This window comes from Natator depressus, chromosome 11 (genome assembly GCF_965152275.1).
Source record: "Natator depressus isolate rNatDep1 chromosome 11, rNatDep2.hap1, whole genome shotgun sequence".
NCBI classification, from domain to species: domain Eukaryota; kingdom Metazoa; phylum Chordata; order Testudines; family Cheloniidae; genus Natator; species Natator depressus.
The window spans coordinates 13810848-13873449 of NC_134244.1; the positions used below are offsets into that span (position 1 = coordinate 13810848).

At 43.8% G+C, this 62602-nt stretch overlaps 3 protein-coding genes across 4 annotated transcripts; 2 read left to right on the plus strand and 1 right to left on the minus strand.

Annotated features, from left to right (window-relative positions):
- The first annotated feature begins 5908 nt into the window (after window positions 1-5908).
- Window positions 5909-6573, plus strand: LOC141995812 (small ribosomal subunit protein uS12-like). The gene is made up of 2 exons (XM_074967228.1): window positions 5909-5921; window positions 6158-6573. The coding sequence occupies exons 1-2, from the start codon at window positions 5909-5911 to the stop codon at window positions 6571-6573; spliced, it is 429 nt and encodes a 142-aa protein (XP_074823329.1).
- Window positions 6574-30601: 24028 nt separating this feature from the next.
- On the minus strand, window positions 30602-40799 carry DBI (diazepam binding inhibitor, acyl-CoA binding protein). The gene is made up of 4 exons (XM_074966796.1): window positions 40671-40799; window positions 38850-38967; window positions 36035-36097; window positions 30602-30848 (listed from the first exon to the last, which is right to left on the minus strand). The coding sequence occupies exons 1-4, from the start codon at window positions 40677-40679 to the stop codon at window positions 30775-30777; spliced, it is 264 nt and encodes an 87-aa protein (XP_074822897.1). The 5' UTR covers window positions 40680-40799; the 3' UTR covers window positions 30602-30774.
- Window positions 40800-42139: 1340 nt separating this feature from the next.
- Window positions 42140-60245, plus strand: C11H2orf76 (chromosome 11 C2orf76 homolog). Of its 2 annotated transcripts, XM_074967216.1 has the most exons (6): window positions 42333-42968; window positions 50392-50544; window positions 51646-51696; window positions 56387-56424; window positions 56559-56640; window positions 60075-60235. In XM_074967216.1, exons 1-6 carry the CDS (start codon window positions 42881-42883, stop codon window positions 60149-60151), a joined length of 489 nt encoding a protein of 162 aa, XP_074823317.1. In that variant the 5' UTR covers window positions 42333-42880; the 3' UTR covers window positions 60152-60235. The 2 variants fall into 2 exon arrangements, with proteins under 2 accessions (XP_074823318.1, XP_074823317.1); XM_074967217.1 differs by lacking the exon at window positions 51646-51696 and having other exon boundaries at window positions 42140-42968; window positions 60075-60245.
- Window positions 60246-62602: the final 2357 nt, after the last annotated feature.

Genomic DNA, 62602 nt, shown 5'->3' on the forward strand with positions numbered 1-62602 from the left:
TGAGATTTTGGCCCCTGAGCGGCCCTGGCCAGGTCAGTGACATGAGCTCCTGAGAAGGGTAATTTTAAACATGTGTGTCAATCTTAGAATCGTAGGGCTGAAGGGACCTCGAGAGGTCATCTAGTCCACCCGCTTGCACTCAAGGCAGGACTAAGTATTATCTAGACCAGGCTCGGCAACCTTTCAGAAGGGGTGTGCCGAGTCTTCATTTATTCACTCTAATTTAAGGTTTTGCGTGCCAGTAATACATTTTAATGTTTTTAGAAGGTCTCTTTCTACAAGACTATAATATATAACTAAACTATTGTTGTATGTAAAGTAAATAAGGTTTTTAAAATGTTTAAGAAGCTTCATTTAAAATTCAATTAAAATGCAGATCTTATCAGTTTAGTGTGATCCTTGCCCTTGCTTTTCCTTGCTGAGTTTTCCAATGTCTGGCACGATACTTTAAGCTGCACACAGGCTTCTGAGTGATCAGTTGTTAACCGGCTCCGAGAGGGCCAGAGGACAGATTTCATGTGTGAAAATACCTGTTCACACACATATGTGGATCCAAATGCTGAAAGCATTGCAAACGCTATTTTCTTCAAATAGTTCAATTTCACTGGCAGGGACGTCCAGCTGGTCAGAATAGACACCACATGATCTCTCTCGGTAGCTTCAAGTGCACTCCGCAGATCTCCAAACTTTGATGCCCACAATTCTGAGCTTTTTAACTGAATGAGCTGCATTTCAAAATCTTCAGCACCCATCCACTGAAATACAGACAAATCCAAGTCGCTTTCGTTGAACTTTTCAGGTTTAATTAGAAAAAGCATTGGGCCAAATCGCTGGAAATCTTGAAATCTGTCAGATAATTCTGATTCCAGTTCTTGCATGTACATTCTAATCTCAACATCAAACGCAGTGCGCTGTTCCACGTGGCATGATAGTGATGTAAGCAGCAAATCAGGACTTAAAAATATCCCAGTACAGTGGCGCTGGAACAATTTTTAAGGTGGGGGTGCTGAGCTGTGCCCTCTCTTGCCCGTCTGTACCCCAGGCCAGCAGCGGAGGCCCCAGGACCGGTGGCCAGGACCCGGGCAGTGAGAGTGCCACTGAAAATCAGCTCGCATGCCGCCTCTGGCATGCATGCCATAGGTTGTCTACCCCTGATCTAGACCGTCCTTGATAGGTGTTTGTCTAACCTGCTCTTAAAAACCTCGAATGATGGAGATTCCACAACCTCCCTAGGCAATTTATTCCATGGCTTAACCACTCTGACCGGAAGTTTTTCCTAATGTCCAACCTACACCTCCCTGGCTGCAATTTAAGCCCACTGCTTCTTGTCCTATCCTCAGAGGTTAAGAAGAACAATTCTTCTCCCTCCTCCTTGTAGCAACCTTTTATGCACATGAAAACTGTTACCATGTCCCCTCTCAGTCTTCTCTTTTCAAGACTGAACAAACCCAGTTTTTTCAATCTTCCCTCATTCGTCATGTTTTCTAGACCTTTCATCATTTTTGTTGCTCTTCTCTGGACTTTCTCCAGTTTGTCCACATCTTTCCTGAAATGTGGTGCCCAGGACTGGACACAATACTCCAGTTGAGGCCTAATCAGCATGGAGTAGAGCAGAAGAATTACTTCTCGTGTCTTGCTTACAACACTCCTGCTAATACATCCCAGAATGATGTTCCCTTTTTTTGCAACAGTGTTACACTGTTGATTCACATTTAGCTTGTGGTCCACTATGACCCCCAGATCCCTTTCCACAGTACTCCTTCCTAGGCAGTCATTTCCCATTTTGTATGTGTCGAACTGATTGTTCCTTCCTAAATGGAGTACTTTGCATTTGTGCTTATTGAATTTCATCCTATTTACTTCAGACCATTTCTCCAGTTTGTCCATATCATTTTGAATTTTAATCCTATCCTCCAAACCACTTGCAACCCCTTCCAGCTTCGTATCATCCACAAACTTTATAAGTGTACTCTCTATGCCATTATCTAAATCATTGATGAAGATATTGAACAGAACCGGACCCAGAACTGATCCCTGCGGCACCCCACTCATTATGCCCTTCCAGCTTGACTGTGAACCACTGATAACTACTCTCTGGGAATGGTTTTCCAACCAGTTTTGCACCCACCTTATAGTAGTTCCATCTAGGTTGCATTTCCCTAGTTTATTTATGAGAAGGTTATGAGGGACAGTATCAAAAGCTTTACTAAAGTCAAGATATACCACATCTACCGCTTCCACCCTATCCACAAGGCTTGTTACCCTATCATAGAAATCTATCAGGTTGGTTTGATGCAATTTGTTCTTGACAAATCCATGCTGTTACTTATCACCTTATGATCTTCTAGATGTTTGCAAATTGATTGCTCAATTATTTGCTCCATTATCTTTCTGGGTACAGAAGTTAAGATGACTGGTCTGTAATTCCCCAGGCTGTCCTTATTTCCCTTTATATAGATTGGCACTATATTTGCCCTTTTCCAGTCTTCTGGAATCTCTCCCATCTTCCATGACTTTTCAAAGATAATCACCAATGGCTCAGATATCTCCTCAGTCAGCTCCTTGACAGGATTGGGTCCAAAACAAGTGGTTGTGTGTCAGCCATCCTGGGTGGGCGGCTGGCGGTGGGTAAACCTGGCTTTTGTTAATGGTAAAAATCAAACAAAAGGACACAAAATGGGATGAAACAAGATACAAAGCTTCTGGGAGCAGGGAAAATAATATCTCAGCAGTGTTGCCAACTCCTTTTATTTCTAGTACGAGTTTTGCGGTGTTTGGTGGTTTTTGTAAAGCCCCAGCTACTGGAGGCATGTGATGAGGTGAGAACCTCTGCTTTCATTTTTTAAAAATGTTCCAGCCCCCATGGGTGCAGTGAAAAGCTTGGAAATATGACTGGAGACAAGTGGAGGCTAACAAACCAAAAGGCAAATGGAAAGCTCCTCATATGTATATATTTTTAAAGAGCCTATCATGTTTAAGCCAATCTCATAATTTTCGGAAGCCTGACTCATGATTTTTGAACTCTTGGGGTTGACGATACTTTATATTCACCTCAGAGAGTCACTGTGGGATCAGTTAGATAATGTTCGTAAAGAGCTGTGAAGAAGAAAAGTGCTATAAAATGTGTGCTAGGTTTTATTAAAGCATAAAATGCATAGAAATGAAGGTGTCCTCTCTGGTAAACAAATCTGGATTAGCTAAAATACTCATTTGTAGGAGCTCAAAGTCTCATGAAGAGATGCATGTGAAAGTGATTTACTTTTTTCCTTATGGAACATCCTAACCTTACATCATTAAACATGTGCAAAAATAAATAACAAAGTACCCAGCTGACTGAATCTCAATAAAGGGATTCAACTAAAAAAAACTCAACAAAGCTAAAGAAATTAATACAATTCCAACCCGTCCCTTTTACCAGACCTTGTGGCATGCTTTGGAGCCCATATGGACTTTGTCAGCATCGAGGATATAAGCCGCTGTTATAGCTAAACTAGTACAAAATCATAGTGTAAACAACCAAAGCTGATATACACAGCAGTTTGCATTGGTACAGTTTACTCTGATTTCAAGCCAGGGTGAGCAGCACCTTTACTGCTTACTGTGGCTTAGCCATTTCATGCTAGGGATTGTTTTTTGTAGCTGCCCGCTGGTGGCTATTACTGGGGCAAATCATCAATGTTGACAACACTGTCTCCTTTGGACAAAAAAGTGGTGTGACTGCAGAATTGAAGACCCTACACAGTATGAACACCCCGCCTTCCTCTGGCCCCCAAATGTTCAAATCTTTGAGTAAAGGGAGAGAGTAAGTGTTCTCTTAAACTACTCTAAAAATACAATACAATCAATACCAGCTTTTCCTCCAGGGCTCTAAGGTGGCACTTTGAAAGTTTCTGGATCGGGTTAATACTTGGAGCATCTCTTTATCCAGAAGGTTAAGCACATCCATGCTGCTCACTAAACCCTCATTTCCACATGTAAGCAGAGTCAGGATGAGCTCCACCCTGACATCTGGTGGTGAGGTGTGGCAAGTTGTGGAAAAGAACTTCAGGGGCTGATCTCATTTGCATAGGCGCACCCACCCCACCTAGAATGAGGCCATAGCTGCCCAAATGGTCACTTTGGCTGCTGTGGGATCCCCAGTGTCTCTGTTATTGGGGCAGAAAGAATAAATTGTTATTACCCTGATTATGGGAACTGTGCCTGAAACTGTACTGGGCCTTTTGTTATGATGGAGGGACTCGCCATCAACTAAGGAGTACTTGCTAGGCAAGGGACATGGGTTCCAAAACTCTGTGAATGGAGAGAGGTTGGGGATAGGTATTTATACTTGGTGGCATGGGCCCCTTGGTGAGGGCCTTACATGCTAATTGCACTTCCTCCTCTCTCCACTGTGGAATATCAGAGCTAATGTTGATTCCATTAGGAGTCTAGTTACAGGCTGCTGAGCTGAATTCACTTTGGGCTAATGGTGCACCAGTGCTAAGGCTCCCCTACTACAAGCTGAAATCACAAAAGAGCTAAAAACTGACTAAGAGCTGAAATCACTGAGTGTTGTGTTAAGTAGTGGGGGAGCCTGAAGATATACTGTAGAGCAGTTTGCGGGACGGCTGGACCGGCTGGTGGAGCAGAGCGAAGCCCTATGGAGCTGTGGGGCACTCAGCTCAGATCATGTAAGGTGCCCCTTACCTCTTCTCTTCCCCCCCCCCCATCTCCACTCAGGTTGGGAGGTAAAACTCTGCAGATAAACGTTCGAACTCTGGGACTGCCCTGACCAGGGACAGAGACTTTTGGGCCATTGGACTTTTGGGACTTTGGATGATTTTGGGTTGCTGGACTCAAGAACCCAAGGGAAAGGACATGCCCCAATTTGCTTGGGGTGGGTTTTTGCTCATGGGTTGTGTTATGAATCCTGTTCGTGATGTTTCCCTAACATAATGCCACATTGTTTATCTCTGTTATTAAAAGGCTTTTTGCTACACTCAGACTCCGTGCTTGCGAGAGGGGAAGTATTGCCTCTTGGAGGCGCCCAGCGGGGGTGGAATATATTTGTTCCAGGTCATTGGGAGGGGGGCTCGAGCCAGTTTTGCATTGTGTTATTGGAATGGAACCCCTAGATACTGAACCCGGCCCTTGTTGCTGCCAACTCTGACGGGCAGAAGGGTTACACACATATAGGGGGGAAAGGGTGCACATAGAGAGTCTGATTCCAATCTTATTTTAGACTGAGCTGCTCCTGATTTATGTTAGCAGAACTGTGAACAAAATCTGAACTAGTGAGTAATCTCTCACATGCTCCATTAAGAATAAAATAGCCTTGGAAGAAAATATCACCTGCTGTTAGATTTCCCCTCACTTCTGCAGAGGACACCATAGTCTGCAGCAGCAGCTGCTAGTGCTCTTATATTAAGAAAGCATCACTCCACTTTTAGGCTTTTGCCTCTACTTTTCTGAGTGCTCAATGCTAGGAGCGCACAGGGGTTGATCCTGCTTCACTGAAGTCAATGGGAATTTTGCCATTGATTTTAATGGGAGCAGGATTGAGCTCAAATTTTGAATGTTATACACACATAACAAGGCTGCATTAACTATATGCCCTAGTACAGATATAAGGGCATGTAATAAATACTATAGTTAGTGTTGCAAAGGCACTTTTTATTATACAGCGTTGTTTTAATTTGCTCATGACTTTCTCAAAAACATGTATCACACTTTCATACAGACAGCTGTGGCTCATAAGGGGTGTGTTGATTTCTACCCCCAAACTCTGGAAATTTGGATAGACTCCAAGGCCAGAGGGATCATTTAATCTGACCTAAAATTACTTCCTGGGTTGGCTTATCAGATACCCCAATGATGAGCAGCCATGGAAATGCCGATACATCAAATAAATACTCTTGGGAGCCTTAAGATGCCTCCTTGTTGTAATGAAGGGCAGTTCCCTTCTCTGTCTTCCCCTATCAATAGTTGCTGCATGTGTTTGTATTTCCAAAAGCACAGCACTGACAGACCCTCCCCCCACCACACCCCATGCAACCCCATTGTATTTACAACATCTCCAGCCTCTCACCTTGGATTGTGAGTGAAGACTGTAAACATCCTTATCTGTTACCAGCAAGCTCTCTCTGGGGCTCGGGCCAGCGGCAGCGCGATGGGTAAGTGCATGGGCTTCGTACCGCTAGAAAGCTTTGCAGCCACCGACGGGATCAGAAATGGCACGACAAGCAATACAAGAAGGCCCACTTGGGTACTGCCCTGAAAGCCAACCCCTTTGGAGGAGCTTCCCATGCGAAGGGAGTTGTTCTTGAAAAAGTTGGTGTAGAGGCTAAGCAGCCCAATTCAGCCATCAGGAAATGTGTCAGAGTCCAGCTGATCAAGAATGGCAAGAAAATAACGGCCTTTGTTCCTAATGACGGTTGCTTGAGCTTCATTGAGGAAAATGATGAAGTTCAGGTTGCTGGCTTTGGTTGGAAGGGTCATGCTGTTGGTGACATTCCTGGGGTCTGCTTCAAGGCTGTCAAAGTAGCCAATGTTTCTCTCTTAGCCTTGTACAAAGGCAAGAAAGAGAGACCATGATCATAAATTCCTGTCATGCCATCTAGGCTACTAATAAACTTCAGTTTGATAAAAAAAAAAAAAAGCAGCTTGTAGTTATATATCTCTACCTGTGCGGTCAGCAAAAATATCTCCACTCAGAAAGTTTTATTCCCTTTGTCTTTTCTTACTTATTCTTTCCCGTCCTACAATGAATTACTGATCGCTTTATTTTCTTCGGCACTTGGCAGAAAGTACTTTTTTTTTTTTTAAAAAAAAGGAAGTTGTGCTTTTTGCTGCATCATCAGACATCCTTACCTTACTGCCAAATTCTGATTTCAATTATAGCAATAAATGTCTGGAGCGACTCCATGGACTTTAGTAGAAATTCTCTAGATTTAGGCCTGATGTTACAAGTTATTGTGCATGGGCTATAACTTGTAGGATTGGGACCTCACACCGGTGTACCAAAGATCAGAACCTGGCTCATTATCTTCTGTTTTCCGACCTGTATTGAATTCTGATGAGCTCTTTCTCAATGTGTAGCATTTAGGTGATCAAGACTTCTTTTCCCATTCTTCTTGCTTCCATTTCTGAGCAATATATTTATCCATAAATACTACTTAGTTATGTTAATCTTGTAGCAATTTTACCAGGACTTTTTAATTTATTTCCTTTACAAATACATTTTCCTGAAGATAGTTTTCTTTCATAACACTCTATTTCTAGTATTTTTCTCCTTGTTGAAAATTCTGTTACTTTAATTTTCAGATTTTTATGGTAAATTCAGACTTTTGCATTCTCTCTATCCCAGAATCTTTGCTTAAAGCATCTGTAATGTATATTATCTGCATTTTGTTTCAAGACTGTAGTGAATTCTCAGACTGTGCTTCCCCCACACTCTGAACTGTATGTTTTCCACTTCACTTTTGTACCATGTAGCAAATTTTGCAGGGTCAGTAAAAAATTCATTCTTGTGGTTTTTCTTTGGTTGTTGGCTGGCTACAATTTTGTCCTCTGAATATATTATCTGCGTCATCAAATTTTACACTTCCTATGTTCCCTTTCTGTTTTAGGCTCATCATAAAATGGGATGTAGTCAATAAATCCTATGCCAATTATGTTTATTTTGCAGGTCATATTTCTACATTGTGGGGGTCTAGACTGGTTGCGTGTATTTGCTGTTATATCTTTCCACCTCCTGAGCTCATTTGAGAGTAGTTACTCCTGGATCATAATTGCAAGAAAATTGAATTGTCTCAGGGCATGTCTACACTTGAAACACTATAGTGGGACAGCTGCACTGCTGTAGTGCTTCAGTGTAGAGACTACCGATGACGATGGGCATAGGTAATCCACCTCCCCAAGAGCTGGTAGCCAGGTTGATGGAAGAATTCTTCCACTGACCTAGTGCTGTCTATCCCAGGGGTTATGTCAGCTTAACTACACCTTTCAGGCATGTGGATTTTTCACACTCCTGAGCGATGAAACTGGGTCAACCTAACTTTTTAGTGTAGACCAGGCCTTAGGCTATGTCTACACTTAAGTTGCTACAGCTGCACAGTTTCAATGCTCTGCCGCTGTAGCCCTGCATTATAGACACTTACTATAGCAATGGAAGGGGTTCGCCTATCACTGTAGGTAATCCACCTCCCTGAGAAATGGTACCCATGTCGACAGAAGAATTCTTCCATTGACCTAGTGCTGTCTACACCAGTGGTTAGGTTGGCCTAATTACATGTCTCATGGGTGTGGATTTTTCACACCCCCTGAGTGATATAGCTATTCTGATGTAATTTTTCAGTGCAGAGTAGCCCTCATTTTGTGGCCACAAGAAGGGGAATGGACTGAGAAAACTCCACTTGCATGTGGCTTTGCTAAGAAAACTCAGGCTCAGGCAAACTGCACAAAACTGTTTTCCTGGTAAGAAGTCCATATGACCCAGTCCTTGTGTGACTTAGCACCAAGTGTGCAAACACTATGCACTACGGCTCTGGTTCAACAAGGTTTTTAAGAGCTTTTGCCTTTCTTTAAACATGAAGCCCATTGGCTTCTATGGGACTGCTTCTGAGTTTAAAGGTAGGCACATCCTTGCTATCTTGCTAAATCAAGGCCACTCTTATGCAGGCAGTCCTACTAAAGCTAGTGGTAATGTTCATGTGTGTAAAGATAAGCATGTGGATAACTGTCTGCAGAATCAGGAGCTTAGGCCCACATCCTTAAAGGTAGTTGGTTAGGCGTTGCTCCGCTCAGTGGTGTAACATCAAACCCCTAGGTTGGCCTGCTTCCCAGTGGACTTTTCAGTCCTGAGCTAGGAGCTCAGGCTCCATACATTGCATGGGGAGACTTAGGCGCCTACGGAAGGCATCCTCAGAAGCCAGTGTAATGATTGCTGCTGCTCGGTGCTGGAGTACATGAAACCTCTCGGGCCGTGGTACGTATACCCTGTGGGCACGCAGGGGTCTTCCAAGGGATACATCAACTCAGCTAGATATTTGCCTAAATTTACAACTGGTTACATAAAAAGCACTAGCGAAGTCGGTACAAACTAAAATTGCATGCAATTACTTGTTTATATTGCTCTATAAGTACAATATTTATATTCCAATTGATTTATTTTATAATGATATGGTAAAAAATGAGACAGTAAGCAATTACTCAGTAATAGTCTGCTGTGACACTTTTGTATTTTTATGTCTGGCTTTGTAAGCAAACAGTTTTTAACTGAGATGCAACTTGGGGTACGCAAGACAAATCAGACTCCTGAAAGGGGTACCAGAGTCTGGAAAGATTGAGAGCCACCGCTCTAGGGTGTCAGTAGTGTGACAGGAGCAGGTTCACCACAACTCAGAAGCAAGCACTGGGGGCCTTCAGGAGCTAGCCCTGGTGGGTCCCTGTGACCACTCAGACACATGGCTCAAGAAAAGGCTATTTTACCAGGTGTGGCAGGAAGGGGAAAGGTTGCAAATACCATAGTACAGAGGCTTAAACAGTGACAGTCCATAGTGAGTGATAATGGTAAGTGTTTGTCCAATTGAGAGTCAGGGCTCTTCAGCCCTAGTGCCTGGGGTGCCCTCTCTGGTCCAAAGTCTTTTCAAAGCAAATAGGAGCTTGTGAGTTTCCAAGCCAGTCTTAGCCCTGGTCTACACTAGGACTTTAGGTCGAATTTAGCAGCATTAAATCGATGTAAACCTGCACCCGTCCACACGATGAAGCCCTTTATTTCGACTTAAAGGGCTCTTAAAATCGATTTCCTTACTCCACCCCTGACAAGCGGATTAGCGCTTAAATCGGCCTTGCTGGGTCGAATTTGGGGTACTGTGGACACAATTCGATGGTATTGGCCTCCGGGAGCTATCCCAGAGTGCTCCATTTTGACCGCTCTGGACAGCACTCTCAACTCAGATGCACTGGCCAGGTAGACAGGAAAAGAACCGCGAACTTTTGAATCTCATTTCCTGTTTGGCCAGCGTGGCAAGCTGCAGGTGACCATGCAGAGCTCATCAGCAGAGGTGACCATGATGGAGTCTCAGAATCGCAAAAGAGCTCCAGCATGGACCGAACGGGAGGTACGGGATCTGATCGCTGTATGGGGAGAGGAATCCATGCTATCAGAACTCCGTTCCAGTTTTCGAAATGCCAAAACCTTTGTCAAGATCTCCCAGGGCATGAAGGACAAAGGCCATAACAGGGACCCGAAGCAGTGCCGCGTGAAACTGAAGGAGCTGAGGCAAGCCTACCAGAAAACCAGAGAGGCGAACGGCCGCTCCGGGTCAGAGCCCCAAAAATGCCGCTTCTATGATAAGCTGCATGCCATTTTAGGGGGTTCAGCCACCACTACCCCAGCCGTGTTGTTTGACTCCTTCAATGGAGATGGAGGCAATACGGAAGCAGGTTTTGGGGACGAAGAAGATGATGATGAGGAGGAGGTTGTAGATAGCTCACAGCAAGCAAGCGGAGAAACCGGTTTTCCCGACAGCCAGGAACTGTTTCTCACCCTGGACCTGGAGCCAGTACCCCCTGAACCCACCCAAGGCTGCCTCCTGGACCCAGCAGGTGGAGAAGGGACCTCCGGTGAGTGTACCTTTTAAAATACTATACATGGTTTAAAAGCAAGCATGTGAAAGGATTACTCTGCCCTGGCATTCGCGGCTCTCCTGGATATACTCCCAAAGCCTTTGCAAAAGGTTTCTGGGGAGGGCAGACTTATTGCGTCCTTCATGGTAGGACACTATACCACTCCAGGCCAGTAACACGTACTCGGGAATCATTGTACAACAAAGCATTGCAGTGTATGTTTGCTGGCGTTCAAGCAACATCCGTTCATGTGTTATCCTCAGGAGAGTGAGATATAATCCATGGTCACCTGGTTGAAATAGGGTGCTTTTCTTCAGGGGACACTCAGAGGAGCCCATTCCTGCTGGGCTGTTTGCCTGCGGCTGAACAGAAATGTTCCCCGCTGTTAGCCACAGGGAGGGGGGAGGGTTGAGGGGGTAGCCACGCGGTGGGGGGAGGCAAAATGCGACCTTGTAACGAAAGCACATGTGCTATGTATGTAATGTTAACAGCAAGGTTTACCCTGAAAGAGTGTAGCCAGTGTTTTATAAAATGTGTCTTTTTAAATACCGCTGTCCCTTTTCTTTTCTCCACCAGCTGCATGTGTTTCAATGATCACAGGATCTTCTCCTTCCCAGAGGCTAGTGAAGATTAGAAAGAAAAAAAAACGCACTCGAGATGAAATGTTCTCCGAGCTCATGCTGTCCTCCCACACTGACAGAGCACAGACGAATGCGTGGAGGCAAATAATGTCAGACTGCAGGAAAGCACAAAATGACCAGGAGGAGAGGTGGCGGGCTGAAGAGAGTAAGTGGCGGGCTGAAGAGAGGGCTGAAGCTCGAATGTGGCGACAGCGTGATGAGAGGAGGCAGGATTCAATGCTGAGGCTGCTGGAGGACCAAACCAGTATGCTCCAGTGTATGGTTGAGCTGCAGCAAAGGCAGCTGGAGCACAGACTGCCACTACAGCCCCTGTGTAACCAACCGCCCTCCTCCCCAAGTTCCATAGCCTCCACACCCAGACGCCCAAGAACGCGGTGGGGGGGCCACCGGCCAACCAGCCACTCCACCACAGAGGATTGCCCCAAAATAAGAAGGCTGTCATTCAATAAATTTTAAAGTTGTAAACTTTTAAAGTGCTGTGTGGCATTTTCCTTCCCTCCTCCACCACCCCTCCTGGGCTACCTTGGTAGTCATCCCCCTATTTGTGTGATGAATGAATAAAGAATGCATGAATGTGAAGCAACAATGACTTTATTGCCTCTGCAAGAGGTGATCAAAGGGAGGAGGGGAGGGTGGTTAGCTTACAAGGAAGTAGAGTGAACCAAGGGGCGGGGGGTTTCATCAAGGAGAAACAAACAGAACTTTCACACCGTAGCCTGGCCAGTCATGAAACTGGTTTTCAAAGCCTCTCTGATGCGTACCGCACCCTCCTGTGCTCTTCTAACCGCCCTGGTGTCTGGCTGCGCGTAACCAGCAGCCAGGCAATTTGCCTCAACCTCCCACCCCGCCATAAACGTCTCCCCCTTACTCTCACAGATATTGTGGAGCACACAGCAAGCAGTAATAACAGTGGGAATATTGGTTTCGCTGAGGTCTAACCGAGTCAGTAAACTGCGCCAGCGCGCCTTTAAACGTCCAAATGCACATTCTACCACCATTCTGCACTTGCTCAGCCTGTAGTTGAACAGCTCCTGACTGCTGTCCAGGCTGCCTGTAAGCCATGGCATTAAGGGGTAGGCTGGGTCCCCAAGGATACATATAGGCATTTCAACATCACCAACAGTTATTTTCTGGTCTGGGAATAAAGTCCCTTCTTGAAGCTTTTGAAACAGACCAGAGTTCCTGAAGATGCGAGCGTCATGTACCTTTCCTGGCCATCCCACGTTGATGTTGGTGAAACGTCCCTTGTGATCCACCAGAGCTTGCAGCACTATTGAAAAGTACCCCTTGCGGTTTATGTACTCGCCGGCTTGGTGCTCCGGTGCCAAGATAGGGATATGGGTTCCGTCTATGGCCCCACCACAGTTAGGGAATCCCATTGCAGCAAAGCCATCCACTATGACCTGCACATTTCCCAAGGTCACTACCCTTGATATCAGCAGATCTTTGATTGCGTGGGCTACTTGCATCACAGCAGCCCCCACAGTAGATTTGCCCACTCCAAATTGATTCCCAACTGACCGGTAGCTGTCTGGCGTTGCAAGCTTCCACAGGGCTATCGCCACTCGTTTCTCAACTGTGAGGGCTGCTCTCATCTTGGTATTCATGCGCTTCAGGGCAGGGGAAAGCAAGTCACAAAGTTCCATGAAAGTGCCCTTACGCATGCGAAAGTTTCGCAGCCACTGGGAATCGTCCCAGACCTGCAACACTATGCGGTCCCACCAGTCTGTGCTTGTTTCCCGAGCCCAGAATCGGCGTTCCACAGCATGAACCTGCCCCATTAGCACCATTATGCATGCATTGGCAGGGCCCATGCTTTCAGAGAAATCTGTGTCCATGTCCTGATCACTCACGTGACCGCGCTGACGTTGCCTCCTCGCCCGGTAGCGCTTTGCCAGGTTCTGGTGCTGCATATACTGCTGGATAATGCGTGTGGTGTTTAATGTGCTCCTAATTGCCAAAGTGAGCTGAGCGGACTCCATGCTTGCCTTGGTATGGCGTCCGCACAGAAAAAAGGCGCGGAATGATTGTCTGCCGTTGCTCTGACGGAGGGAGGGGCGACTGACGACACGGCTTACAGGGTTGGCTTCAGGAGGCTAAAATCCACAAAGGGGGTGGCTTTACATCAAGGAGTAGTTCAGGCAGGACTTCACGGAGGGTTCCAATAAGAAATGGTGCACCTAAGTTATTGTTCTTATTGGAACAAGGAGGTTAGCCTGGCCTCTGATTGATACATGGCTAGATCTACCTCGCAGCACCTTCTCTGTGAGTGACTGCAGTGTGACCTAGAGGAATGAGTCCCCTAGACAGGGCAGGAGGCAAATGAGTACAAAACAAATCTGGTCTATTTCTTGTTTTGATCCACTCCATCTATCTTTTACATCTTTGGCTGGCAGCAGACGGTGCAGAAGGACTGCAAGCCATCCACATCTCATGGCTGCTCGGCAGAAGATGGCACAGTACGACTGCTAGCCATCCTCATCTCTTGCCTGCCTGGCAGAAGATGGCACAGTACGATTGCTAGCCATCGTCATCTCTTGCCTGCCCGGCAGAAGATGGTACAATACGATTGCTAGCCATCGTCATCTCTTGCCTGCCCGGCAGAAGATGGTACAATACGACTGCTAGCAATCCGTATTGCCTGCCTGCTCACCATTAGACGGTTCAATACGACTGACTGCAGGACTAAAGAGAATGACCTGGTAAAGTCACCAAAAATTTAGTCCCTGCGCCCATGTCTGCCCAGGCGCTCCCAGCCGACGTGGCCAGGAGCACCTCGGACATGACGAGGACGGGTACCAGTCATACTGCACCGTCTGCTGCCAGAAGGCAATGGGTTGCTGCTACTGTGTAGCAATGCCGTACCGCGTCTGCCAGCACCCAGGAGACATACGGTGACGGTTACCTGAGCGGGCTCCATGCTTGCGGTGGTATGGCGTCCGCACAGGTAACTCAGGAAAAAAGGCGCGAAACAATTGTCTGCCCTTGCCTTCACGGAGGGAGGGAGGGAACGGGGGCCGGACAATATGTACCCAGAACCACCCGCGACAATGTTTTAGCCCAATCAGAGTGCTCCATTGGGCTGCTCTGGACAGCACTCTCAACTCAGATGCACGATTGTTTGCCGTTGCTCTGACGCAGGGAGGGGCGACTGAGGACACGGCTTACAAGGGTAGAGTTCACGGAGGGTTCCAATAAGAAATGGTGCACCTAAGTTATTGTTCTTATTGGAACAAGGAGGTTAGCCTGGCCTCTGATTGATACATGGCTAGATCTACCTCGCTGCACCTTCTCTGTACGTGACTGCAGTGTGACCTAGAGGAATGAGTCCCCTAGACAGGGGAGAAGGCAAATGAGTACAAAACAAATCTGGTCTATTTCTTGTTTTGATCCACTCCATCTATCTTTTACATCTTTGGCTAGCAGCAGACAGTGCAGAAGGACTGCATGCCATCCACATCTCATGGCTGCTCGGCAGAAGACGGTGCAATAGGACTGCTAGCAATCCATATTGCCTGCCTGCTCACCATAAGACGGTTCAATAGGACTGACTGCCGGACTAAAAAAAATGACCTGGTCAAGTCACTAAAAATTTAGTCCCTGCGCCCATGTCTGCCCTGGCGCTCCTGATCACACAGGCGACCAGGAGTACCTCGGACATGACGAGGATGGCTACCAGTCGTATTGTACCGTCTGCTGCCACAAGGCAATGGGTTGCTGCTACTGTGTAGCAATGCCGTACCGCGTCTGCCAGCACCCAGGAGACATACGGTGACGGTTACCTGAGCGGGCTCCATGCTTGCGGTGGTATGGCGTCCGCACAGGTAACTCAGGAAAAAAGGCGCGAAACAATTGTCTGCCCTTGCTTTCACGGAGGGAGGGAGGGAAGGGGGGGACTGACGATATGTACCCAGAACCACCCGCGACAATGTTTCAGCCCCATCAGGCATTGGGATCTCAACCCAGAATTCCAATGGGCAGCGGAGACTGCGGGAACTGTGGGATAGCTACCCACAGTGCAACGCTCCAGAAGTCGACTCTAGCCTCGGTACTGTGGAAGCACTCCGCCGAGTTAATGCACTTAATGCACTTCTGTGGGGACACACACACTCAAATATATAAAACCGATTTCTAAAAAACCGACTTCTATAAATTCGACCTTATTCCGTAGTGTAGACATACCCTTAGTTATTGTCTCTCATTGGGGCCCCTCTGCATTGGCTCCCTAGCTGGCTGCTGTTGCTTTTCTCCCATAAGTCCCACACAGACCTGCATGCAATTCTGATGTCCAGCACTCACAGACTATTCTCCATGCAGCTCGCCTGCCTCCAGCTTCTCTCCAGCTCTCCACCTTACCATGAAGCCGCGGCTTCAGCTTCCCTGCAGCTCCTGGTTTCCATGCAGCCACTCCCAAAACAGAGCCCAGCCACTTCCTGGGTCACGACCTTTCCCCTCATCTGGCTCAGGGAAGGGGAAATGCGGTGGGGAGCGGGTTAATGTGAATTGTACTTCTTCGCTTTGCAGGTACGTCACACCAGCAAGCTGAGTGGGAAACTGGCTGAACTGATGAGCAGTGAAATGCTGAGTAGAAGCAAGCAGCTGACCTGTCTGATTGACCAGCGATAGGCACTTCCCTCCACTCAGGATCCTCAGCCATGAACATCCTCCGGGAGTTAGGCACCTAAGCCTGGTCAGTTGCTTGGGGCGTCCATACCTTAGCAGCCAAAACTGACTGTCACTGCCTTCTGCTCTCACTTGATACCTCTTACACCGGCCCCTGTTTCCCTGTGCCCAACTGCATGTCTGGGAGCTTTGCTGCTCCCCCGGCAGCCTGCACATGGTCCTCCGGCTGTTGAGTGTGACATGTCTCAAGTCTGTTCAGAGCATGCCTACAGGCTCAGGCTTTGTTGGCGAGACAGGCATTCCCCTGCTGAGTTTAAAAACCCTGCTTCAGGGCCTCCAGGGCTTCGCCTTGAGCTATAGCTTGTTAGCCAGACATGGCAGTAGTGCGTTGGCTGCTTTGAAAATGCTGATGAATGAAAATTTAGACACCCAGGGGATTTAGGTGGCTATGGCATGAGGCGACAGCTGAATGATGGCTTTGGAAATGTCAGTGGCTCCTAAATGGTGGACTTAGGTGCCTATAGAAACAGATGGGCACCTAAATACCTTCAGGAATCTGGGTCTTAGTCTCTAGTTGTCTGATTTGAGAAACCAACACTACTTTGATTGAGATTAGGGGCCTTTAGCTGGTGTATGGTATTGGCCAAGTTGGTTCAGGAAGAAACAAGATTTCTGATGGACAACCAACTGGGTAAACATTTTATTTTGAAAACTGATTTTTTTTAAATTAATTACCTGCATCTCTGCTTATGTAAAATTAATTAACGAACATCAAACTAAATACAAGTAGATTCAAACCCCAGAATTAATTGTAAACATGACATACGTAAATCATGTATATTTTATGGTAGTATAGCAAATTCCGCCAGAAAAATAGGCCCAATATAATACAACACCTATGCAATCTAGCCAAGTGTACATGGTTGTTGAAACATTAACTTTTGTATTTCTTGACCTTTTGCAATTTAACTGCAGTCTTAAAGTAGCTTTAACATAGTTGTTTGCCTTTAATTTTTTTGTTGCTCTGAAAGAGAAAAATATGGGAAAGTAGAAATTGCCTACACTTAGTTAGAATTGAGCTAGTCCGAATTACTTGTTGAAATTCACCCTTCACTAAAGTGGTTGAGAGGAGGATGAGGTGAATATTTGGATGTTACTATAATAATTAATAATAATTACTCCCTTTGCTGCTGCTATTATTTGTCTTGAAACACCTTTCTATGTGTGTCTGTGTATATATATAAACGTATATATTTCCTTCTATAATCATATTTAAAAATCCTATCTAGTATAACTGTGGACTTTTTATCAGTGGAAAAATGTATTTCTCCTCATTCTGTCATAACTAAACTCAGCCAATGATTTTACTCAACCTTTTCAAAATAAAACAACAAGAACACTTTTAGGCAAAGATCAGCCACGGAAGATTTCAGCCATGAGATTATTATTTTGGAAAGGTCTGCATGTGAAAACTAAGTGTGTTGTAACGGGGATTGCTTAGTACCTTTACAGGGACAGTGATATCTTAAAATTATTATTTGTTTGTATTATTGTAGCACCTAGGAGCTCCACTCATGGACCAGGACCCTATTGTGCTAGGTGCTGCCTTGGACAGGCCAATCTGCATTCCTCTGGCTCAGAGAATAGTTAATGGGCGACAGAGCGTTGCAATTCTAGGTTAAGCAGTGTAGATATATACCTATGTTTCTCTATCACTCTCTCTCTAGGCTTGGCAGAATTTGATTTTTAAAAAATAATTTTGACAGATAATATTGATGTTTACTTTTAAGCATTTTTTCAATTTTAATCAATTTTACATTTTCACAGTTGCGGTAAATTATCGAGGGTCAGACAATAATTGTTTAATGACAGTACACACTGAGATTCAAAAATTAAAGCTTTATAATAGTTACAACACAAATTGTCAACATTGTATGTCAAAATTTTAGCCTTAAATCAAACTCTATTAAGTTCTGAAGCAGCATTTTTCTTATGTTGCCTATCTGAAAATTTCAGTTATTATTGGTGGAAATATTTTTTGTTGATTTGTGTGCATATGGTGAAATTGACATTAATCAACATTTACAGATAAAAATCTAATCTTTCCAAGCCTTTTTATATAGATTTTAAAGAAGGAAATAGATTTTAAGTGAGTACAAGTAATGAGGCATAAAAATAAAAAATGGTTACAAGAAAAATAAAGATAAAACACTTTTTAGTATTTATTTAAGAAACTCTCTTGTTCCAACAGGCTTTCATGCTCCCCCAGATTACTGACCAAACTCTTTAGGTCAGGACTGCCACCCCCATGCCCTACACCCATAGTCCAATGGCTGTTTTCCTTTGTGTTCTGAGGTGCAATGCCAGAGACAGACAGGGAGGAAGGCGGGTCCTTTGGGGTGTTTGTGCCTCTTTTTTTATAGTTTCAGTCCCCCTCTTGAAAAACTTCCAGGTGAGAACCAGGACACAAAGAGTTTATGTGGAAGGCTATTCCCTGCTGGTTTTTTCCATCTGTTTGAGCTTCCTTTGTTTCCCCTTCCTGCTTGATGATTCTGTTTATTGTTTCAATTCAAATTAAGGCAAGCATATATTCCTTTATTTAGGACAGACCTGTTTGTGACATCTGCTTGGGCAGGGCTATGGGCTTTGGAACACGGGTTAATAACATCATGCATGGGAATCTTATAACTTCACATACAAGGTGGCCAAACATATTTTATCAGGACAATACTGTCCAGCCAATTATGAGTTTTCAAATGATACCTCCGCAGGCATACTTTGTACAACGATTATTACAGTGGTACGTAGGGTGTGAATACGGAGTGTATTCCATCACAGTAAACTTCTTTTTTTCTTTCTTATTTGGGTGCTATTCACACTAACATTTTTAGCACCAAAAGACCACCACCAAGATAACTAGAGGAAGGAAGGTTTCCATCACCAGTATGCCCTCATTGCAGTAAGGAGAACGACCCGTCAAGCCATTCAAAATAAGGAGCATCTGAAAAGTTGGTGAGAAAGAGCTTTAGGAAAAGGGTAATGTGAAATGTAATACATGTAATCTGTTTTACATACTTTGGCCCTGGCAGCAATAAAATAATTCCAAATAGTTCGAATCAAGAACAACACTCACTGAATAATAAAATAGTCAACTTTTGCACAATCTCTTATTGCATATGATAGCATGCAAATAATGCTTTTGGGTAAGGAGTAATAATATGAGAATGATAAGTAAAGGGCTGTCTTATCACAGGCTCAAGTTAACATTTATTATTGGCGCATCCAAAGTCCAAACTCCATCCTACACTCCCTGCAAACCTAGGCTTGAGGACATATGACTGCCAGTTGCCCTCTGACTCACCTTCATGTTGGGTCTGCCTGAGAGCATAGCTTCCCCTCCTGCATACTCTGCATTAATCAAGACCCTGCTGCTCTTCATAGATGTAACACCACAGGCTGGGTTGGAAATTGGTATAGCTGGGGAGACAATAGCAACTCCCTGAGAAACTATTGGAGGAATCCCCCTCGTTCTAGTATCCCCCTGTAATCAGAAATATCCGTTCCTCCATTAGTCAAGGGTCTTATCTATATCTAGGATCTTACATGGCATGCATTACTGCGGTGAATGAGTCAACAGCTCCTTTAGCTTTTTGAGAAGAGCAAAACACCAACTATGAAGCAAGAAGGAACATTCTGGCCCTGGAGGGTTTGCGTAGGAACATCCTGCTAGCAACAGGAAGAGAGAGAGACACACACAAACAGTTCGCAAAGCTACTGAATACTGATAAACAATGTCTAACTTCTGAACCTCAGTTGCCTTCTTTTTCAACTCTGTTCTCTGCAGAAATATTAACAAGTATCACAATTTTGAAAAGCAAGAGGGTTTGCAAACGAGGAAGGTCCATGCACCAACAGCATCTATCTAGCTAGTGTTTGTACCTGGTAATGATTTCTCAGTGCCAAAGTAATTTTAATAGATTCATAGCCGACACTTCTTTTGCTGCCTTTGTTTGTCCACTCCAGGCACAAATATTTATGTACTAATTTCTGCATAAAGCTATTTCTTCCTTAACACCTTTTCTACACTCTCTTACTGCATGGTCCTCACCTATGTAGGAACTCCTAAATTTCATCTCCATGGGCTCTGCTTCCTCTTAGATGCCCAGCTGAATCTGGAAGGGCTGATTCAAATTAGATTCTATTCTGGTGTAATTTATCTGATGAAGTGCTGGGGGCAGGAAGAATGTGTAAATTACATCCATTCAGGGCTTGCCTACATAGGGGGCTTAATCCCTACCTTTTTGATGTGTGTCAGTTAGACACAACATAAGCTGCACTCATAGTGTACACATGGCACGGTTTGCCCTCTTTCAGTGCACATCATTGTGTACACACAGTGACAGCTTGCTGCATACTCAGGGCATGACGTTCTCGGAGGGTATCCCTTGGTCCTTTACTTTGTTGCTCAGCAGTTTGCATTTAGGATTTTTCTTGCTGTTCATTGTGGGATGCATTGTGGGATGCAAGGAGATAAATTTTTTAAAAAATCCCATGTGTCCTCTGTCTCCACCTCATACTTCCTTTCTGGTGGACTAGGCCATTTTTTAATTGCTGTGGCCAGCATGGACCCAACAATGCTCCGTGCCAGTATGCTTGCAACTGTGAATACGTAGAGGCAGCTTGAGCTGTATTTCAGCCAGAAGAATTCGGCTTTGGACTTTGCCTGTCACAGCACTGAGCAGATGACGTGGCGGCAGCAGCAGCGCCTCCAGCAGCAGGAAGAAGCGAGAGAAGGACATGGAAGAAGAGGAGGACCCCCATCAACTGATAGTACAGGACAGATTTGTGGTGCAACTTCACACTATTCAATGCCATTTCTGGGTTGGGAAACCAGCGTGGACTGGTGGCAAAGAATCATTCTGCAGACCTGCGATAACCTGCAGGGGCAAAAGATTTTCAGGGTGAGGAAGGTGACCTTTTTGGAGATATGTGCTAAACTAACCCTGGAGCTTTAGCGATGGTGTGCCGGCATGCAATGCCCCATGCCCATGGACAAGCAGGTCGCCATCTGGAAGCTTTAAAAACCATACACATATCGCTGAATGCCACTGGTCCATAGCCAACCAATTCAGCATGGGGAGATTGACTGCTAGGGCCAGTCATGGAAAAGGTACTGTTGCACCAGGAAGCTTTGTAAATGCTCAGGAGTTTATTGATGGCTTTACATGCAACGGCTTCCCAAACTATATTGGGGCAACTGATGGGACCGATGTGCCTATTATTTGCCCCTTCCCAACAGGGATCAGAATTTATAAACAGAAAGGGTGCACCGAGGGCTCGTTGACCACCATGGTAGGTTTATGGACATAAGTGCAGGGAGGTCTGGAAGGTCCATGATGCTAGGATCTTTTGAAACTCTGCCCACTTTACCTGAACAGAGAGGACTGTTTGTCCCCAGGATCACTATGGACATTAATGGTATGCACGCTGCTCTGCTTATCTTGGGAGACTTGGCTTACTCCTCAGTTTCCCTGGTTAATGAAGCCATTCACAAGCTCCTTGGACAGAAGGAAATAACTGTTTAACTACCACCTCAGTAGCTGCCGAATAGTAGTGGAATGTGCATTTGGCCATTTGAAAGGAAAGTGGTGGTGTTTGTGGAACAGGTTGGAAGCAGCAGAAAAAAGCCTGCTAAAGATTATAGCAGCATGCTTTATTTTGCACAATATTTGTGAGAGAGAGCAGTAAAGCCTTAATGATGAGTGGGAGGCTGAGGCGCAAAGACTTACTCAGTGATATGAGCAGGTTGCAAGGCATTCCATAGAAAATGGTAACAGGCAGGGCAATCGTGTCTGGAATGCCTATTGCTCTTATTTTGAGTCTCAGGTCTGAAACTGTGCAGCTGTACATCCAACTGTTATCTTGTGGAGTGTGGGGTGGGATGTGAGCAATTCAGTGTTGTTTATGGGTAGTGGAGGTGTAATGTTGTGGCAATCCTTATTTCCCCTTCTGTCGTTGATTAGATACTTTTGTAAAACCATATGCATTATGGGTATGGAACAGCTGCATTACGGGTATGGAATAGCTTCTATGCAATGAGAGATTAAAATGACTGGAGCTGTTCAGTTTAGATGACTATGTTAGTGGTCTATAAAATCATGAATGGTGTGGAGAAAGTGAATAGGGTATAGGCTGCAGGTTTAAAACAAACGGAAGTACTTCTTCATTCCACACACAGTCAACCTGTGGAACTCCTTGCCAGGAGATGTTGTGAAGGCTTCAAGTATAACTGGGTTAAAAAAAGAACTAGATAAATTCATGGAGGATAGGTCCATCAATGGCTATTAGCTAAGATGGTCAGGGATGCAACCCCATGGTTTGGATTTCCCTAAACCGCTGCATGCCAGAAGCTGGGACTGGACAGGGGATGGACCACTTGATAACTGCCCTGTTCTGTTCATTCTCTCTGAAGCATGTGGCACTGGCCACTGTTGGAAGACAGGATACAGGGCTAGATGGACCATTGGTCTGACCCAGTATGGCCATTCTTATGCTTTTATTTAAAAATTATTTTCTGTGTAAAATGCATTGTTGACACCTTATGAATAAAGTTTTCAAGGTTTTTATTATTAAACAGTCTATGATGTAACACAAATAATCTTTAACTGAAACCATAATGAAACAGTTTTTTTTTTTAATTATGAAACAAAATCTATCGTCTAACAACTACGAAGAAATGTTTAAACCAGTGAAATAAGATGTGATGGGATCCCTGGGGTACAGCCTGGGTCTGTGGGACTGCTGTGCCCCCTTATCAAGCAGAAAACCCCTCTGAGCTCTATCATCACTCAGAACAACCGCATGTGGAACCCACACCCAGCTGGATTGCATGAATGCTCCCAGAGCCACTCATGAATCACACAGAGTAAGGTACCAGTCAAATCCCCCCAGCTCCCAGCCTTGTACCTCAGGAATATACCATCTTGCACTGCTCAAGACAAGCAGTGCAAGTTAATTAGTTGGTTCGCCACTTCATCAATGGAAAGTGGATATATACCAGCCTTTGCAAACCTGAGTAGATTAACCAAACACTTTAGGCAAATTCACTGGTAAAGATAAACAGTAAAACAAGTTTATTGACTACAAAAGATAGATTTTAAGTGATTATAACTGACAGACAAAAAGTCAGAGTGGTTACCAAAATAAAATAAAATATAAGCATGCAGTCTAAACTCTCAACCCTATTAGACTGGGCAACATCTAGATTAAGCAGTTTTTCTCGCCGCACTGGATATTGCAGTTCATAGTACACAGGTTTCACGCTTGAAATCTGGGCCAGTCTCCTCCGTTGGACTCTTCAGTCTTTTGAGTGTTCTTGTTGCTTGCAGCATAGGTGGGGTGAGGAGAAAGGCCAAACATGAGGTCCTGTGTTCTGTTTTATACCCACAGTCCACGTGCACGGAGAACACAAGTTCAGGCATGTCTGGTGGGCATTACTGAGCCACCAGGCAAGGTTGAGCAATTCTTCTGGTGTGGCCTTATGCAAGTGAGGGATTGAATTGTAACTCCCTTGTGGACAATGGCTGTTGATGGTTGTTCGACACCCGCCTGGGCATTGGTTAGCTCCCTTGTCCGTGAGGATCTAATATCTGGGCAATTCCCCAACTCATAGCATATTTTAGCATACATAGAACACAATCTGGGATATTAGATGGGGTGGGATCTGAGTTACCCAGGAAAGAATTTTCTGTAGTATCTGGCTGGTGAATCTTGCCCATATGCTCAGGGTTTAGCTGATCGCCATACTGGGGTCGGGAAGGAATTTTCCTCCAGGGCAGATTGGAAGAGGCCCTGGAGGTTTTTCGCCTTCCTCTCTAGCATGGGGCACAGGTCACTTGCTGGAGGATTCTCTGCTCCTTGAAGTCTTTAAACCACGATTTGAGGACTTCAATAGCTCAGACACAGGTTTTTTGCAGGAGTGGTGGGTGAAATTCTGTGGCCTGCGTTGTGCAGGAGGTCAGACTAGATGATCATAATGGTCCCTTCTGACCTAAATATCTATGAATCTCATAACTTCATCTACACTAATGATATACACATTTGGATGGAACAATGGCTTTCATGGCAGATCATAACCTTTCCCATGAAACCTCACATGGCATGCTTTATATGCAATATCACAATTATATTTAAATGAGGAATATGGGGGTTATAGGGTGCTTCCCCAAGGTATAGAATGTCACACAAGACATGAAAGTGGAGCAGTGTGGGGCACAACATGGGTGCAGGGGTGGGGATGGCTTAAAGTCACAATGCCTCTGCCTCTTCTTGTTCGTGTGCCTTCTGGTGTTGGGTGGCAAGGCTTGAAGTTATCGGGGTGCTAGAGGGCTCACAAGAACTCCGTTCCTAGGTGCATCTGTTCTCATTGCAGCGAGCTTGGGTCTGTGAAAAGATGGCCCCTGGGAGCACTGCTGTGAAGGTACAGCAGGGAGGAGGTACTGTTGTCCCCAGAAGCCTGTATTGTCCAGGGTCTGCATAACGTGGCGGGTAATGGTTTATAACACTGCATTGCCTGTTACCTTAACGGCAATATGTGCAGCAGCAGAGCATTGGGGCTTTGTAGTGCCTCCGCACGTCCCTGTCTTTTTTTATACTACTTCTTGCTCTGCCAACGCTGCCCCTGGCCACTCCCACAATTTCTGGAGAGCTCCCTATTTCTCTCTCGGTCCTCATCCTCACGTACTGCCTCCACCTCTCTGGTATTTGGGTTTTTTGGGGGGGACTCTGCAGTGATGTCAGCCAACATTTCATCACGAGTTTTCCGTGGTGCCTTGGAAGCTGTGCAGAGTGTGGTGGTAGGGGGCTGGGAATTACTTTTCTGGTCTGGCTCTGTAGTTTTGGTATACATTGGAGGCGCCTACATGGTGTCAGAGGCAGTAGCAGGGAGTAGGGGAGGCATCTGGGAGCAAACTAGATGGTAATCCCCTTTATACCCCCTTTAAGCTGTCCTGACTCTGGATGACATTACACTGAGGTTGGCGACTAGGAGGCTGATAATGGCCTTATTGAAAAAAGGGCAGACCAGCGAGATATGCTGTGAAGTTATTCATCAAGATAGTCCCCACTGGCCGTGCAACAGGAGTGGAAGGGAGTTATAAGCTATACAGCGGGGGATTAGGGAAGGGATTGAATGTGCAGCTATTCCTCATAATCGTCAAACAAAAAAACTGAGGAAGTTCTCTTAGATTTTGCTTTATCTCCCCTGCAGACATGGTGAAAGTGCAGAGGAAAAATAGCTAGGGGTCTGCAATGACTATCTGAATCATTCAGTTCCTACTCTCTCTTTGAGAAAGCTTGTGAAATGCTATTAAGAGTTTTGCAATCCCTAAGGTTAAGTTTTTCCTGTACATGTGAGAGTTCCAGGGCAGTTATACCTCAGCAAGGAGCTGTAGTCTTTGGAGCTTTACAGGCACAACCTATCGCTGTCTACCTCATGGAAACAGAACACCAAACTTATTTCCCTCTCACTGCTGCCTCCATCCAAGCTTGACTTTCACACAAATGGTTGTTTTCATTATTTGTGTCAGGGTTCCCTCTGGGTACCTACTCTGAGGTACAGATGTGTGGACCCGCATGAAACACCCCCTTAAGCTTATTTCTACCAGCTTAGGTTAACACTGCCCCAAGGCACAAATCCTTTCCTTGTCCTTGGATAGTACTGCTACCACCAAGTGATTTAGACAAAAATTCAGGAAAAAGGGCCACTTGGAGACCCTGTTTCCCCAAAATATTTCCCCAAACCCCTTCATTCCCTTTCCTGGCGAGGCTTGAGAATAATATACAAACCAATTGGTTACAATGTGAGCACAGATCAAACCCCTTAGTTTTTAGGACACTGAAAATCAATCAGGTTCTTAGAAGAAGATTTAAAAAAAAAAATCACACCTGCAAAATCAGGATGGAAGGTAACTTTACAGGGTAATAAAAAGATTTAAAACTCACAGGATTCCCCTCTGACTCTGCTTTCCAGTTACAAAACAGGAATGAAATTACGTCTTAGCATAGGGAAAATTCACAAGCTAAAACAAATGATAATTTAACATTTCCTTGCCTTACTTACAATTTTTGTATTCTTAAATGCTCATTTCAGGTAGGTTTTCAGAAGATGTTTTTCCTGCCTGGTCCCTCTCTCCAGTCCAGAAAGGGAACAAATGGAGAGCACAAAAAACCTCCCCCCACAGATTTGAAAGTATCTTCTTTCCCCATTGGTCCTTCTGGTCAGGTGCCAACTAGGTTAATTGAGCTGATTAACCCCTTACAGCTAAGGCAATTCAGTAGAGCTGCCCTGTGTATATTTATGACAATTCATATCTGCTGTAGGAGGGGTAGAGGCTGTGATTGCACCATGCTGCCAGTCACCATATTGAGCAGGCAAACAGGGTTGGAAGTGGGGTGCATTTGCAGGCAGGACAGATGGAGGAAAGGAGAAAGGAAAATAGGTAGATGGGCATGTGCCCTCTGTGGTCAATAGTTGGGGCTTTAGCATGAGACAGAGGCTAATTCCCCAGCTGGGGCAGCCAAGGCAGCCAACATTTTGGAAAAACACAGGGGGAAAAAGATGAAAATGGACAGCATGGGCCAAGGGAGGGAGGGAAGGGACCTCAAAGACTCCTAGTTCACATTTGCTTAGAATGGCTGCACCCCTGGGGTACCTGGCACAGAGGTAGCACAGCCATATAGCACAATAATAAAAAATGGTAAAGATGCTGAGGTTGCCTCATCAGTCCTAGCCTGGGCTGCTACCTAAGAATTGGGCTCAGTTACCGGAGGATTTGGGCCCGCCTTCTAGTTGCCTGTTGTCATGTTCCTGAATTCCAGTGATCCTGGCTTTCTGAGGAGATCTCTTCATTGGCCTCCTAGTGCTCATCCACCAGTGTGTCACGCTGTTCATTGTCTGCTAAAACAGCACACACCCGCAGAGCTGGTCAAAAATTTTCCAGTGGAACATTATACCACTGGAAAATGCCATTTTGTCAAAGCTGAAACTTTTCATAGACACATTTTAATTTCAATGAAATTTTGTTTAAAACATTGAAACGAAGCATTCTCATAAGGAACAATGTTTTGATTTTTCATTCTGAAGTTTTATATTATGCATTACATATTTTTTCAAACATGTTTTGCAGGAAAATAAATTTTTCATTCCAGTTCAGAACAAAAAAATTCCAAAATCCCAGAATTTCTCATGGATTGGAAACTTAATTTCAACTAGCACTACACACCAGCTAACGGGCAGAGGGCTTTTTATATAAATGTAAATCAGATACTAGTAACAACTGCTAGAAAACCTGTGCCTACTTTGGATGCAGCAGAGACCACACAAGCCAAAGCAGGTGCCAGAAAAGCAACATTACTCATTGGATTGAGAAAAGAATGGTCAGTCATTCATGAAAATATTTCAGGAAATCAAGGTGTAGATCGACATAACTGCTGATCTCAGAAGTTTTTTGAGCAAAGATATTGATGCACAGGAATCTTCTTATGATGGAAATATGGCACACGAACTGTCAGGATATAGAAGACCAAGCTAAACATAGATGGAGAACAAAGACAGCGAAAGATTCAGGAAACAGTATCATCACTGCAGGATCCTTGCCAGTGCTGCTTACTACGAGAAAGTAGTGTCACTCGCAGATACTGGCAAACTACTTTATAATAAATAGCCACTATGCTTAAAGGCCCCGCTCTGCAATGCCTCGTATGACATGAGAGTTCCTGCCAAAAACTTACAATATAAGGAGACAAAAGGTGGGAGAACAGAAATATTACGATCCCCATTTTAAACAAAGAACTGAGGGAAAGGAAAATTAAGTGATTTGCCGAGTCTCTCGCCGTCTCCCGGGCCCCATCATGCACCTTATCCAGACGATCCTGTTCTACTAGTAGAGATTCTGACAGCTGAAAATGCCATGCAAATGGCAATTCTATCTGACAGAAGACATACTGGCAACCTGTCATGGGATAATATTATGACACCTTCCAGCAGATAAAAGCAGAAGTGGAAGTATTTGCCAGTTCTATTCTACTCGAACAGCTAATGGAAACCGCTAAGGATCGCTCATTTCACAGCTACAGCTGTTGAGTTTTGGGGCCTGTCATAGATATAAAGGGAAGGGTAAACCCCCTTTAAAATCCCTCCTGGTCAGGGGAAAGCTCCTCTCACCTGTAAAGGGTTAAGAAGCTAAAGGTAACCTCGCTGGCACCTGACCAAAATGACCAATGAGGAGACAAGATACTTTCAAAAGCTGGGAGGAGGGAGAGAAACAAAGGGTCTCTGTCTGTCTATATGCTGTTTTTGCCAGGGATAGACCAGGAATGGAGTCTTAGAACTTTTAGTAAGTAATCTAGCTAGGTATGTGTTAGATTATGATTTCTTTAAATGGCTGAGAAAAGAACTGTGCTGAATAGAATGACTATCCCTGTCTGTGTGTCTTTTTTGTAACTTAAGGTTTTGCCTAGAGGGATTCTCTATGTTTTGAATCTAATTACCCTGTAAGGTATCTACCATCCCGATTTTACAGAGGTGATTCCTTTACGTCTATTAAAAGTCTTCTTGTAAGAAACTGAATGCTTTTTCATTGTTCTCAGATCCAAGGGTTTGGGTCTGTGGTCACCTATGCAAATTGGTGAGGATTTTTACCAAACCTTCCCCAGGAAGTGGGGTGCAAGGGTTGGGAGGATTTTGGGGGAAAGACATGTCCAAACTACGTTTCCCAGTAAACCCAGTTAAAGTTTGGTGGTGGCAGTGGAAATCCAGGGGCAAAGGATAAAATTAATTTGTACCTTGGGGAAGTTTTAACCTAAGCTGGTGAAAGTAAGCTTAGGAGGTTTTCATGCAGGTCCCCACATCTGTACCCTAGAGTTCAGAGTGGGGGGAGGAACCTTGACAGGGCCACCTAAGGCATTTAGGGCTGGCAGGGAGTTAAAGTTATCTCATGGGTTAAACTGAACTGCCACTCCTACCCCGTGTATTTTACTAGGGAAACGATAACACACTAAGCTTCTAACAAAAGGGGAGGAAGTCAGAAGAGAGGGAATGAGAGACATGAAACAGGAGGAAACAAAGGAGAGGGAAAATACCCATGAATTTTCCATCTTAAAGAAAGTAATTTCCCCACTCCCACCCCTGCTTCAATTGAAAAGCTGAACTACAGCACCAAGTTTACAACAGAACCTTTTAACTTAAAACAGCAGTGGGCCAGGGTCATTCAAATCCATGGAAGGAACTGAGGTAGAGCCATTTCAGCCTTCTGCCAGCATTGTAGCTGGGAAATAATTAGCTGTGATTTGACTGCCAGATTGTCTGAAGTTTAAGAAAGATACACAACTAACAAAATAGGACAGTCAGCTACCTGGAATCCACTAATCCTTGCACTTCCATGAATTTAGAAGATTATGAGTCAACTACCCCTAGGCTTACCTGACAACTGTCAAAGGGCCCCATCCTATTTACCCGTGATATTGTACCTGCAGCACATACTATTCATGTATGCCCAAGCAGCTAGTATGATGGAATCTATAGCGTTCCTCTTGCAAGGTAGATAGAAGTACGTGGGTTACTTCTCACCTTTTTAGAAAAAAGAAAAAATCCACTTAGTATCTGAATTCTCCGCAATCCTCATTCATGGTCACGCTGAGCCTACACCCTTAAATCCATGTTGTGGCTTCATCTTTTGAAACAAAAAGTAGCTACAAAACAACCACTGAAGCAAGATACTTAAATGCTCTTGAAAGTATTCCTTTGAAAGCTAGTCCTAGAATTTTCCCAGGTAAGATTTTTATTTCTGGGGTGGTGTTTGAGATGCTATGTCAACTGGTACTACACTGTGTTCGATTAAGTTCTTGCCCATTCCAACCACAGGTTGTCTTTCCCTTTAATGTTGGTAATGACAGCAACAAACTAAAGTATCCAGAGGGAAAGGCTGTTAGCCTGTATTTAACATGAAAAGAAAGGGAGATGGGAGGGAACGGCCTATAACCAACAGTAGGATTTAGTGACTGGCACTAGGTAGAGAGATCAGTTATTGACTGCAGAATGGTAGGCAAATTACTAAAAGTCTCCCCTGCCCTCCCTCAACACATGAGAATTTCCCCACTTTGGGAAGTTCTTTGAGATCCTCACAAAGTGTGCTATGTAGATGATTATACTGTGAGGGATGGAAGGCTTTCTAATGACTTAAATCAAGCATGCTTGGGTAAAGGGCACCAGCCATAGCAGAGTCAGTGTAGAGAACCATACTAGTAAGAATCCTGAGAATGTTTTTTTAATGTTAGCTTTAACAAAATGTTTAAATCTATAGTATTAAGATTAGCCATCTTATCATGAAGTATTCTAGCCTTAGTAATTGCAAGTTATCCATCAAGTGCCTCCTCTACACTAGAGATAGTAATTGTTACCACAATTATGTTTAGTTTTGATGAAGCCAGTGTTCCTATTGCATTATGAAAGGTTATTGGAGCCCTCTAGTGGGCAGGACAGCTCTGGAAACTAAGATAGCTAGCAGCTTCAGTTTTGCAATAACAGGGAGTGCAAGAAACTAAGTGTTGCATCATAGCTATTGTTTTTGCAAATCTTTATCACTGTCAGTTATCAGATGGAGATAAGCAAATGAGCCAAATCCCTGTATTAAAGTGACCACCACAAATGATAACAAATGTACTTTAATTCATTAGGTGTAATTTACAAGTGATTGAATTTAAACAATTAGACAGCAGTTTAATCTGAACTGCAGAACTCAAACTGCAGTACACTACACGTTCCAGTCATCCCCACTAATCAGTTATCCCCAGTATTAAGAATAAGGCATATTTCAGGTGTGCAAGTCATGAGTGGATGCAATTCTTAGATGCCATATTTGCCCTTTAATTCTTCCACTTTCGCTACGTAAGCTTTCATTGCCTCTTCTTTGGCTATTCCTGAAATGAGAAGACATGCATCAGATGAAGACTAAAATGTTCTAGCCATATTCCCCATAGAGTACTTGTAATAGCCACTTGTTACACTTAAAGAACCAAGTTCTCCCCACTTCAGTTGTCTAGTAAGATCTATGAAAAAAGAAAAGGAGTACTCGTGGCACCTTAGAGACTAACCAATTTATTTGAGCATAAGCTTTCGTGAGCTACAGCTCACTTCATCGGATGCATTCAGTGGAAAATACAGCGGGGAGATTTATATACATAGAGAACATGAAACAATGGGTGTTACCATACACACTGTAACCAGAGTGATCACTTAAGGATCAACATCCTCTACAGCAAACAGGGAAAGATTAAGAATGAGCTCTCAAAACTGGATACTCTCATAAAAAAACCAACCTTCCACACAAACTTCCTTGTGGCTGGACTTTACAAAAACAAGACAAGCCATTTACAACACACACTTTGCTTCTCTACAAAAGAAAAAGGACACTAAACTACTACATGCCACAAGGGGCCACAGCAGTGGTTCCCTTAACCCACCCAGCAATATTGTTAATCTATCCAACTATACTCTTAGCCCAGCAGAAGAATCTGTCCTCTCTCCACCCCCACAAACATGATACAGTTCTGTGGTGACCTAGAATCCTATTTTCGACGCCTCCGACTCAAGGAATATTTCCAACACACCTCTGAACATACTAACCTACAGAGAGCTTCCTACCAAGACTACAAAAAGAAGGATTCTGGGTGGACTCCTCCTGAAGGTCGAAACAGACGGGACTCCTACATAGAGTGCTTCCGCCGACGTGCACGGGCTGAAATTGTGGAAAAGCAGCATCACTTGCCCCATAACCTCAGCCGTGCAGAACACAATGCCATCCACAGCCTCAGAAACAACTCTGACATAATCAAAAAGGCTGACAAAGGAGGTGCTGTTGTCATCATGAATAGGTCGGAATACGAACAAGAGGCTGCTAGGCAGCTCTCCAACACCACTTTCCACAAGCCATTACCCTCTGAGGGTTACCAAAAGAAACTACAGCATTTGCTCAAGAAACTCCCTGAAAAAGCACAAGAACAAATCCGCACAGACACACCCCTGGAACCCCGACCTGGGATATTCTATCTGCTACCCAAGATCCATAAACCTGGAAAGACTGAACGCCCCATCATCTCAGGCATTTGCACCCTGACAGCAGGATTGTCTGGCTATGTAGACTCCCTCCTCAGGCCCTACGCTACCAGCTCTCTTCGAGACACCACTGACTTCCTGAGGAAACTACAATCCATCAGTGATCTTCCTGAAACCACCACCCTGGCCACTATGGATGTAGAAACCCTCTACGCCAACATTCCACACAAAGATGGACTACAAGCTGTCAGGAACAGTATCCCTGATAATGTCATGGCAAACCTGGGGGCTGAACTTTGTGACTTTGTCCTTACCCATAACTATTTCACATTTGGGGACAATGTATACCTTCAAACCAGCGGCACTGCTATGGGTACCCGCATGGCCCCACAGTATGCCAACATTTTTATGGCTGACTTAGAACAACGCTTCCACAGCTCTCGTCCCCTAATGCCCCTACTCTACTTGTGCTACATTGATGACATCATCATCTGAACCCATGGAAAAGAAGCCCTTGAGGAATTCCACCATGATTTCAACAATTTCCATCCCACCATCAACCTCAGCCTGGACCAGTCCACACAAGCGATCCACATCCTGGACACTACTGTGCTAATAAACGATGGTCACATAACCACCACCCTATACCGGAAACCTACTGACCGCTATTCCTACCTACATGCCTCCAGCTTTCATCCAGACCACACCACACGATCCATTGTCTACAGCCAAGCTCTACGATACAACCGCATTTGCTCCAACCCCTCAGACAGAGGCAAACACCTACAAGATCTCTATCAAGCATTCTTACAACTACAATACCCACCTGCTGAAGTGAAGAAACAGATTGACAGAACCAGAAGAGTACCCAGAAGTCACCTACTACAGGACAGGCCCAACAAAGAAAATAACAGAACGCCACTAGCCGTCACCTTCAGCCCCCAACTAAAACCTCTCCAATGCATCATCAAGGATCTACAACCTATCCTGAAGGATGACCCATCACTCTCACAGATCTTGGGAGACAGGCCAGTCCTTGCTTACAGACAGTCCCCCAACCTGAAGCAAATACTCACCAGCAACCACACACCACACAACAGAACCACTAACCCAGGAACCTTTCCTTGCAACAAAGCCCGTTGCCAACTGTGTCCACATATCTATTCAGGGGACACCATCATAGAGCCTAATCACATCAGCCACACTATCAGAAGCTCGGTAACCTGCACATCTACCAGTGTGATATATGCCCCTCTGCCATGTACATTGGTCTAACTGGACAGTCTACGTAAAAGACTAAATGGACACAAATCAGACGTCAAGAATTATAACATTCAAAAACCAGTTGGAGAACACTTCATTCTCTCTGGTCACTCGATTACAGACCTAAAAGTGGCAATACTTTAACAAAAAAACTTCAAAAACAGACTCCAACGAGAGACTGCTGAATTGGAATTAATTTGCAAACTGGATACAATTAACTTAGGCTTGAATAGAGACTGGCAGTGGATGGGTCATTACACAAAGTAAAACTATCCCCCCCCCCCCCCCCCACTGTTCCTCAGATGTTCTTATCAACTGCTGGAAATGGCCCACCTTGATCATCACTACAAAAGGTTCCCCCCACCCCCGCTCTCCTGCTGGTAATAGCTCACCTTACCTGATCACTCTCATTACAGTGTGTATGGTAACACCCATTGTTTCATGTTCTCTATGTATATAAATCTCCCCACTGTATTTTCTACTCAATGCATCTGATGAAGTGAGCTGTAGCTCACGAAAGCTTACGCTCAAATAAATTTGTTAGTCTAAGGTGCCACAAGTACTCCTTTTCTTTTTGCAAATACAGACTAACATGGCTGCTACTCTGAAACCTGTTAGTAAGATCTATGTTGCACTAGAAACCTTTAGCAAACCACTTTAAAACAGCTGGAGGATACACAGCTGCTTCCTGGAAGCTCCTTAGTGCCAATCACTTTGTATTAACTGAAGTGAATTGTGAAGTTGCAGGGCTGGTGAGCAAGCCTCATACTGCAGTAGAGTAGTAAGAACTCAACTGGAACAGTAAAATATTACCAAGCAGTCAGAACACTGAGTATGCCATAGCATCATGAGATTAGTGGAGGCTGTAACCCATTCATGGCAAGCAATTCCGGGGAGACATTCTAATTTGCATGCCATAGCACAGTCAATGAATGAAAGTGGGCCACCCACCTTAGAGTCATAGCTGCAATTCCTCCTAGGGATTCATTTGTTTGTCCAGCCTTTGTGCTGTAACCTTTAAACTGATGCTCAACTACTTGGCTATTTAGTAGCAGCAGCCTAAATGCTCACAAAATTAAAAAATATTACACTCTTGATCTAGTGCAGTGGTTTTTAACCTGTGGTCTTCAGAGCTGCGTGGGCCCACATACTATGTTTAAGATTTCCAAAGGGGTCCATACCTCAATTTGAGATAAGGGTCTGCAAATGACCCTTAAAAGATTGAAAGCCACTGATCTAGTGAGAACATCTTATTCATAAGGTTAGCTCTATAGGCACAACTGTGATGGGGTAACCCCTGCACAACAGGAGTTGCTCCCTATGACAACTTGCTTGTGTCACCCATCCTGTACCTTGCCCTTTTCCAAGCAGCAATTACCTGCCTTTCCCCCTTCACATTCTCCCTCCCCCGCCCCCCCAAACAAAAGGGCCATAGGGTTAGAAGTGGAGTTGCTTCTCTTTCCCACCAAGTTGGCCCCAAGCAACATCAGCTGTAATTCCTTGCATCATAGGAAGTGTAGGTTGGCCTCTTTCCTGACAGGGCCTGCATACTACTTCCAGGTGACAGGACTTTCCCCAGCAGGGGTTGGGTTTAAACAAAGCAGCCGCAGGACAGGCAATATTTTAAAAAACCCTTAAAAGTTTCAGCACATGTAGAAGTGGGATTTACATTCTTGGTTGGACAGTTTACAACATTTTTGTTGGTTATAATTTGGTATTGCATGTGATTTGGTGTTGCCTTCTAGAGAAGGAGCCTACATTCCTTTCAGGATTCCCCCGTAAGGTACTTTGACAAAGCGTGCAGCTTTGTTCAGTCACAAGCCAGTTTACCGTGTCTAAAAGACATCTTAATGCCAAGTTACAATTCCTTGCTATGTGACTAGGTGGCATGCAGTCAAGTTGTAAGGAAGTTAAGAGGGACACTCCAGGCTGTTGGATCTATATTAGATCAGCTGATTTGTTTGCAGGGGCATCTGTCATTCTTTCCGCAATGACCGTTGAACAGTGACTTCATGAGATACAAGCTTACTCTCCAAAACAACATTTGGATATAGTGCAGATAATAGCAATACACCTACCCCTCGCTGGGTTAGGGGAGGGTGGCTCAAAGCAGTTTGCCTTTTAGGTACACTGCTACCTTAGTCTTGGACTTCACATCTGTGAAGTGATGAGGTGAGCTGAGGTCCCAGCGATAATCCCTCTTGATTGGAAGAGGGAATTTAGTTAATGCAATGGAACACAGACTGCATCAACATTATTAATGAGGAGAAGAATGATCCAGTCGTTTGGGTGCTAGCCTGGCACTTGGCAGACCAAGATCAATTTCTTGCCTAAGGTTACACAAGAAGTCTGTTGCAGAGCAAGTCAGTCTGGGCCTCACTTCTCCATATGCAGAGAGGGCTAACAGTACTTCCCCACCTCAGAAGGATGGGAGAGGAAAGGTTAAAGACTGAAGTGCTCAGATACTATGATAATGGCTATATAAAGATCTAAAATAGATATGTATAAATAACCTGGGGCACTTTTGTAGTTAGGTATTGATTTGAACAGTTCAATGCCAGTTCAGAAGTACCACATTAGAAGTGTTAAGTCTGCTGACCTACAGTGTTAACTATCCATTAATTATATCAGAGTATATAGGTAAGTGAGCCTGAACCTGCCAGCAGCAACTCCTAATTGTCTTGGACATGTAGTCACAGAAGACTTCTACTCATTCATTAAGTAGCGAGAGTATTAGGATTTGTGACCAATCCTGCTGTTTTCATGTCATCTTTAATAAAGGACTTACCTTTTAATGCATTCCAGGCATCCCACTTTGCTTTGCCTTTGAAGTCAAGAAGGCCAGGGCGCTCTAGAACAGACAATATTATTAGCCACAGAAGAGTCAGTGGATACAAACCACACTGTTGGGAATCTCTCATGTCCTTTCAGGAGATTGCTCTAGATGTGGTGGTTCTGTGTCAACATGGTCTCTCATTTAGGAGATTATACTTCCTGAATTAGCTCTTTCTAGACTACACTCTATTTTGTTCAGAAGCTGGAGAAAGTTAACTCCACATTGTCATCTCTACTAAGTTTATTATCTATTGTTGGTGAGAACTCAAGTTTACTATGACTCAATTTAAACTTCAGTTTACTTTGTGCACTTGACAGCACTGCCAGTTTTCCTGTTTGGATGGGCACTTCATACAGTAACAGGGGAAAACACATTAGTAGGACAGCAGTTGTAAAACCAAAGTAGGCATGAGGCTCAAGGGCAGCTGTAGTTAAAAAAAAAGTCTGAAGGTTTGTTCAACTTAAAGTTGGTGTCCCTTCAATAATAAGATATGGTTGACCTCTACAACCTAGGTAACCTTAAGGCTTCTTAGGAATGAGTCACAGAGTACTAGAGTTTTCTGCTACATCTTGGTTAATTCTATTCAGTTAAGGGTATCAGCAGAGGTGTTCAACTGTAACTCAGTCTTAAGAGATGTGAAAGATATTGTAGCCAAAGAGATGGCATAATACACAAGAGAAAGGTGATATGAAACCTCCTCCCAGTCTCAAGAATAACTTTCAGCTTTTGGTTTTCTCAAAAAAGAGTCAAAGTTCTCAGCGTTCCCAATTAAATTTAATATGCAGTCATGGGTAAGTGCTATGAGACCAGTGGCTAGATGTAGAGGCAGAGCATTAGCCTTGTGCTGGCCTTGCAGCAGTGGAGTGACCTATAGCATAGTTGGTAGTTCCACCCCTGTAACAAAATGGGAAACTAGGTTATTGCTCCACATGTGCCTGTTCCAGAAGTAAGCTATGAACGGATGTATGATTTTTAGTGGTGTTATTGTGAAGCAAGTTTTAATGGCATGCCATGACACTTCAAGACCACTAATTTGACTCTGAACAATAGTAATTTTGCATTCCATGCTGTTCCAGAAGCCTAAGCTTAGAGCCTAGCTAGTTTTCTTTTCACCTCTGCTCCTTTGCAGAGTCAGGCCTACAGTGCAGTGTAAGTTTGTCTATACAAAAAAGTCTGTGTGCGTGTTTAACAAATCTACAGTGTGCCAACTCCAGGCAGCTTGGAACCAGACCCATGTCTGATGGGCCTCACCACTAACTGAGTCAGTACGCCAGTGCTTCAGCTGGCATTTTTCCATTTCTAGATTTAACTCACTTCAGATGTTATGCAAGACCACTAAGATGGTTTGCACCATTAGACTGGGAAACTATGAAAGTTTGCCTCTTAAGATAAGTGAAGCAGTGGAACAGGCTTAGCACTGTACCTCATCTGTGGGTGGACTTGTTTCTCCTCCAAATCCCATAGCCAGCTCTGATTGAGGTTTCTCTTGTTTCAGTACACACCTGCTTTTTTTTATGGTTTCAGCTGCCTTTGGTTTTCTTTAAAAGTAGTACTATTTAGGCCTTACCTACACTGTTTTTATACCAGTGCAGTTATGTAAATGCAGATGCCCATTGTATGCTGCAATTTACCCCGGTAAACCAAACTAGTTCAAGCCCCATTTCCATGGATGCAGCATCTACATCAGTGCAATTCTCCTAGTCTAGATAGCCTCTTGGTCACAGCTGCCCAAAAGCTGAAAATTAATGCTATTTCATACAGCAGCTGTATAAAGGATGCGGGATTCTTAGGGTTTTCTATATTCACAAGTTGCACTGATATAACCTCAGCCAGTGCACCTTCTGTGTTTTAGCTGGTATTTGTTCAAAACTGGTTATCCGTTCAGTTAATGCCTGTAGATTTAGAGAAGTATGCTAAGTATAGACCAGATTTAAAAATCAAAGTAAGTGTCATTAAATTGCACTAGTCTAAACCAAACTAAGTGAAAAACCTTTAATCATATCATTACGACTTGTACTTGGCCTTAAAGGATCAGAAAAAAGTTTACTTGCTTTTCACCTATTAGTCTGGCACTAGCAGTAGGGTAGCTACGTTGCTTTTCCCTACATCAGTCTACTAGGGGCAGCTACTTTAAGGTTTGAGAATCAGGAAATTGATTATTTGCTTAGGGAGGCATTTACATAGCTATCAATACCCTATTTATTTTAATGAGGCATTGGTTAATCTAGTGCAATACAATTTACTGGCCAAATACATCTACATACAGAGGATTGAAACAGTATTGCTCCAGCATAGAAAAATGGGAGGACCCAAGGTCAAGAGTAGTTAAGAATGCCAAGTACAAAATAAAGAGAATTGAATGCAGGGTAAGAACACACAATTATTTTTATATTGTTTAAGCAGCTCTCAGCTGAATAGTAGAGGGTTGGGTCAATTTGGTACATTTATATGTAAAAGGTTATGCCAAAGCAGCAGCACCCCCAAACTTTCAGAAACCCACTCTTTGCCCACACCATAGAGACTTTGCCTCAAAAAAGCAGCAGTGTAGTTGTTTACGGTCAGTGATTTGAGAGCTAGAGGTCAAGGTCACGTTGCATTACACACTGCTCAGTTTCACTACTTAAGAGTAATTTACAGCAAGATGGACATCTAAAGCTATTAGCAGCAACTTAAAGTGTTAAGTGAGCACTTATTTTCTCTTTATTGAAAATTAATGTTTATGAGCACTTCTTATTCCTCAAGCCTAGAACTCCTTTCCAATACATACCTGTGTTTATATCTCCAACTGTAGCTTGTTTGAAGTGACTGTAGATGTACAGCATTTCTTCATCTGTTGGTTGAGATTTCAGTTGCTTAACTTCTTCAGCAGCTTTATCAAACTCAGCCTAAATGAAAAGATCATAAAAAAGTCTACGTTGGTTTTCATTCTTGCCAGTAGATATTAGTTTAAATCATGAACTGACAAATGTATGGTCTGCTTGAAGATGACAAAGTAGCAGGAAGGACACAAAAATTAAAGTTGAAACCAAGTCTCATGACTGGAGTTTACATGAAGGTATGAGACAAGAGATTATAAACATTACATTGTATGTAGATAGAAATGCTAATAATTGTAACACATTAAAAGTCAATTGAACTGTGTTACTAATCAGTAGTTTCAACTCTCCCCTGTGTTACATCAGTTTGTGCCCTGTAGGATGAGTGAAAGTCTGCTATTGTGGAAGCAGCAGCAGGATCAGAGATGTTTGCTATAAATATTGCATGGCAAAAGAAGTTGGGAAATCTGCAGTGAAGATTTGGTAGAAAGGAGGCGTTGAACACAGCCCTCAAATGTTAAGCATTCCCACCCCTTCACCCCCCCAATTAAGAAAGTTCACTTTGTGATTCTGAGATTATATAGTCACACAGTTGGCACCTACCATTTTTGCTGGTAATTACCAGCCATTTCCCACCCCCACCCTATCCAAGTGAATGACCTCTCCCCTGTATATTCTCTCCACCCCCATCCGTTTATTGTCTCAACATGTTACACAGCGGATGTTTATGCAAGTGTTTTATGTGCCACTTTTGTGGCAGTGAAGTGCTATCCCTTCTTTTATAGGGCTGCACATGCACACACAAACTGAAAGTAGTTGCTAGCTTGCTAAAGAGTACGAGGACATGCCAACTCCACAACTTGTGTCCTAGTTGTCACCAAGCCAACATATCCAAGAGGTCTGATAAGAGAACAGTCTTCTTTCCCTTGACACAAGCCCACTGGCTTCAGCAGTGCTTCGTTCAATTACACTGGTGTGAATCTTGATAATCAGGCCACTTGTTCACCATGGCACCTTCACACCAGGCCCTTACTAGCCCCATGGGCAGCAGACTCAGTCTCTGCTACCACCCAGGACGCCCTTATGCGACCCTGTGCATCCATGCAAACGCCTCTCCCTTTGTAAGGCTAATACCACCCCCCATAACTACTTGTAATAGCAGCACTACACAGGCCTCGGGTTACTAGGAGACGGAGAAACAAGACGGATGCAGCAGACGTGCCCTACCCCGCCGATAACCTCTGCGCTGGGCATGCGGCCCTCCCCAGGGTAGCTCTCAACCCAGTTCCAAAGGGGGGGCCTGCCCTGCACAACCCCACGGCCGCCTGCAGCCCCAGGCCTTAGCGCTGCAGCGGCTGGGGGGGGGGAAAGAAAGCGGCAACTCCCACTTTGCGGGCTCCAGCCCCAGCAGGAGCAGATGGCGGCGGGAGCCCAGCTCGGGCGGGAAGGCCCAGGCTGGCTCCCTGGGCGAAAGGAGAAGCCGCCTGGGTTCAGGTCTCTCTCTCACAGGGAACGGGGGCAAGAAGCCTCCGGGAGAAGGGCGGAAAAGGGGAAGGGCGCGGGGGGGGGGGGGGAGTCGCTACCGCCGAGCCAGAGCCGCCCCCTCAGCCTGGGGCGAGGGGAAGTAAAATGGAGGGGCTCCCAGCTACAGGGGGCGAGACCAGGCGAGTGAAGCGACCCCCCCCGCTGAGGGGATGGGAACGTGGGTGGAGGGAATGTGAACGGGCCGCTCCCCGCCCCATAGCCCCTCCCCCAGCGCGGGCTCCCGGTACCTGAGACATAGCAGCGGTTGGGAGCAGCGAGTTGTCGTGCGGCTGATTCACTGGCTCGCGCCCCTGGGCATCTGCAGTTCCGCCTTCCCCCACAGACCCACCCCTTCAGCCATCACCAGAGCGACCGCCGCCCAATCACCGAGCCCGGCGGGACAGGGATGGGCACGCGGCGCCCGGCGACCAATCACGGTTCCATCTGGGCGGGAAGGGAGGGAGACACCGCGCCCCGCCCACACCAATCCTCTCGCGCGGGAGGCGGGCTCAGGGGCGCCTCGCCGCCAATCACCAAAGGAGGGTCGTGGTCAGAACGCCCGACGCCAATCCCGGAACAGCGAGGGGCAAGGCAGAAGGAAACCTGCGCCCAATCACACGGAGCTGTGAAGGCAGGCGAGTGGAGGGGGCGGGGATAGACGAGCGGGCGGCCAATTGTGGAGCCTTGCACGTTGAGAGAGGCCCCGCCCCTGCGTCGGAAAGCGCGGGGGCAAGGGAAGGTCACGTGACACTGTCGGATGGTGTGAGGGCGGTAAAGCCGGAAGTGGCCCGGGCAGAGCGGAGCAGTAAGATTTGAGGGGGGTAGGATCTGCTTGATGGCGGGGCCAGGGGGCGTGGGAGCGCGAGCTCAGGAGAGTGTGGAGGTTGGCGGGCCTGTGGTGGGGGCGGGGCAGAGGGGCAGGGATGGTGGCTGTAGTACAACCTCCAGCCCGTAGGTGGTGCTGTGTGTAACATGGCCAGCCGTGGGGGCGGGGCAAACACGTCTCTCCAGGGGAGCGCGGTGGCCCCTCGGAGTCTGGGGCAGAGGCCTGAGGTGCTTGCAGCCTCCTGGCGGCCTGCCACGTGGGAGGAGGGCAGGGCCCCCCTGGTGCTGGAGGAGGGCAGCACAGGTCGCAGGCTCGATGGCGTGACGCTCCTCCCTGGCCCCGGAAGCTCCGCTGCACCAGGGCGGGCAGACGGCGGGACGTTGCTGCTAAACGCCGCCCGGAACCTGGAGGCGTCCTGAGGTCGTCTTTCGTTTCTGCTCCGGGGAAGACGGCCGAGCATACCTTTAAATCCCTTGTAGCTCACGAAAGCTTATGCTCAAATAAATTGATTAGTCTCTAAGGTGCCACAAGTACTCCTTTTCTTTTAGCAGTCACAAGGATGACCGTGAAAGAGTTCTGGCAAGGCTGGATGCCTACTGTATACCTCAGAGAAATGCGGGGTATGAAAGGGTGCGTGCTTGCCAGAGAAGTCAAGGACGAGGGAAGTCTGTGGAATCTTTGTCAGCCGCTTTGCATGCCTTGGCAGAAAGTTCTGATTTGAAGGCTATAAAACGTGACAATATCAGAGGTAGACTGGTTATTGGTCTTGGAGATAAAAACACCTCACATCAGCTATAATTAAAGACCGATTTGACCTTATACACAGGCTACCTACAAAACCCTTCAGACTAAATGCACAACAGATGGAAAAAGTCATAGCCCATGAGATGTGTGTTCAGCCAAAGGTGCAAGATGTAACAAATACACAAAATATGGACACTTTGCAGGCGTTTGCTGTACTGAGGCAGTCAAGAGCCATTATTTCTGGGCTCCCTCAAGTGTGATGACAGAGCCTGCCTAGAGAGTGAAACTGAATATTCATGGAAAGACCATTGAGCTTAAAATTGACTCAGGAGCAGATGTGAAAGTCATGCCAGGAGGGATGTATAATCACCTTGAAGTCCTCCTAGAGCTGAAATCACTTGACACAATCCTGACTAGCCCTGGAGGTATTATGAAGTGTATGGACCAGTTCACCATAGAAACAACTTACAAAGACAAAAGCTTTGCATTCAGAGTGTATATGATCAAAGGACCAAACACCAACAACCTTCTCAGCTGCAGCATGGAAGCTATGATGAGCCTAATGAGAAAAGTGGCAGAACTTCTTGGAGTATTTGGTATTGGAGTTTTGGAAGGAGTCTGAGTATAAATAACATTAAGAGGCAGTGTTGAAACATATAGTGTACATACACCTCTGCGGATTCCTATCGTGTTGCTTCATAAAGTGGAAACTGAGTTCAAGAGAATGGAATAGATTGGCTTAATCGAGAAAATCTCTGAGCCAACATCATGATGTACCCAGTGGTACCAATTATAAAGAAAAATGGAAAAATACAAAACTTTGTGTAGAGCCTTATGAAATCGGCATTAATGAGAACATGGATGGAATCATAAAATTAAAACAATAACATGGAATCCAGGCTCTCACCGGCATTAGGACCACAGTGGCAGGCAGGCAGGGCGGGCTGCATGGCTGAGCTACGTGCAGCCACTGGAGGTAAGAGACCAGTGGTGTGGGGAGGAAGAGCAGGTGGCTAGGGCCACAAGGGATTGCAGGGGTTAGGGGAGAAGGGTCAGCACCTGAGATTTAAGGGCAGCTTCTGAGAACTCAATTCCTTGCTGTGTCAGTTCCTCGGGGACATCAGCTTCTCCCTAATGTGATGCCAAAATTCCCTCAAGATGCTGTGTCAAGTATTCATTGCACAACTGAACATAGGTTCATTTGAAAGAACCTCTTCATGCTCCTTTACAGAGGCATCATGTAGCTGTGGCTAATGGGGGGACACAAATGAAAGGTTCTTGGGATGCCCAGCAGCGAGGAGGCAGCAGCACTTACCCTGTGTCCTTGCATTGTTGGGTGGGGGAGGAAACAGCAGCTGACAAACAGAGGCTAGGGACACCATTCCTTAGCCAGGATGGGTAAGGAATGGTGTCCCTAGCCTCTGTTTGTCAGAGGGTGGAGATGGATGGCAGGAAAGAGATCACTTGATTATTACCTGTTAGGTTCATTCCCTCTGGGGCACCTGGCATTGGCCACTGTCGGCAGACAGGATACTGGGCTGGATGGACCTTTGGTCTGACCCAGTCTGGCCATTCTTATGTTCAGGGTGGCTGGCTGCTGGCTGAGCTCCTCCCCACCACTCCTACTACAGCTGCTGCTTCTCCTTCCCTGCTGCGGAAGTCCCACACTTTGCCTCTGCCCCACTCCCTGACTCACTTCAGCGGGTGGTCTGCAAAGCAGGCAAAAGTCACTGGGACTCCAACAGCAGGGAAGAAAAGCAGCCCCATGTAGTGGGGACCTGGAGGAGCTCATCTGGCAGCCAGCCGTCCTGCTGCTTCCTCCCTCCTCACATGGCTACACGGATACATGCTGCTGCCAGAGGGAGTGCTGCCTCCTTGCTGGTGGGCATCCCAGCCAGAGGCATCCTAAGAAATCTGGGGGTAGGTGACCCTGCATGCCCGCCCATGTGTTGCCTCTGCTCCTTTGTGCAGCATCAGTGTCCCCCTCCTCAAAGACACAATTACAATTTTGATTTAAAAAACCATAAAGATGGGTTTAAATTTTTTTAAAATCAGAAAAACAAAATCAGAAAATAATAAATCTGAAAATTCATACATATGGCCCTATGAAATCCAGTTTATTATTGTGGATATAAAAAGACATAGTGAAGCAGTTATGAGAGAAAAATATATCCTCCCAACACTGGATGACTTCCTCCCCAAAGTGAAAGGCGTTACTGTATTCTCCACGCTGGATGCCGTGAATGGATTCTGGCAAATTGCTTTAACCAAAAAGAGTGTTTGTTAAACTGACTACATTTATCGCACCTTTTGGGAGATTTTGCTTTCAAAGATTACATTTTAGGATTAAAAGTGCACCTGAAATTTTCCATAGAAAGATGGCAGAACTTACACAAATGTAGTTGTAGTTTTCATGAATATTTTGATATATGTGTTATCGATGGAGGAGCACAACAAAACCCTCAACAAAGTTCTAAACTTAATCAGTCAATCAGTAGTGCAGCTAGACAAGGAAAAGTGCATTTTCTGCCTGCACCAAACTGAGTTTTTGGGACAGACAATAAACAAAGATGGAATCGCAGTCCTAGCATGGGGAGAAAGTGAATCCAATTTGAGAATGGAATGTACCAGAACTGAGATGCCTACTGGGCATACTAAATTACCTTGGTCAATACCTCCAAGACCTTTGTACAGTGACAAAACCATTGAATGAACTGTTAAAGTGCAGCACATCTTGGCTAGGGGAGACAAATCAAGAAATTGCCTTCAAAAAGGTAAAAGAAATGATCTCAGCAGCTCTAGTTCTGTGAACAAACCCACAATGGTCAGTGTGGATGCAAGCTGCTATGGCCTAGGTGTTATATTGTTGCAACAATATGGAGCTGAATGGAATCCAGTTGCATTTTGTTCTTGCTCACTCACAGAAGCGGAAGAATGACATGAACAGATTGAAAAGGAATGCTTGGCTAGCATATGGGCAGGTGAGAATTTTTACAGGTATCTGTAAGGATTGGATTCTTTTTCGGTGATAACTGACTATAAACCACTTATAACCTTCATCAGCAGAAAAGACCTGGATCAAGCACTGCTGAGATGGCAACGTCTATTGATAGGGTTAAAGAGAGTTAACCCAATTGCTAAATATGTTCCTGTGAAAAATCTGGTCGTGACACTTTATCATGGCCAGCATCACACTCAACTACTTGTGAGCTCAGAGATGGCATAAAGGCATATGTGGATGCTGTGGAGGCATACAGACCAGTGTCAGAAAAGATACTATACCAGCTACAAAGAGCAATCTCAACAGACATGCAACTTCAACAAATTCTTAGTTACATTAGGGCCAGCTGGCCCAAATATCTAGAGGAAGTGACAAGAGATTATTTTGTGGTATGTGGACAATTAAGCAAATCAACTTGACAAATGATTAAAGGTGATTGCATTGTAATTCCAAATGCAGTGAGAGGAAATATCCTAAACTTCATCCACAAAGTCCCCAAGGACTAACTAAATGCAGTGAATGGGCCATCCAGTCAATGTGGTGGCCGGGCATCAGCAAAGACATAAAGAATTAGTATCTGCATGTGAATGTTACAGAATTAACAACACAAAGGCTCTTTAATAACAACACCTCTACCAGGCAGATGTTGGAAGAGACTAGTTGCAGATTTATGCAAATTCAGAAGACATAATTACCTGATCATAGTGGAATGATGATTGCTATTTTCTTAGCTACATAGAAATAAGGTACTTGAAAAACCTAACATCTTGCAGTGTTATCAAGAAACTGAAGTGCACGTTTGTTCATTTCCGTTTTCCGGAACAACTAGTGATGAACAACAGACCACGGTTCACCACAGTGGAATTTAAGTAATTCCAAATGAAATATGATTTTGACCATATTACTAGCAGCCCACATTACCCACAAGTGAATGGAGAGGCTGAGAGGGCTAGCAGACAGCCAAGAAAATCCTAAAACAGGAAGGTTCATTTGTTGATCTTCTGAGCTACAGATGAATGCAGATAGCAGCCACTGGTACAGTACAACTCCTGATGGAAAGACAACCCAGAACTACTGTTCCAACTTTGGAAAAGAATCTACAGTAGAACCTCAGAGTTATGAACACCAGAGTTACGTTCTGATCAGTCAACCGCTCACCTCATTTGGAACTGAAAGTACACAATCAGCAGCAGCAGAGACAAACAAACAAAAAAGCAAATACAGTACAGTATTAAATGTAAACTACTAAAAATTAAAAGGAAAGCAGCATTTTTCTTCTGCATAGTAAAGTTTCAAAGCTTTATTGAGACAACGCTCAGTTGTAAACTTTTGAAAGAACCACCATAATGTTTTGTTCAGAGTTACGAACATTTCAGAGTTACAAACAACCTCCATTCCTGAGGTGTTTGTAAGTCTGAGGTTCTGCTGTATCTCCAAAGTGACCAGGTGTGAAGACAGTAGCCAAACTGGATAAAAAGGCAAAAGGAGTTTATGAACACTCTTATAGCAGACGTCATTCAGAGAGCTGCTGGATCTGGAACCTGGTGACTGTGTTTGTGTCCAACTGGATGGAGAAAAAGCATGGGTAGCTCCAGCTGTTGTAAAGAAAAAGAATATGTTGTCCAGGCCATATGTGATTGAGACAGATAATGGAGAGTTCAACAGAAACTGCTGACATTTCAGTTTGTTCCTCAGAAGGAACAATCAACAGAGCGAACTCTACGGATGGTTCATGCAGAACAAAAAGAAGATCACTCAAAAATTCAAAACTGATTAGATACAATCATTGCAACTAATGGACAACCAGATGACCAAGTTGTTACTTGTTAGTGTTGTGTAATTAGAAAACCAGTCTGACTCAGAGAGACTGGACTTTAGAGGTAGTATGATAGTGTAACTTTTATAAATGGTAGGAATGTAAAACTTAAAATGGGAGATGTAATGGAATGTTAAACGGTATTATACTATTCAGCAACTAGGTGGCACTGTGTGTAAAATACCTTTCCTGAGATGCTAACAATAATACTCAGAAGTGCTTTAAACTTTAGTGTTTAAACTGCAGTGTTTCTCAAGGACTGGTCCGTGGACTGGTGCCGGTCCTTGAGATCTCCCTGACAGTTTAGGAAGGCAGCAAGCCGGTCCCTGATATCAAAGAGTTTGAGAAACGCTACATTAAAATATCTTTAAAAGAACACATTACTTGCTTGTATCTCCATGATGGAAGTTCTGTAGCCAGTCTAAGGGTAAGTCTACACTGCCCACATTACTCCGTGGCTGCGGCAGAACTGTGACGTGGGCAGTGTAGACACGCTTTATCGCTGGGGGAGAGATCTCCCAGTGATAAAAAAAACCAACACCCCAAACGAGCGGTGGTAGCTTACTGGCGCTTTTCAGTGCTAAAACTTTTGTCCCTCAGGGGGGTGTTTTTTCACACCTTCTGAACAACTAAACTTTTAGCGCTGAAAGTGGCAGTGTAGACGTAGCCTTAATCTGGTATAGAAGCCTGACCTACTACTAGCAGCCCTACAACTGACTGTGTACAAGGAGTACATGACAGTGACATGACAGTGACAAAGCAGGTCAGCGGGTGAGGGATGGGAGGCTGCCTATAGTGGGTGGTGGGGCAGGGGGATGAAGAGCAGTTTGTGTGTGTGATGGGTAGGGAGCTGCCTGTAGGGTCCTTCTCTGTGCTTAGGGTCTTTCTAAGATGCTAAGATGAGTTTCAATGAAGTCACACAAATGAGGGTCATTCTTGTCAGTTGCCAGCTTGTGCAGATCAAGGAGTGACTGGTTCACATTCTTTTCATTCAATTTTCGGTCCTGTGTGGAGAAGGACCAGGAAAATGTTCACCTCTTTTTAGCATAATTAAAAAACTCTCTTTTCAGATACAAAAGAATGTGTTTTTGTATGTACATGTTATATAAATGAGATGATGTTCTGTGTTTTAACTTGATTATTGAGCTTGAGGCATAGAACTTGGGTCAGTAACTGTAAATGTTACCTCCTCCCCCCACCCGCAAAAGTGAGGTAAAATGAGGGAACAGAAGGATCCCCGTCCAAACAAAAATGGAAGTGAAGCCCTGTGAATTACTTAGAAGAAGGATAGCTCAGGAGTTTAGTACACTTACTTGGGACATAGCAGATTTGTGCCTCAGATCCCCATTGGATAATAGCACGTTCCTACCTCATAATAGTGTTGTGAGCATAAATGCATTAAAGATTGTGAGGTGCTCAGATACTACGGTAATAGGGACCATATAAGTATCTATGATTGACTGATAAAAACTAAATAAACAATTTAAAACATTTCAGATACAGAAGTCTCCTAGTTATTGGAGAGCAACAAATACATAAAAAATCAATACATAAGAGAGAAATAGAATGGCAAGAGAGAGCAAAAATATTGTGCAGGTAGTTGGAGATAACTGCAAAGGCAGCTGAAATATAGCTCTGTGCTAAAGACAAACTTCCTGGCACTGAAGCTGTGGCCCAGTGTCATTGTTGCAGAAAGCTAATGAACTAACAGAAATGGAGGAAGTGGAAGAGCATTTACCACTGAAAACTGGGGATGTTATCAGTGGTAGGAAACAGCTCTGCTGGCTAGAGAGACAGGAAATTGACTATGAAGGTGCTGAACTAAAATCTCTGTCTGACTTTGCTTAAAGGAACAGAGGGGGAGAAAAGCAGACAAGCCAAAAAACCACCACCTAGCAGTCCATATTCTGCCTTCAGTTACAATAGTGTTGGATCATGTTAAAGAAGTTCTGTATTAAAATCACAAATGAGTTTGATTCCCCATAGTTTAAATTCCAGGGTATTATTAATTAAGAGGTCTCTTGGTTTTTGGTACTGTTTCTCTCCCTCTGTGTGTGAAACTTGCAAGCTGCTAATTGTGTTAGTACATTCTAAGTCAGAGTCTGTTCTCAAAGCAATTCACAGAGAGAGAGACCCAAAGCAATACTCTAACAACAGAACCAGCACCCAGAGACTCCCCGCCCTTTTGTTGTATTAACAATTGTGATTAAAATAGAGATAGAGGATGTATGTGGATGGATGCTTGGTGTGGATAATAACTGAATGATCAGGGAGGTGCCAGCCTAAGAATCCAGTGTCCATCGGCTGAAGAAGGCGTCAATTGGAAATAACCAGAGGACCCCCGGAGGGCAGACTGGAATCCACCCAACAGCCTCAAGAATGGGAGAACCAAAGAACAAGATAACATCTAGCAGCACGGAGCCGTCAGGAATGTGCTATCTGCTGATTGATTCAGCAACAGCATGATGAAGCAATTCCCATAGACTGGCATAGGAAGAAATTCCTATAAAAATAGACTCTAAAAAGTGAGAACTTTGGGGTCTGATTCTGCAAACCAACTTCCAGGAGCATCAGATGAGCATCTGACAAGGCCCTGCTCCCTCCTCATGTCCAGGCCACCTGGCCAGTGGCTTGGCATGAGCAACTCTAAGGCTGGTAACTATGATAACAACCTTGCAGAACCTGTGTGTGTGTGTCTGTATGAATGAATGTGTGAATAAATATGAGATTGAATGGAATGTTATAGCTATAACTAACTGCTTACTATGATTCTTTCTGTAGTCACAATAAATGTGGTATTTTGCCTTTTTCCCTTTAATAAGATCCTGCTGGTTTTTAATTTATTGGTATAACAACAGTGTAAACCCAGTGGGGGTTACTCTGGATTTATACTAGTGTGAATGAGAGGAGAATTTTGCCCCCTAATCCCTACAAAAATGACATATGTTATCTTCATCACCATTGTTTTGTCGGATTTAATTTTAATTTGTTATACGATGTAAAGATGAGCCTTAGGTAGTAGCACGGGCATTTTTCTATATGATGTATCTGTGCAATATTGATGTATTATAAATAAACTTTTATTTTTGTTTATGGTGTCAAATTCTATCCTTTAGATCATAGAGGACAAGCAGACTTTTCAGTGACTTGGACTTACAAATAGATTAAAAGCAAATCATGTATCGCACAGCTTTAAACCATTTTTCTGCAATCCTTTTTTTCTTCTTAATATACGGCCTGACCCTGTGGCTCATTCATGGAGCTGCCGCTGTTCTCAGTGGGAGTTCTGTACATGGAACAACTGCAGAACTAGGCCATCTGACATATAGAGTCAAATTCTACCCTTAACGTCCTGGACAATCCTGTATCAGTGAGGAGGCTATGGCTCTGCTCTTGCTGTCATTGTAGTCATGGCAAAAGTGGTACAGAATTGGACCTAAAGGGAGGGAACAGTATGTTTAAAATCTTGTACATTTTTAGCTCTTTGGGAGTGTCAGATGAATGCACCTGCATCTAGTTATTTTAGCTGTTGTATTTGTACAAAGAGATAACTCAGTAATTACTCTCTTTAATGTCTTCTAGGGTGTTTGAAGTTAATTCACATGTCATCGGAAAACTCAGCCATTACTGTTCGCCTGGTTCGCTCTTTTGAGCACCGTAATTTCAGACCTGTGGTGTATCATGGAGTTAACTTGGACCAAACTGTAAAGCAATTCATTACATTTGTAAGGAATGGTAAGGCCACTGTTATTCTTACACACTCATTTTGTCCCTATACTTTGCTGTCTGTGCGTAAGCAGGTGTAGTGGAGCAAATGAATGGGAAAACTCTTGTGGCTCCATTAAAGCTGCCAGCTCCACATGTTCCCCTTTGGGCTGCTGGGGATGAACGGTGCAGGGTCTGGGAAGCCAGGGATCCATGGGGGATTTGGCTCTTGATCCCACAGAGGATACGCAACTACATGTAGGCATTACCTCCCTCTGCACTGCACTAGAAATCCCCATGATCAGTCATGGCAAGACCGGTGGCTGTGCTGCAGTTGGCTCACTGGCCCAAGCTGCATGGGCTGCATTGTCGGGCAGCTACTTAAAAAGCATTAGGGACGTACGCCATCTAGCGAATCTCTGGTCACTGTTCCCACATGACTAGGGGCTACACCAGTATTTGGCAGAGAGGGAAAGCAAAGGGGGTCTCATGTGAATGGGGAGGAAGTGTTCTGTGTAGTTATTTTCAACGATGGAAGGCACCACTATATGAGTGTGTGCTCTGGGATTTTTTTCTTCCAGGCTGAGTTCTGTCAGCCAGAAATGCACACAGGCACTCAGCATCTCCTGGAGTTGCTCAGCACCAAGCAAGATTGAGCCCATAAAGGAGCTAATTTTCAGCAGTGCGGTTTCCCTTTTGGGAGCTGGTTAGCAGTCTCTTTTTCCACATCCGATTCATTTGTGTGTCAGTTGTCTGGGGCAATTTGCAAATGGGGATGCAGGACTTCTGCCCCTATGAAAATGTTAATAGGATACACATGACAGTAGAGCTTTGGAGGATCAGACTTCAAGGGTCTGATCCTGCACACCTTTCCTTAACATTATACATGTGGGTAGTCCCACTGAAGTCAATGGGGCAACTCACACAAGTAAAGTGTACCATAGAATTTGCAGGATCTGGGCTCAGAGTTGTACCGGTTGCTCTTCTACTTTTGATGCTAAGACAAGTTTCCTGATTTGAGATTTATTTTAAAGTTCAAATTCAGAGTGCAAGCTTCATGAAGTAATCATTTAAAAATATAAAAAGAAAATTGTTACAATCCTTTTCATGTAGTCTCTTTATTTTTAATAGATGTGTCTTTAAGAACAGGACTTCCACCTCCCTTTAAAAAATACAAATATGGTAGGTAATTTTTCTTATTTTTTAAGAAATGTGTGTACAGTATGTTGTACCAGTTCTCATGTGATTTAACTGCATTACAGTTATTTCCATCTAAATATAGTAAGACAGGACTAGTTTCCTGAAAGGAGCTGCGATACACACACATGCCCCCACATACACCCACACATTTTGCAGCTGCTTTCAGGAAACAACTAGTCAAGCTAATGGTTAATTTGGCACAGCCCTACTGCGAATGTCATACACACACCATTAGCTTTACATCTTGTGTCTACAAAACCCAACGATTATTATGAACTTCTGTATTCACTTCAGAATTAGGCAGCACATTACACATTCTGCTGCTAATTGGCAAAGGCATTTTGGGATATTAATTTTTTATCATTTTTGTAAGTGCCTTTTAAACTCTGTTTCCATTCTGCAGAGCAGCTTGTGACCCACAGTACTTTGAAATCACAGTCCTCTTCGTGCTTATGCATTTCAATATCCAGCTACTAATTGTGAGGTCACAAGGGATGGCCAAGAAGGAGCTAAAGGCACCGAGTGGAAAATATTTAGATTTATGTACTTAAAGAATTTACATAATATTAAACAAGAGGAGGAGGAAAACATGGCTCAGGTAAATAGGAAAGCTCCTAAATGTAAATTTTGGATGAAATGAAATAGCCTGGGCTAAAATTTAAATCTGATTCTGTGCTCTAATAATTGTTGCAAGTAATGCTGCTCACATGCAAGTTTCTTTGGTGTAAGCAGGTAGAGAGCATCATACTTTGAATAGAACACGCTCTATATAGTCCAGATTTATCCCTTTTCTGGGATTTGGCTTTAATTATGCTGTTTGGTGACTAGAGCAAAAGTGGTGCAATGGGTGACAGCAGGGCATGCAGGTATACAGCATAAAGAATAACTCAAATGACAATAAAACACTTTCCCTGAGACATAAACCTCTCCTAAGATGACCTGCTCCATAAACCTGTCTCCTTACAGATACCTCTCTGCCACCAATGCCATTCCCACCTCCCTCTGTCCAAGGTGGAGTTAGCAAACCACATCTATCACACTGATAAAGCATCTCCCTGTGTGGGGCGCACATATAATGCCTGTGAATGGTGCTGGGAATTACACACTTATATCAAGAGACTAAACTGGCATAGGGCCTTTTTCTCCATTCACACTGATGGGGAATGTTAGGGGGCTTATTCCTTCACCCGCTTCCTTCCCTGGTCCTTCTCGCATGAACAGAGAGCAACAATACCCGAAGTCCAAAGGTGCAAACAATTCGATGTTTATTGGGGTGAACTTCCAGCAAGCATGATTCCAGTTTCCTTCCTTAGTGTCCTCCTTCCCAGCTCTGACACCACAGAGTCTTACACCTGTGTCCTTGTTCCCATTCCTGCCCTTAGCAAAACATGATTCCAATTTCCTCACCCACATTCCCTGTTCCCATCTCCCCCTTCAGCAAAACATGATTCCAATTTCCTCACCCCTATTCCCTGTTCCCATCTCCCCCACCCACACCGACCTCCTCCCACCCACACCCACAGAGATTTCATGCACACCCACCAAAGCAACAATCTGATCCCCCAGAGCCACCCTAAGGCTCGGTGTTCCCATCAGGGAATCAGGAGGTGAAAAATGGGAGCAAGTGGGAAATGTGTTGGGGATTGGAGTTTAATTTGTTAATGTCTCTATCTTTAACTTGTTTCTCTGAATTTAGAGGATAGATGTGAATATTATATTGTTTAAGGACTTACAATTCTAGAGATTTGAAACATCTGTCTTTGGAGTGCTATTCTTCCCTTTGGTGGCAAATGAAGGAGACCTGTGCTATCATTTTATTCTTTATGCTGTGATATACCTGCAGGTCCATGCACAACTTTTGGTCTAGTCACCACACATGGCATCAGGGGAGATTTGCTGTGCGCATGTGCTTGTGGACATATGGCTAATTGCTATTCAGAAGACTGAACAAAATACTGTACAATCAAGGGAACAGAACTACACCACTGCAGCAGTTTGATTCCTGTTACACTAGCTCAGCCTTAGCCTCTCAGCTTTAGGTGCCAGTCGTGCTGAGTTTGCATGTAAGGAATCAAAACCAAGCTGCTGATCTTTCCTCTGAGGCCTACCCTCTCTCCTTGACTTCTCTACCATGGTAGTGGGTAGCACCACCATCCTCCTCATCACATGGGCCTTTCATTTGGGCTTCTCGTGTAACTCTGCCTTCTTTTGGTTCTCTCAGCCCATCACTGTACAAATCTTGCTGCTTCTTCTTGGGCAGCATCATAAAGGGCCAGCCTTACCCCCACTCTGACTCATCCCATCTAGACCCTGCTTGCCCCTCACCTTGACTTATATGTTTCTTTATATTACGGTAGCACCTAGAAGCCCCAGTCATGGACCAGGAGCACATTTTGCTAGGCGCTGTACAAACAGAATGAAAAGGTGGTGCCTACCCCAAAGAGCTTCCAGTCTAAGTTGTGCAACCTCCTCCAGTCTGGCTTGACTGTTGCTGCCTCATTTCCTCAGATTCATTAAAAATGCTGCTTTCAAACTCATCTTCTTGGCGCTTCACTTGGACTAAAGCCCCCTCCTCTTTGTCTCTCATTGGCTCAACCTTCTCCACTGCATCTTACCTAAAATTCTTGTTCTCGCTGTCAGAACCCTTCACTGTTTAGTTTCTTCCTGTCTATCCATCCTACTGTCATCTTACTGTTAAGTTGACTCTGCCTGTGTGGCACCTACGATGTCAGTCTTGGTCGCCCACTTGTCTGCTTCTTTCCCTTTTGCACCTTTTCCTGTGCATATTAGGCAATATGAGGCAAAGCCACCATGTTATCCTCCTTCGAATCCCTCCTTAAAACACACCTCTACCATGTTTCCCACAGAGAACTGTCATCTGATAATGGCTGGGCAGGTTGAAAGCTGTGATTTCTGCTTCTGATTGGCTTACTCCATCTACAAATTGTGCAGACAGCTAGTCTGTACTAAAGCATCCCATTATTTTTACTTCATTCCCTCCAGCCTTTTGTTTGTCTGACACATGTCATGTTTTGTCTGTTAGATTGTAAACACTTTGGAGGCAGGGACTGTCATTTACCACATGTCGGTACAGTGCCTAGCACAATGGAGACCCAAACTGGTGCAGTCCTCTAGGCCCTACCCAATACAAATAATACAAAGAATTGTCATCTGAATTCATTACACTTTAGTACCTCATGACAGTATTTTATATCAACAGTCACAAAAGGCCTGTTACTATAAACACAAGGTAAAATTTATTTATGTGCTCAAGTGAGTTTGGGGTAAAATGGTTAGCAAAAGCAAATGGGAGGCGGTGAGGCTTTAGCCTGCTTTTGAAGAGGCTGATAGTTTATCTACATGGTGGAGCTGGAACAGCCTCTCTTTAATAGGGCAAATGGTTAAATGCAAAAATGTCTGTGGTCAGTGGTGGAGCTGTGAACAGATAAAATCAAGAGTGACTCAGAGACTGAATAGGTAAGTAAGAAGTCAGGTCAGAGAACGGAAGTGTGAAGTTGTACTAGGATTTGAAAACCAGTAGGCTGCTTTTGGACTCCATTCATTGGGGTATAGAGCTGGCTGAGGTTAGTAAAGATCGTTGATAGTTCGCATGTTCACTTCCCAGAGATGAAAGCTTAGTATGTTTTCAGTGTGATTATTTGGTCTTCTTGCAGTACCTCTGTGTAATGGTAAGATTCCAGTAAGTGTTGTTTAATGCATGTCTTGCTTCTAAGATATATGGGTAGTACTGCAACTGGCACTGTATGCTAAATCTGCCTCTTTAGTGACCTTGGCAGTGGGAGAGCAAGGCAATCCAACTCTCCTTAAATGCGATGAATACAACGTACAAAATGGGCTGAAGTGATGTGTATTTTCATGGATTAAAGCCTTGTCAACAAACCTCTAATTGAGAATGTGATCTTTATTGTACCAGAGCTCTGAATACTCAGTCACACCAATTTGAAAGTTACTTTAGTCCACATTTTTTCCCCCTCTAGACTTACAAGTAGGTAAATAGCATCAAGTTTCTAGCTCCTTTGCTGAAAAAGCACTCGTGTCCTATTTTGAGTTTGTTCAAACATAGATGTCTTGGAATTCTGCTTTTATATTAAAATGCCTGTGTATGTAACAATGACATCCTTTTACTGATTCTGCTCCCTGTGTGTGCCATCTCTGCTTATTTTAAATTAAATTCTGCCATCTCTGCTTATTTTAAAGTGACAAAATTAAGTTGTTACTACTTTTTTCTCCTGCTAGCAGAACAGAGCTAACAACATGGGAGAGGAAGTTGGGTTCTCTTTCTTCTTGTGCAGCATCAACAGATTTGTTTATTAAATTCCAGTCACCTTCCTCACTGAAGATAGATTGCATGGGTATCATGGAGGGCATAGGATGAAGACAATGGGATAGCGTAAATGTCCTTGAGACCCTAATTTGCCTGACAGAACTTCTAACACAGGTGGTAATACCCACGAAGAAAAGAACCTAGATTGATTCTCAGATTTCAGGTTTGGATTGCAGGGCTAGCTGCTAGTGGAGAGAGTTTTGTTTTTCCCTTTTTGAACAGAGAACACTTGAAAATCCTCAAGAGATGACAAACATGGAACCCTCACAGTGCCATTGTCCAGTGTAATGAACCACATCTTAAGGGAAGTTTTGTATTTTCTTCCAGATACAATGAAGATTATTCACCAAGCACATGGATCTAAGGTACATTTGCTATCTGTTCCTTTCCCCCCCCTTTTATGTGTGTATACAGCTAGATCTATGCACTTCTAGAGAACATAATGGCAGAGCTAATAAAATCCGCATTTATCTTTATATTCCTATTTACTTATTTCTAGACCAATGAACTTGTAGTGAGTTTGGAGGATGATGACAAACTCATTTTAAAAGAAGACAGCACTTTGAAAGCAGCTGGAGTAGGTAGGAGTACCTTTATATTGACTGACAGTACTGATCATTGTGCTTGTCATTATACTGATAACTGGCTGATTATGTTTGGATAGTCTGCTGAAAAGTAAATGCTATTCCTGATGCTCTTTACACTACCTGATAATTATCCAGGGAAGAAGGGGGGATAATGTACATTCACATTATTGGGCTGAGGGCAGCAGGTATGTGCACTCCAAATGCTCAGAATGCAAATTGTGATTTTTAGAAGGTATGCTTAGAATTCTGCTGAGGGTAATTTTAAATGATTGACAGATAAGATTAAGCAGACATAGTACTAATAACCTATCTGTAACATTTAAACTGATGTTTTGGTTCAAAGTTTAAGTAGTGGAACTAGTGTGGAATAATGAAATGAGATTAGATTTGTTTAATGTGCAACACAATATTCAAATTGCACAGGGCAGCACAAATAATATCATTTAAAAAGTGAGCTGAACATAGCATGTGGTTAAAATCAACCTGAGTCCTTGCTCTCTGACAAAAGAATGCATATGGCGCATGTCTTGTGCTAATAGTGTAAAGAAATGCCTATGTATGACAAATTTGATAGTCACTGGATGTCATTTTGGCTCCATGCAACAATGATTATTTGGCAGCAGAGCAGCTGAGACTTTGAGGCCCAATTCGCAGGCTTTGAGACGGCACTGGTTAGTTTAGAATGTCGCTTATTTAAATCTGGTGCACAACAATCTTACGCTCTGGGTGAAAGATCACAGAGGAAGTTAGAAATGGAAGAACCCATTCAGCATTAGGCCACCTAGCCTCTCTCCAGCCAATGCAGGATTTTCCCCTACAGAGTACTATTTAGCACTTTTTCTGATCTAGTTTAAAATCCTTCAGTTCAGTGGTGCTTTCTCCACCCCCCCTTAGGAGACTATTATAAATCTTACCATTGGGGAAAAAAAATGGAACATCAGAAAATACTCTCTTGATTTCATTTCTTTACTCCTGGTTAATCTCATTGGGCCACACTGATCAGTTCCCCTTTCTCCTTGGCATTTATACCTGATACTTTTAGTTTCTCCCCCTTTCCTCTTTGCCCGCTACCCCTTATTCTATACTGTAATCTCTCTGAGGAGAGGACACTCTCATACTATACGTATGTACTGTGCCTAGCTTAATGGGCTGCCGATATCAGGCCTTATAGAGGACTGGGCATTATTATTGAATATTAACTGTTGAACTGTTAATGTTGTTGAATATTAATAATAAAAGTCAATCTTTAGCCTTCCCTGCTAACTCAATCCTTTTAACTCAGATGAAAAGCAGTTCTTCAGGAAGGAGGGTTATTGGCAGTCTGAAGACTTCAAAGTCTTGTAATTTAGTTAGTATATGCCTCTTGTCAGCATGAGTCTTACCTACCTAAGACTTGAGGTAGCCTGGCTTAGAGGTCTAGGCAAGGGGCTGGGAAACAGTGGCAGATATTTGCTTAAAGCTGCCCTCCTCTAGCGCTGTCCTCCTCCAAGACACCATTGATGAATTATTGTACATTCCTACCTTTGAAACAGGTACCATAGTCCTAGTGGTGGTATAACTTGATGCAATCTCAGTAAATTATCAGCACATCAGAGTAATCTTGTTCTGAAAACAAACTGCGATAAACTAGACTGCTTTTATTTCTCTGAATGTAGGGGAGGAGGGAATGGTTTAAGGATGGAAGAAAAGTAACTAAAACAATACCTCCATAATTATTCAGGTTAACTGTATACTTACAACAAATGCTAACTGCATCAATGCCCGACTGCTGTATGAGATAGAATGAAGTTCTTGCTGTGTAATGTGGAATATCCTCTTAGACTTGCCAAGTTTTGAGGTTTTAGAAGAGCCGTTTTTGTGTTCTGATATATTAACGTTTACCTCAGTGTGAAAAGCTCTCTTCCACTGACTTACAGAAGCAATAGTGTAGTAAGACCTTTGGCAATTCTGTATTTTTATCCGTTTAGAGTAGATTTGCATTTCTGGTAAGTAATAAAAACATAGCAAAAGCTCTTCAGAGTAGGGACTGTTTCCATTCTATGTTTGTACAGTGTTTAGCACAGTGAGGTCCAGGACTAAGACTCCTAGGCACTATGATAATACAAAGAATAAACAAAATAAGTGATGCACAGTATCATGTGACAGTAGTTCTGGTCCTGAACCTGCCTCCATTGAAATCAATTGCAAATCTCCCATTGATATGTTTAGATTTTAAATATGTTCGCTGCACAACATTTGCTAGAGGCAAACACTAGAATTTCCCTTTTCAAAAAGCCAGGAGCCCAATCCTGTGAGGTACTGAGCACCCTCCTCAACTACAAAGGATTGATTTTAGCATTCGGCAGGATTGGGCTGGAAAGATGTAAATTATGGGGCTATTAGATGAGCATCTTTAGGAAATCCTCTGTGGTGGTGATTATTATTACAGCTATTATCTAGTCAGCAAAGTTAATGCGTGCCTATTTCTAGAGCACGTATGTATGTTAATAAAGTGTTCAGCATTCATTGCAAACAATCTTGTCTTTTTCCAAGTCAAGATTCTAAAACCTCTCCTGCTCCTTTTGTATAAGACAGGCAGACTTCATTAAATTCAGGTTTAATTTAAAAAGCAAAGGCAGAACTTATTGGCTCAGCACCTTAAAGAATTCCATGTTTAATAATTGTGAAGGTTTTCCATCAGATTTGTCTCCACTCTGAATTAGTAATGTTGCTGACTTATTGTTTTAGAAGAGGAAGTCCTTGACCTGCTGGGCTGAAAGAATTGTGACTGCTCTGAACCTTTGTGGGTCCTTTAGCTGTGCCATATCCCCTGTGAATAATTAGAGGTATTTGAAGGTATTGCTGGGGAAGCCAATTTGTGTCGTTCACTTTGCATATTGTTGAAGCCTTATGAATTAATCATTAGCAGGGCAAAAAATTAACTTCTTCAGACACATATTTTGATGGGCCATGAGGGAGAATGTAAAGTGATCTGTAAAATATTCTACTAATCCTCTAAGTATTAAATTATTATACCTGCAGGCTTATTTCAGAAAAAAGAGGTTTTTTCTCCCTCCTTAACTGAATAATGGATTGAAAAAAACCCAAGCTTTGTTGTTTTCTAGGATTCTGAGAAAGAATAAATGTGCAATCTCCTAGGTTGTCCAAATTGTTTTGTAGCCTTTGGTGAAATTAGACTTGAAGGTTTCTGCAGATGTTTGTTTACATTTATATGCCAACGTTCTAGTTCTTTTTAACCAGACTAAAACACATGGTAATTGGGTCTAACGTAAAAATAAACAACGTGGTGACTAGTGATTGCCTTTAACCAAAAAGGCACCGAATGCATTCTGAGGTTCTAATGAATGTTAATAGGCTGCTATGTGGTTAATACAATAAGCATATGCTTTTATTGGGCATGCTGAATATTTATTTTTTATCCCTTTCAGCAAATGAAACTGAATTAGCGTTCTTCTGTGAAGAAGATTACAGAAACTACAAAGCTAATCCTGTTTCGGCCTGGTGACGATCCCAAGAGAGCTGGGTTTTTTTGTTTTCTCATACCCGTTTAAAACTTTTTTTTTCTGTTTAATGAGATTTTTTTTTTTAATCAATAAATCCTAGAGGATTGCCTCACAAATGCAGCAATTTCTTTATTATATAAACTCATTTCTCTCAGGATGCTGAGATCCAGGGGGAAAAAAATCAATGACACAAATTTGCTTTCCTTTCATACATTTCCCCTCTCCCCCCTTACATCTTACAATGTAAGCAGTATAGATGAACTCAGACCTGTAACACACATTCTGGTGGTGTGATTCTACAGTGGTGGATTAAGTATAAGAGTCGTTAGCTATGTATGTAAAATCCTGTCATAATGGTATCCTTTTTTTATGGAAAAAGGAAACTTTTTATGACCAACTCACTGGATATTTTAAAGAGCTTAGTGATGGAATCCCTAGGTTACAAATAATAGCTTTATTTCACTCATCTTATGTTCAGTCTGTCTTGTTTTAATGGTGCAGGCTGATTCAGGTTTCATATTCTTCAGTTGTGAATGCTTTCCTTTATACTCTATATTCCAGCCCCTTTTAGTGTGATGAAACAGACAAATGACTGTTTGGAAGCTTTTGTGTTCAAGGACCAGCCTGACTGTTTTTAGCATCATTTCACAGAGATGCCATGGTGTAAGGCGTAGCAACTTGACTTCTTGTGTGACATCAATATGCATAAGCAGACATCAGGCATTTCTCCAAATGGTGTGAAAGCCAGTGAACGCTCCTCGGTTCAGTTCAGTATTAAAAGAAAACCCGAATGATTGCGTTTCTTGTGAGGGGAGGCACAGTCTGTGGGCAGCTGTTTCCATGACAGGGAGCAATTCTTTCCCACTTTCTTGGAAATGAGTACTCCTATAGTGTCACTATCTATTAGTTCCTGGAACTTCTATACTCTTCTGCTACATTCACCAAATTCAGAACAAGTAGAATAGTCATCTTAGAATGATTAGATAAACTTGCTCTCCAGGAAGAGTTAATACTGCTGTTCCATGAAATTGCAGGGATAAGGCGGTGGCACTTCATGGGCTGTGCTGTACAATAGCATGACAGAGCCTTTTGTTATGCTCTCGAACACTGCTTGTATACTGTGACTCTTTCTGAAATACTGTTCTACTTGTGTTACTTTCACCAGCTCTTTAAAGCACTTCAGTCTTCCAAAAAAGGCATAGAAAATCACCAGGACTTATTATTCAAACTGAGAATGTTGGAACAGAATACAGAGAGGATTGGTAGTGGAATATGGGGCCTTTCATCGCTGGAAGCTGGTTTGATTCTGGAGCAGTTGAGTGTGATTAGCAGTTGAGTGGTGAACAAAAGTTGTTGGCATCCATTACTTCCAGTAGCCAGTGTGAAATGAGTTAGAGGTCTCTGTCCAATTTCTTATGGAATGGTCAGCTCATTTTCACAAGAAAACACCACCACAGTTGGTACCCTGGTTTGTGGTCTTAGCAGAGGCCCTGACTAAATGGGTACAGAGATTGAACTAACATCTGATCAAAGGTGATTTTCTCCATGGCAGTGTGGGTTAGTTTATGCTGATTTTGCTTGTGCTCTTAGTCATTGTGGGAATAATGAGGATTTTACTTTCCAGGGCTATCAGCATGTCATCTCTCACCAGTTCTAAATTAAACTATAAAACAAACAGAACTGTAGTCTTTATCTTGAGTTGCTTTGATTTTAAATCAGCCTGAGGTTTACCGTCTGATGGATGGTGGAATGAACTGACCCTCCTGCAGAAGAAACAGATCCAAGACTTTGTATGGATCACAATAGTTGGGAAGGGATAGTTGCAATGGGAGAGGGCAGAGCTGGGGAAAAGTGGCATCAGGGAGTGGAGGCTTAGTTAGATGTTGACGTGGGAAGATGTCTGCAGTGGGACCAAAGAGGAAGTTTGAATGGGAAGGAATTGCCAGCAGGAGCAATGGTGCCTGGTTGAATAAATTCTCAGTTATATGTAGTCAGCTGGATACAAAACCAGTCTTCAACTGTCCTAATTTTTACACATTAAAACTGTCACTTTGTTCGCTTAAAATACCTTTTGCAACCCTTGATTGTGCAGGCATCTGAATTTTCCAGAGACAATTCTGTTACCTCCTGACATTGATGCTGCTTTTCTATTTGTTAAGAAAAAATTGCTGGCATGGATATTTATAATGGGTATGTTAAATGCTCCCAATTGTCATTGGCTAAGACACCTTCCCAGATCTTCAAGGAGGAGTCTAAGAGGTATGTTGTACAGTGTCAGCGTTAATTAGGGGAACTGATTTACCCTCTGAAAGTTATTTTGTTCTAGAAGAGATGTGCAAGTATTGAATGGAGAAGGACAAATGCTCCTCTTTTGGTTTTGGGGGCATTCAGCACACTACCTTCCAATTAGTTCATTTGAAAAAATATTTGCAGGTAACCTTTAGCATGTAGCA

Excerpts from the sequence above, each read along its gene's own strand:
- DBI (XM_074966796.1), bottom strand. Across the intron at positions 36,098-38,849 it reads AGTTGGAGATATAAACACAG|AGCGCCCTGGCCTTCTTGAC; the intron begins GTATGTATTGGA and ends TGTCTGTTCTAG. Across the intron at positions 30,849-36,034 it reads TGCCTGGAATGCATTAAAAG|GAATAGCCAAAGAAGAGGCA; the intron begins GTAAGTCCTTTA and ends TTCTCATTTCAG.
- C11H2orf76 (XM_074967216.1), top strand. The coding sequence starts at position 42,881 with ATGGAATCCAGGCTCTCACCGGCATTAGGACCACAGTGGCAGGCAGGC. Across the intron at positions 42,969-50,391 it reads GCTACGTGCAGCCACTGGAG|GGTGTTTGAAGTTAATTCAC; the intron begins GTAAGAGACCAG and ends AATGTCTTCTAG. Across the intron at positions 51,697-56,386 it reads CTTTAAAAAATACAAATATG|ATACAATGAAGATTATTCAC; the intron begins GTAGGTAATTTT and ends ATTTTCTTCCAG.